The sequence below is a fragment of the Lissotriton helveticus genome, chromosome 3_1, assembly GCF_964261635.1.
Source record: "Lissotriton helveticus chromosome 3_1, aLisHel1.1, whole genome shotgun sequence".
Taxonomy (NCBI): Eukaryota; Metazoa; Chordata; class Amphibia; order Caudata; family Salamandridae; genus Lissotriton; species Lissotriton helveticus.
The window spans coordinates 1,205,127,834-1,205,199,922 of record NC_136061.1 but is presented as its reverse complement, the minus strand read 5'-3'; the positions used below and the strand labels follow the sequence as shown (position 1 = coordinate 1,205,199,922).

Genomic DNA, 72,089 nt, shown 5'->3' with positions numbered 1-72,089 from the left:
CCCATCTATGATTAATGCATATACCACCAAATGGAAGTGATTTTGCATATTTGGTTCACCAAAGGAAGCCTTAATCTGCTCTTATTATAACATCATCAGGTTATACTGTACTGTTCTAATTGGCTTGGGGAGGGGGGGTGCGTTCATACTCTTCAGACAGAGTACTTCTGAGGCATCACCTATTACACAGGACATTTGAGTCCCTTACCTCCCCTTCCCCCTAGAATCTTCTCTCTCTCTCCCACTTCTTTACTTTCCCCCAGAGTAGACAATGGGGCAGGGGGCCGATAAAGCTAATAATTTACTGCAACCCGACCGACCCTTCGGACACCCCCAGCACAAAGCGCCACCGGGTATATGTTTTATGTTATATGTTTTACAATAGTTTTAGCAGGGACGTTCAAGCCTTTGTAATCCATGCTACCAGCACCTAAGTCAAATGGAATGTTATCCTGTATGGACAATGCGAAATGTCTAAATGTTAACTGTCATATGTGTTTGTCTAAAAACGCAATAAAAAAAAATTTGAAAAAAGTTCAACAAGGAGAAATTCAAGTGTTCACCATGAACAAGTATTTCCCAAGATTGTAACCTGTACTCCAACCCCAGGTGTATTGCTAAAGTACCTTCTGACTTTCACATAAATGAGCCATGATAGTATGCTTTTTTTCAGACTACATTGTCATAGGCAGAATGGCCGATACATTCTGTGGATACTCGTAGATATGTAAAGTTCTACATAGAAAAAGCGAATGGCTTTAGGACATTGGATCAATGTTTCGTTTCTCTTAGATGTCCTCTAACAAAGCAAGGCATTGCTTGGTAGATTTCCGCCTGCATCACTTTCTGCCATAGAAAACCCAATCGCTCAATGAGGAACCTGCCTGTGGTAAATTAAATTTACTTATTACCTCATTTCTGAATTTCTATGCTTAATAAATCATAATTTCTTGTCAATGCAAAGCGAGGAGTCCGTGGTGCTCAAATGAAGGAGGAGGAGACCAATAACTCGAGTTAAGGGGAGCGCTTCCAGCGCCAAGCGGGCACAGGAGCAATCTCTCAAGTCTCTCTCTTGAAGTGGGCGTCTTTATTTTCAACAGCAGGACATTTATACAGTCTTGGTCATGAGGCAAAATAGAGGAACAAACAGGTCATGGCAGATAGAGGAACAAAAATTAGCAAGAGGAGCAGATTGTGAAGAAATGGGGGCGTGTCTTAGGCTTCGTGAGGGGACTTGCGATGTGAAATAGTCTGACAGTTGGAAGGGGGAGGCTTCCTCATTTGGGGTTTGTGCTCGTGCTTCATGTCAAAAAGAGGAACTATCTTGTGTAAAACAGAGACCATCTGCTCTCCGGCTTGCAGTAACTATTTCTTGAAACAGGAACTATCTGCTGGTTCTGGGAATTGGCTGAAACACAGGAAGGGGTGGTCAATGAACTAAGATGCCAGGTGCAGGGTGTCTTACAGTTAAGAACATGAACTATCTGCTGCTGGTTCCCAGAATTGGCAGAACCACAGAAATGTGTGTGTTCACAGTGTACAACCTTGTGCTTCCTCTATTAGTTGGTGTGGTTTCAGGGCCTAACCTCGTGCTTCCTCTTTCAGTTGGGGGTGGTCACAGGGCAGTTGGTGTGACAGGCTGAGTTACCAACAATGGACAGGATGTGGCTGAGTCTCTAGCACAACTGGGGGAAGGCACACAGGCAGGCTTCTTGGAATTGGCTCGACCACAAGGAGCAGGGGGTTGTGCAAGATTCAATGGAGATGTGAAGGACAGTTTTCAGACAAGTTGCTGAGAGCATGTCACACACAAAATGGGTGTTTGTCTGAGAAAAATGGCTGTCAGGCAGAAACAGGGAAATGATGGGGCACAATTGTCAATTTTATTTCCACATTCCCTCCTTGCCCCAGAGTGTACCTACATTATATCTCAATTTGCATGAGATCATTTATACATTCTTGTAACATGATTCTTTCCCTTTCTCTCTGCTGGACAAGTGGTTTAGGAATGCATTTTGCAGCGCATAGACCGCACAGGGCAGGACCACATTGGATGCAAAGGCAGCATCCAGTTATTATCAAGAATATTATACCTGCCGCTGACAGCAGTTACCATCCCCAGGACGATCTGACATGGGGCACTAGGAGGTCTCGGTGGTAAGTGGATGGGGCCACAAAGACAGGGGGTAACAGGAATGCTATATAGCAAGTCCCCCCCCAGTTCAAGGGCAGCTGCACATAGGTCGTTTGGCCACAGATGAAATAAGTATGGCGAGATGCTAGGAATGAGGACTTTCCTCTGTCTTCAAAACTTATAGTGGTATGATAGTCACTGTGTCCTAATGGAACAGAGCCATTTTTCTGGATGCACAGGTGTCCTTTTACTGGTGAGACCGAGATGGAAGGGGGACCAGCATTCTTTTTAGGTTTGGTATTTAACATCTTGTAGGACATGGTCATGTTCCCTTGCTTGTATTCTTCACTTTCTAGGACTGTACCGGTCGCCTGAGGATCTCCCTCCTTATTAGGGTAACAGGGAGTATTGAGTACCTTGTTTAAATCCCCCCAAGGCCACCCATTCTTGCATGAATTATTTCCGTCAGGGCAGGAGGTGGGGGTAGTATCGTCGGCTGTTATTAGGGCAAACCAGGCTTCACAAGTTCCATTATAAGAGAGTGGGAAAGGAAACAGAGGCATCCCTCCCTTTTTCTGATGAGGTGGGATGCGGCCACATATCCAACAATTGGTGCTATTACTGGTTTGCTGAGTGTGGTGTAGCATCTGTATGAAGGTATTGTTTCGCAAGGCTAGTCTATGGGCTTGTTCATGAGGGGGTAGGTCGTGATAGGTGTGTTCCTGAGTGCTGTTGGGTGTATGAGAGGTGTGTTGTGTTGGAGGAAAAACAGTGTGGAGAATCCAACCAAGACACGTCATAACTGCCATGAGGAAAAATAATACTGTCAAACATATAATAGGACCATTATGTCTTTTTCTAGAGTTCATTGTTTCTTTCTCCCACATAGTCAAGGTGTTAAAATCCATTCCCATGCTCCAACCGCTTCACCACTGGACCGACGCCCAATGGACTTAATTAGCCAGAGTCCGAATGGCAGACCTTAACTTTGATTTGTAATCCTGTTGTGGGGTTAGTTCCAAAGGCAATAAAGATTGTTCAGTCACAATGTCAGTGGGATTGGCAGGGCCATCAGCAACAGTGTCTTTTTGTCCAAAATGTTTCCGGCAGTGGCTTGCGTGGAGCCAGCCCTTCCTGCCCTCGACCTTCACTGCTGTCCGTGTTGTTAGTAGTACGAGTCTTGGCTTCTTCCACCTGGGCTGGAGGGGGCTGGTCCAGTCGAAGTTCCTCACGAGGACCCAGTCCCCGGGTCGGATGGCGTGTTCTTCTGGGTTGGTTTTGTCAGGGAAGGTGGCAGCAACCTGAGAACGACAAGATTGGAGTGCAGACATCAAGGAAGCCAGGTAGTCAGTCAGCATAGTACTGTCAACATCAGTTATTCTTTTAGGCCTTGGCGTACCCCACATATTTGGTGGTCTGCCAAAGACCACTTCATATGGAGATAAGCCAGTTCTGGAATGGGCTACCATACGCATGTAAAAGAGGGCAACCGGTAAGGCTACCATCCAGTCCACGCCTTTGTCAGTGCATATCTTGGCCAATTTTGTCTTCAAAGTTTGGTTGTGTCTTTCTACTAGACCTGCTGCCTGAGGATGTCTTACACAGTGAAACTTCCAAGTGTACCCTAACAGAAGAGACACTTGCTTCATGAGTTCAGAGGAAAAAGGTTGGCCGTTATCTGAGTAGATGACACAGGGCAACCCATACCTCGGTAAAAACTCTCTAACTAATTGTTTAGCAGTTGTCGTTGCAGTGTAATCTGGGACGGGATAGGCTTCTGTCCATCTGGTCAGAGCACACACTACAACTAGTACATACTTGTGACCTCTCCATCTCTCCATCTGGATATAGTCCATCTGGAGAACTTCAAATGGATGGTCAGGGGGTTGGAATCCTCCCTGTTCCACCTTTGTGCCTTTTCCTGGGTTGAACTGATTACAAATCATGCACGTTTTAACTTTTTGTTTGGCTGCAGTTCTCAAATGTTTGTTGTGCCATATATTCTGTATGCTGTCTAACATTGCTTTTTCTCTCAGATGCGCTGGTCCATGTATGGTGTTTACCATAACCTGTACCATGGCATCCGGTAGAAACCATACTGCTCTTTCAGGTGTCATCCAGCCTTGATCTGTAAGGACCCCTCCTTTTTCCTTCCATTCTAGCAGTTCCTGTGGTGTGGCGTGACTTTGGACATCCTGGATGTCAGAAAAGGGGTCTCGTATTGTATATTGGTGGTGTGGTATACTTAATTCTGTGTTTGCTGCTAACTTGGCTGCACTGTCTGCAGAATCATTTCCTTTTGATATTTCATCTGTTCCTTTTGTGTGCGCTTTACATTTTAGCCCTGCGATTTTCTCTGGTAACTGACTGGCCTCTAAGAGGGCAGTGATGAGTGTAGCATGCTGTATTCTGGACCTATGTGATGTGAGAAATCCTCTCTTTCTCCACAATGTACCGAAGTTGTGTACAACTCCAAAGGCATATTGTGAATCAGTGTAGATGTTAACTGACTTTCCTTTTGCTAAGTGACATGCTCGTGTTAGGGCTATGAGTTCTGCTGCCTGTGCCGACAGTATCTCTATCTTGTGTGCTTCTAAAGTGTCTGTACCATTTGTGACGGCATAGGCTGCTGCTAATTCTCCTGTGGGGAGTCTCATACATGAACCATCAACAAAGAGTGTCATTTCTGCCTTAGCAAGGGGAGTATCTTGTAAATCTGGTCTTAGTTTGGTCACTAAATCAATTATGTCAATACAATCGTGAATTTCTTCAGTAGGAGAGGTCAGTGGCAACAGTGTTGCTGGGTTTAAAATGTTGCAGCGTCTAATCTCAATGTGTGGCTGAAAAAGTGTCATCTCATATCCGGTGAGTCTGGCTATTGTCAGATGCTGTGTTTGTGTTCTGTTTAACAGAAGTTCTACAGCGTGTGGGACCTGAACTATCAGATGATGTCCCAATACAATAGAATCGCTTTGTCTAATAGCTTGTGCAGTAGCTGCTACTGATTTTAGACATGCAGGCAATGCTTGTGCTACTGGATCTAATGTGCTTGAAAAATAACCACATGGTTTATGTTTGTCTGCTTGAAGTTGGGTCAGAACTGATAGTGCTGTACCTGAGTTTTCTGTTACAAATAATGTAAAATCTTTGGTGTAATTAGGTGTTGCCAGCACTGGGGCTTGACACATAGCTTTTTTAAGAGACTGAAAGGCTTGCGTGTGTTCATCTGTCCAGGGTAATTGTGGAGTAGCGCCAGCTTCGAGTGTTGTCAGCTGCACTAATGGTTTAGAAATGAGTGAAAATTGTGGGATCCACTGTCTACAATATGAGGTGAGACCAACAAAGGCTCGAACTTGTTGTTGGTTGTGGTATTTGCAGTATGAGCTGGATGCGTTCCTGTGTAAGCTGCCTACCCTCCTTTGACAGCAAGTGCCCTAAGTATGCCACTTGCTGTAAACAAAATTGGAGCTTACCAGGGGAAACTTTATGGCCATTTGCAGCTAGGAATTCTAGTACTAGTAGTGATGCTTCAGCACATGCTGCGTCAGATCTGGCCGTAAAGAGGATATCATCAACATATTGTAGTATGGCTGTATCCGTGGGCATTTGAACAGTATCTAGTTGTCTTTTTAATGCTTGGCTATATACGCTTGGACTCTCTGTGAAACCTTGAGGAGCTCTTGTGAATTGGAAACTTCGTCCTTGTAAGGAGAAGCCAAAAAAGGTATTGACTGTCTGGGTGAATAGGTATGCTAAAGAATGCGTTTTTCAAGTCAATGACTGAAAAATGCGTTGCTTCCGCATCTATGGCTGTGAGTAGGGTGGAGATGTCTGGAACCACAGGGTGTTGTGGAACAACACATTTATTGAGCTCTCTCAAATCCACCACTAGTCTGTAGACAGGTGGTGTTCCTGGTTCCACTTTTTTATGAACTGGTAAAACAGGGGAATTGCAAATGTTAGAAGTTGTTTCCTTAATCACACCTGACTGTATTACGTCCTCAATAATTAATATTAATGCTTGTTCAGCCTGAGGTGGAATTTTGTATTGCCTTATGCGTGGTAGTTGGGCTCCCTCTTTCAGTGTAACCTTGTGAGGTGTTATTTCCATACATCCTACTGTGGTGGAATCAGTGGCCCACAGGGTGTGTGGCAAATCTTTCAAACGCTCATCTAATTCTCTACTTGTGTAGTGGCCCTTGAAATCTCGCAGAAATAGTCTGACATCTGTAGGTGAGCAAACAATGACAGCTCCTAATTCTTTCAATGTTTTTATACCAAGCAAGTTTTCTGGACATGATTTTGTCAATATAAGATCTGTAGTTGTCATGAGGGGACCAACCTGCAAGGGCAGTGGCTTTGGCGTGACGTTTGTCACAGGTTGTCCCGAGAAACCCAGAGAAATACTTTTTGAACCCGAGAGAGGAGCCTCTGGGACCTCTTGATGGCTTATTGTTGTTTTACTGGCCCCAGTGTCTAGTAGAAACTTCCTATCCTCCCCAAGAAGTCGGACCTCTATAAATGGACCTGTCTGATCTACTGGAATGGGGATTAGGGGCAGTTTGTCATCTTCTCTCTCTGGGCAACATCATGAGAAATCTGGGTAATATTCAGTGTAGGCGCTGTCTATAATATTCATTTGGGCCATTTGTGTTGTCAGTGGAACTGAAGGTGTTGAACTGTCTAGGGAACCATTCTGTTTTGGCTGATATGGGCGTAGCTGTGTCTTACCAGTAGCCAAATTGTGCTTTAAGACAGGGCAGTCTTTAACGAAGTGTCCCATCTTTTTGCAATAATCACAAGTGCTTTTTATATTTGTCTGGCTACTTGGTGTCTGTTGACGCTGGGGTGCAGTTTGGGCTACTAATGCTTTCATCTTTGTGTCTTTCATGCGTTTCTTATCATTTTCTTCTTCATCCCTAATGCGATTTTGGTGATATTGTAGCATTTGTACCACCTGTGGAGGTGTATGTGCTTGCCAGGTACTTTCTACTTTTAGTACTCTGTCCTTAATGGCTGGCAAGGCGTTATCTACTAATTTGGAAACAAACAGATGCGGGTAAGCTTCACTTGTCGGCGTAAGGCCGCTATTTACCGCAAAACACTTTTCAAGTCTAGTGTAATAATCTCCTATGTCTTCACCATGTTTCTGTTTGCAGGAGGAAATGGCATCCCAGTCCTCCTTTTTCACTGTTAGTAACTGTGGTAGCACCTTTAAAATAGTGCCAGGAAGTGCTTTTAGTCTGTCTCCTATACCTTGACCTGCTACTCTAGTATTTTCGTCATTCTGAAGTTCAGTCCATCTAATGTGTTCACCTGCTACTTCCCAATCTTTTTCTCTTAGTTTGTCATATATACCTGATGGCAACAATAATTTCAGAATTGCTGTGATATCAGAAAGAGTATATGTTCCCATCATTAATACATCTCCTAATTCCTTAAAGAATCCAGCAGGATCCTTTGAGTGGGAGGGAACCATCTCTTTCATCCTTAGTAACTCAAGTTTTGTCAAGGGTACATAAATGAAGACGCGTTGTAGCGCTCCATTTGTGTCAGCTCTGGGGTGGACCTCTCTCATGGGGAACTGGCGTGTTTGAGGGAGTCTATTAGTTGATCCACACGTATTATTGAAAGATTTATATTCAGTCTTTTTCTGGTATTTCTGTCTAAAATCTATAAATGTGTTGAGAAAAACTGAACTATTGTGGAGGAACATGTTATCAGCGCAGTCAGACAGAAAATCTTCGAGTCTTGGATCATGTTTAAAATGAGTGTCATTGAGTGTGATGAGATGTTAATGTTTTCAGGTGCAGATGGCAATACAGGATAAAAACCAGTAGAAATGGCTGATTGTTCCCTTTTATTCCTTTCACTAACTACTTCTTTCCCTATCTCTTGTAACTGTTCTTTCTTGGCCTGCTCTGACATTCTCTTACCCTTTTCAACTTTATGCAATTCCTTCTGTTGCCTCCTATGGGCTTCTTTTCTCCATAACTCTACTGAGTCACTCTGTGACTGGCGGACTCTCTTTTTCTTCCATAACTGTTCCTCTAATTTTATAATACATTCCATGTCAAAAGTACCATTTTCAGGCCATCTATATCTGCGTTCTAGGTCTTTAGTATAATCCACCCATAAATCACAATAAATAAGTGCACCGACACCATGTTTTGCATACATGAAGTGTCCTGGAGTATCCCGAGAAGGAAGGGGAATTTCCTTCTCAAGAATACTCCTTTTGGTTGCCATCTTACGTATTTTCGAGAAAATAGGCATGATGGCAAGACTTTCAAAGATTTTAGAAGTGAGAAAAACACAAACAGAACAAATATCTTTACCGTACCCACGAAAGAGGTGAGTCCGTCTTTTATACTAGTTTAGTAGTCCTCACAAAATAAGTGAGAAACACACAAAAACATGTATCTTTACCGTGCCCACAAGGTAGTGAGTCCGTCTTTTATACTAGTTTTAGTAGTCCTCACCAAAGATAGGTGAGAAACCAACAAAACGCGTATCTTTACCGCCCCCACAAAAGCTTTGGGTTCGTTTTTATACTTTTCAGCAGTACTCACCGAAAAATAACTGGAAGGCCTCTTGAAGATTTTGGAAAAACGCGGCGCGCAGTTTCAAGGTGGGATTTGTAGAACCTCGGACTCATCTGCTTCGGAGGTTGGGCTTTGGTTCAGGACGTTCCGCTATTTCCTCACCGCCTCGTGTGGATGCTGGGCAGGAGTTGGTCCCCCTCTTCGCCTCGAGGGAGTTAGCGGGAATTCCCCGCGTTGTGCACTTTTGAAGTCCGTCAACGGTCAGGAGGGAACAGTACCGGGTCCAATATCGCCGGCGCGTGGGGGAAAGGGAATGTCCCTGTTCCGGGCGCCAATTAATGTGGTAAATTAAATTTACTTATTACCTCATTTCTGAATTTCTATGCTTAATAAATCATAATTTCTTGTCAATGCAAAGCGAGGAGTCCGTGGTGCTCAAATGAAGGAGGAGGAGACCAATAACTCGAGTTAAGGGGAGCGCTTCCAGCGCCAAGCGGGCACAGGAGCAATCTCTCAAGTCTCTCTCTTGAAGTGGGCGTCTTTATTTTCAACAGCAGGACATTTATACAGTCTTGGTCATGAGGCAAAATAGAGGAACAAACAGGTCATGGCAGATAGAGGAACAAAAATTAGCAAGAGGAGCAGATTGTGAAGAAATGGGGGCGTGTCTTAGGCTTCGTGAGGGGACTTGCGATGTGAAATAGTCTGACAGTTGGAAGGGGGAGGCTTCCTCATTTGGGGTTTGTGCTCGTGCTTCATGTCAAAAAGAGGAACTATCTTGTGTAAAACAGAGACCATCTGCTCTCTGGCTTGCAGTAACTATTTCTTAAAACAGGAACTATCTGCTGGTTCTGGGAATTGGCTGAAACACAGGAAGGGGTGGTCAATGAACTAAGATGCCAGGTGCAGGGTGTCTTACAGTTAAGAACAGGAACTATCTGCTGCTGGTTCCCAGAATTGGCAGAACCACAGAAATGTGTGTGTTCACAGTGTACAACCTTGTGCTTCCTCTATTAGTTGGTGTGGTTTCAGGGCCTAACCTTGTGCTTCCTCTTTCAGTTGGGGGTGGTCACAGGGCAGTTGGTGTGACAGGCTGAGTTACCAACAATGGACAGGATGTGGCTGAGTCTCTGGCACAACTGGGGTAAGGCACACAGGCAGGCTTCTTGGAATTGACTCGACCACAAGGAGCAGGGGGTTGTGCAAGATTCAATGGAGATGTGAAGGACAGTTTTCAGACAAGTTGCTGAGAGCATGTCACACACAAAATGGGTGTTTGTCTGAGAAAAATGGATGTCAGGCAGAAACAGGGAAATGATGGGGCACAATTGTCAATTTTATTTCCACATGCCTATAGCTGCAGCTCTCCAAGCAGGAGTATCTTTTCTGGACACTTGCTGCACATCAGCTTGAAACAACAGGCACATGTTCACCAAGCTCTGCTGCCTGGACCTGAATACTGCTGTCCTATGTAATCTGTTTCATTGACAGTGACCCTTCTTTAGCACTTTATATGTCATTAGATTGTTGCTTTCTATTCTGATGCAAGTATATGAATCTGTAAATGTTCCAACGCTGGAGATAAAATTAGCTGCTTACCTCGGACTCCTCTTCCCCATCGTTGGGGTCTGTTAATAAATTCCCATGCAACCCTCCCTCCTCCCTAGTTAGATTGAATTCCCTTTCCCCAATTCCCGCTTTTTGCACCAGTTAGCCTCACTACTGCTTGATACATTCTCCCTCCGCCTAGCTTATCTTTGCTGCTCTTGTCTTTTGTAAAGCTCATCCTGCCATACTCTTAGGCATAAGGGTCCCATCTTGTTACACCATTCCCTTCTGAGATTGGTCTCACACTACCCTTGTACATATCCTCCTCAACTCAGAGATTAAGCATCCTGGTGCCCAAGGGATTGACCCTGAGTTCCTCTTCTCATCTGACAGATACAGTCTGTCCATACTCTGTTATCAACCACTGGTGCTACCATAGTTGTCACTGAAACCTCTGAATATAATCTCTCTGAAATTGAGCGGATTGTCCCCCTGTGTTAAGTGTAACATCATCCTTCAGTTGCTAAATATCCTGATGTCGTTCTTCTCCAAGAATCAGATCTTTTGCAATCTGAATCTGAGAGGCTGAAGATAGATCAGGTTTGCCAGGTGGCCTGACAATTTGTGCAATCTGATTATTCTGTTGTCCTGTGCTGTCTTACTTTAAGACGTGGGACATAGCCCTGCTCTTAAGGAAGACTTCCCTATATAATTTTGAAGTGGTAGATGCTCACTCCTAGGAAATCTATGTTTGGCAAATAAGAATCAGAAGATTCTCCAGTATTGACTATTTCATAGATTCACATTCTTGTATCTTCCCCGTTGTCATGGTGGGAGTCTCTCGATAGTTAGAAAAGTAGTACCATAGAAGTACATCAGAAACCACCATAGGGAAAGGATAACTTTAACATTCATCAGTATCTTTATGTAGGTCCAAACTCTGCCCAATCAGAGACAAGCCCTAGACCTCATCTCCCCAGCAGAGCCACCAGACCTCAGATTTCTAACCGCATGTCATGTGTAAGGGAGTCTCCCTGAGGTCTGCTCAGTTTGTCAGTAAGTGAACTTTTGACCCTGCTAGAATTCACCTCAAGGTACTGTCTTTCTACCTTCTTTGCTTCAAAACTGTCAGAGGGTTCTAAGAAGAGGCTTTTTTTTTAGACCCTGCAGATCTTGTGGGAAGACAAGGCTCTTTTCTGAAGATCCCCACAAGGACTGTCGTTATTGCCTTTACCCCCAACCATACAGCCAAGGTCTGTAAATACTGCAGAACCTTTTCAGCCAAAACTCTAAAGGATAGAGTGGCAAGATTATTATTATGGCTCTAGAAGAAACAATCTAAATTGCACTCTGGATCTGATGTTGAACAGAGTCCTGGGCCTGAGAGGAAGCATAACAATGAGAGCTCTACCTCATTAAAGGCTGATTCCAAGAGATTGAAGGCAGAAAAATCCTCCACTGCTAATAAACAGGCCCATAAGCAAATAAATTTGGGCCAGAATAAATTATCTTCTTCTTCTCTGCCTGTCACACCTCTAAAACAGGCTTGGTTGGCGAAAAAAGCATCGTCGACAGACCCGTTGTCGGGGACTTCTACCAAATCCTCAACTTCTGTGGCGACGACTGCATCGTCGACGGCTGTGTTGACGGCATCGTTGACGTATACGGTGACAACGATTTCCTCGTTGGCTGCTCCAACAGCGACGAACACTGCGTCGACGATTATGTCTATGACTCCATCGACAGGACACCGTTGACGGAGGCATCTACAGCCCGTCGACAAGCGCTCCGTTGACAACAGTGTTTAAGTCACCCTCTCTGCCAATATAGATGATGATCACTTTTAGGCATTTTCCGTCATCGACAGATCAAAAACAGGACTTTAAAGGTCTCCAGTTTGTCCCAAAGTCTCCAGGTTATCATCTTTATCAAAGATACCACCTTTGCCTCCCTCTCACCTTATTGATACGGAGGAATAAGGGGATAAAAGTCTGTTTGGTCCAGCTTACAGCCCCTAACAGCTCAGAGTTAAATGCCAGGACACTGATGAGGAGGAGGAGACACAGGGGCAGGACACGTCAGAATATATGGAAGGGGATTACTCCTTCATGGGTCCCTCTCAAGCCCAACGATACAACTCTTTCCAAGAGCACTATTCTTATGAAGCTTACAAACAGCGTAAGGAGTTTCGAAGACATTCCATGCTGGAGCTAATCTTCCTGGTCACTGACCTTAGGCACATTCTCAATGACTATTATAAAAGATTTCCGGACTCTAACGCTCCAGTTCCATTTGTCGCTCGGCGGTCCGGGTATTCAAATAACTCCTCCACTGCCAGTGGTTACTCCACATCCTGTTGCGCAGGTAGAGAGACAGGCTCCTCGATGCATTACAATTCAAGATGATTACATTGAGAGTGAAGCAGACGATCAGCCCGAGGAGAGTGAGCTCATTCAGGATCCGGACCTACTTGGTCATGAATGGGATGATTATGTAGCTCAATCTTTTCCGTCGCCTTCCCCTCCTCCAGCAACTTCTCCTCCTGGGGATATTAGCTGCTGTATTGCCGAGGATGGAGATAAAATATAAAGCACCTGATGCTGCGTCTGGATTCGGTAATAATGCAAGCTGCGCAGAGGCGCTCCAGGAATCCGCAATCTCCTTGCTCGGTGCCTCCAGACAGGGAAGGCAAACGGCTTGACAGCATCAGCAGACGCTTCGCTACTATGGACGCTATTTCTATCTAGGCCTCTAACGCCTTAGCAATTCTGGGGAGGTATGACCGTCAGTTATGGTCAGATCTTGCACCTCTTCTCGAACACCTTCCCGAAGATAAAGGAAAGAAGCGAAAGACCTCCTGCAGGAAGGTGCTAGGGCTTCTTCGGAAGTGATTGACTCAGCATTGGATTTTTCTTCGATTGCTTTCAGGCAAATGGCAGGTGTCGCTGTTCTTCGTAGACAGGGCTGGCTTAGGGCAACGTCCTTCTGCCCTGCAGTTCAATTGAAGGTTTTGGACATGCCCTTTGATGGGGAAAATCTATTTGGGAAGCACGTAGACGTAGAGCTACAGGGTATCAAAAAGGATACTGAAACCGCACGTTCCTTAGGCCCGTTGCAACAAAGGCGCTTTCAGTCCTTTCGAGGAGATAGAGGATGAGGTCAGTTCCAACAAAGATCGTCCTATCAGTCATACAGATTTGAGCCATATGCCTTAACAAGGTTACAGACCACAATATAGAGGGCAGCAACAACAGTTATGTGCTCCCAATGTGTCGTACAATCAGCTAGACGCAAGTCTGCAGGACGAGGAAAATCACAGGACTCCTATAGACAACAGTGATGTTTGTCTCCCAACAGCCACCTCATCTCCACTTCAACCTCTGCAGTCCCATCAGCTCTCTCCATTTGTAAACCAATGGCAAGCCATTACAAAGGACAAATGGGTACTGGACATCATCCAATGGGGCCACGCCCTAGAATTTGCTCACAAGCCTGCCCGAAATCCGCCTCTAAAGAAAAGGCATCATCATCATCATCATCTCCTCTTGTTAAAACAAGAAATCTCGACCTTGCTAAAGAAAGAGGCAATAGAAAAGGTGTCTTCCAGTCAATGAGGGAAGGGCTTTTATTCCAATTTCTTCCTCATAATGAAAAAGTGAGGGAAATTGAGACAGGTCATGGACCTCAGACAGCTGAACAAATACATCAAGAAACAATCAGAATGTTGTCCCTACAAGAGATTCTCTTATAGTAAACAAGGGAGATTTTCTAGCGTCCCTCGATCTCTTGGATGCATATTTTCACTTCCCCATTCATGCGAAGCAGCGCCAATTTCGGAGGTTCGATGTGGCTGAGTATCACCAGTTCAAGGTTTTACCCTAGGGCCTTCGCTCAGCTTCCAGAGTTGTCACGAAATGCATGGCTCCGGTAGCGGCTTTTCTGAGAAGGCAGGGACACCAGTTGTATCCCTACCTGGACGATTGGCTGGTGAAAGGGACTACGTTCCACTCTACAAGAAAATCTACATGGGCTTGTCAATGGCTTCTCAAGTCTCTGGGATTGCAGCTCAACGTAGAGAAGTCGCACTTGATTCCAAGTCAGAAGCGTCTTTTTCTCGGGGCATTACTGAACACCAAGTTGATGAAGGCGTTTCCTACTTCAGGAGCTCAAGATAAGGCTCTTAGCAACCCTTCTACGTGCAAGAGAGTCCACTTCTCTGAGAGTTTTCAAGTCTTTTCTGGGAATGCTGTCATCATGCAACCCGTTGATTTCGAATTGTCGGCTGCACATGAGGAGTCTCCAAGAGCAGTTAGACATGCAGTGAATTCAGGCGTAGGGTTAATTCGAGGACATCATCTCTCTCTCTCTCTCTCTCTCTCTCTCTCTCTCTCTCTCTCTCTCTCTCTCTCTCTCTCTCTCTCTCTCAGACAATGAAGCAGGCTCTGTCATGGTGGGAGAAAGAAAGCAATATTTCTCCAGGCCTCTCGTTTCAAGCAACACAGCCTTGTTACGTTATGACCATGGATGCCTCAATGGACGGTTGGGGAGCGCATCTCCAGGAATTGCAAATCCATGGACAATGGTTTGTTCAAGAAATGCTATTGGACTTCAATCTCTTGGAATTGAGGCCAGTTTTTCTGGTACTGCAGGCATTTCTCCCAAGAATCCAGGAATCCTCTGTTCTGGTAAGAACAGACAATACCACAATGATGTTCTATCTGGCCAAACAAGGGGGCACCATGTCTCTCACATTGTCAGAACAGGCCCAGAAAATTTGGAAGTGGTTAATTCAGCACAAAATAATGTTGCAAATAGAGCATGTTCTGGGCGTGGACAACGATTGGGCAGATTCTCTAAGCAGAACCAATTCCCAATGTCACGAATGGGATTTGGACTGAGAGCAGCTGCGACAAGTCTTCATACTGTGGGGAACTCCAAAACAGGATCTATTCGCAACAGCAAGCAACAAGAAGTGCGAAAAGTTCGCCAGCTGGTTTCCTCAGGCAAACTCTTGGGGAAACGCTGTGCAGATGCAATGGATGGGACATTTGCCTACGTTTTCCCGCCATTCCCTCTCATCCCAAGAGTGCTGAGCAAGATGAAGAAGGAACCATGTCATCTCATTCTCATAGCTCTGGCATGGCTGAGGCAGTTTTGGTTCACAGAGCTTCTCCTGTGCTTGATATCTTCGCACATTCTCTTTTCTCCAGTGCCAAACCTGCTGTCCATTAACAAAGGACAGATCGTTCATCCTCAGATAAAATCTTTAAGTTTATCAGCTTGGAACCTCACGACTATGAATTCACGGATGTAGACATCGCTCCGGATTGCAGCCCCAGACTTTAGCGGGCCAGAGCTTCTTCCACTAATAGGTCATATGCTGCAAAATGGAAGAGATTCTGCCATTAGTGCGTAGAAAAGGACATACACCCTTTGCTCTCGACCCCGGAGCAAGTTTTACCTTATCTACTACATTTAGCTAAGACATAATTGGATAATTCATCAATCAAAGTACACCTGGCTGCAATTTCCAGGTTTGCAGAAAACCAGGAGACTCTCCCTGTGGTCAACAAGAATTGTTACTGAGTTTACGGAAGGCCTTTTCAGACTTTTTCCACCCTTATAGCACCCGGCAGTCCCATGGGAGTTAAACACAGTCCTACCCCAATTGATGAAGTTGCCTTTCGAGCTGATACACAAAGCTGACTTAAAATATGTTTTATGGAAAACGGCTCTCCTATTGGCCCTCACATCGGCTAGAAGAATCAGCCACATTCAGGCTTTCACTGTGGCTGCACCCTGTCTTCAATTCAAGCAAGACAAACTAGTATTAAGAAAAAAAACCTCGCTTTATTCCTAAAGTTCCAACCACTTTTCAGTTAAATGAGCCGGTAGTGCTCACTACTTAATTTGGAAATCCTTCAACCGCTGCCGAAAGAGCATTGCACTCTTTGGATGTAAAGCGATGCATCAAGTTCTACATCCATAGAACAAAGACTTTCAGAAAATCGGATCAGCTCTTTGTTTCCTTTACTTCGCCAAGGAAAGGCCAGGCCCTTTCAAGGAGCAGTATTGCACGTTGGATCTCCTCTGTAATTTTTTTCTTCCATAACAAAGCTGGAAAACCTCTGTCTGCAAAGGTATCTGCGCACTCCACAAGGAAGATGGCAGCCTCTACAGCCCTCTCTTTGCTGGGGTTTTGCTTCCAGACATTTGTAGAGCGACAACATGGTCTAACATGCATACGTTCACCAAGCATTACTGCCTAGATTCGATATGAAAAGCAGATGCTGCAGTGGGTCAAGCGGTCCTGAGGCATCTGTTCTCTTGAGGTACAGTCTATTTATATCTATCATCTCTATTTTATGTTGTTTATTTGGTTTCACAGATTTATATGTTTATAGTCATTTACTTGTTTTTCATGATTCATATAGATCGGTATGATTAAATGTGTTCACTCTTAATGCATATGAAGGTCTTCGCATAGTCGCAAACCTTTTATTATTAAATCGTTTTTGTTGAAGGAGCGTTACAGAATAAGCATACACAAAAACATATATGTGACATTACTTGAAGTAGCTTAACCAAAGCTTAGTACACTAGATAAATTGCATCCAAGCATCAGTCGCAGGCCAAAGCAGTGCAATATGTAAAAACGTTTAATCCCCTCATTAAACACATCAAAAAGCAAGAAGGGGAAAACAAAAAAGGGGGAGAAACACCAGCACCCGAACCCCCACCCCACCCTAACCCACTACACAACCCTCCTCAACCCACCTCTCCCCACGGTCCCAGTCCATCAAATTTGAGCCAAGCCTTCCTCTTCCATCCTATTTCCCACCGTCCGTGTCGGAGAGACGCAACAATCTAAGGTACCATGGGCAGGTGACCTCGCGAAACTCTGAAGACAACAGGGACAAAAAGGGCTGCCATAATTCTGCATATTTTGCTCCCTCCCCCGCTGCTGTTAAAGAACATTTTTCCATGCCTAGCACCATCGATAGACGGTGGAGCCATCCATGCATTGTCGGCGCAATCGCTGTCCGCCAGTGAGCTACAATGTTCTGCAATGCTGAGCCCAGCGCAATCGCGATCAGGCGACCTCTACGGGAGAGCAGTGGGTACATCAGAGGATTTGGAAGCCCCAGAAGGACGTATGATGGGAGACTGGGAATCTCCGTAGCAAAATGTGTATCCACCTCATCTAACACCTGTTTCCAATAGCCCCGAAGATGTGTGCAATCCCAGAGCAAATGTACCAGATTCCCCACCTGTCCACAACCCCGCCAGCAGAGCGCCTCCTTTGTGTGATCCATTTCGTGAAGCCGTTCAAGGGTGTAATACCAATATGTTACGATTTTTGTAAGGGTGTCTGTAAGCCCCATATGGTAGGTGGAATGACGCGCCTTATAATAAATGCCTTCCCATTCTGTGCGGGTAACAGTCCTGTCCAATTCCCTCGCCCAGCGAGCCCTACCAGCGCTGTAGACGTATGCATATTTATTCAGTAGCATCTTATAAAGGTCAGAAATTCATTTCTTGCCGGTCTTACGAGTAATTAACCAATATTCGTAGGGAGTAAGCTGTCTGTCTGCCCCGGAGCGAACTTGCTCGCTCAGGGCCCAGTGACGTTCCTGCATGTAACGGAGTCTTTCCCCTTCCAACAGCCCAAATTTCTGACGAAAATGAGAGAAGGGAATCACCCCATCCGCTGCATATAGATGGTAAAGAAATCGACATCCTGCCAGCCCGTGAAGCCCACGGCGTCTAACCCCGGCGTGAAGTCCGGGTTATCTAAGATAGGGGTGAGTGGGGACGGAAAGGTAGTAAGTTTTTGGTTAGTATTCGCCTTATCCCATATCTCCAACGGAACCCTAGTGATGTATGAGGCGTACAAATTGGGGGGTCTGTGGTGCTTACGTAAAAAGAAGACTTCCTGTAAAGGTCTGCCAGCCACTGCCTGGTGTTGAAAAAGTACAGTGTAAAAGTTGTCTACAAGGCATTTTGTTTATAATCCAGTTCAGGTTTTTTCTTGACTTTTAATCTTTGAGTCAGTCATATACAATCAAACTCGAATGTGTCCAAAGGGCAACAGCATTAGATGTAGATATTGAATCAAAAGAGAGGAAGAAGCACACGGAAAATCCTATTTATATGAAAATATATTTTGTATTTTATATATCAGAAGTTGATTCAAGGGGATACAGCAAGCACAATATCATAAGCAAAACTGTCATGAAAAGATGTATAAATCAATTAAACAAATCAATTCATAACAAACATCAGCTCCTGGAAATGAAAAGAGAGCAACTAAAATCAACAATGGACAAATATTACTCTTGAGAAAATAAATCTCTTTGGAGATGATTGAGAGGTCGACGTTTCGGTCTTTGCAGCAGTAGTCTATAAGACCATCATCAGGACAATTGAATATTGCAGAGGAAGCCCCTTAAATATCAAAATGGATGCGGAAATGCACAATTGACGTGACCTCAGAGGTAGATTAACGTGACCGCAGAGTCTGACGGTCTCTCGGAGGAGATTTTTACTAGTTGGATTCAGAGATCCAGCATCAATGATGGAAAGCTCCAAAAAAGTAATCCCCATAACTTTTTTGGTTGCCGGATCACGTTTGCTGCAATACCATGCCGGAAATTAATACGGACAACTTCGTTCCATATGAGCTTTCCATCATTGATGCTGGATTTATTCAATCCTCTCACATTAAGAGTGAGTATTTTCAATTCCACTACTGGCATCTAATCACTATGTATTGAGTATCCAGTGAAGCATACTGACCAATGAGAGGGCCTACACCCCCTCCTGCAATCAGTCTTGCCCTGCTGCGGACCTGGGCAATCAGAAACCTGCCTAGGCTCCCGATGGACTAAGGACCATTGAACACCCCCCAGCCCCCTGTCCCACCAAACCCCCCAAAAAAGGAAAAAGGAAAAACATTATTTCCGAACAGTGTGTCCATCATCCGTAGATGCATGGCGATACAAAAATACGGGTAACTCGAGCAATCCCACCACACCCCCTCCCACCGCCGGCCATTGCCAGGAAACAAATGTACACATTAGAGGCTATGCAATCTGAAGGTTCAGCCACAATGAGGCGTAGCCAACTCTGTCGCCGCCGTTTCCACCGCTGCTCGCCGGCCTTCCTCAATCACTGCTGCAGGGTGCCGCCTCGCCGGTCGCCTCCTCCTCTGCTGTCGCCATTGCGGTTTGGAGTCATCCCCGCCTGCCGCCCGGTTAGGCTCCTCCCTGTCCTCAGACGGCACATCGATGCCCAGAAGCCTGCACGCCTCCGCCAGGGACCTCAGCTGGTAAACTTTATTGTCCCATTTAAACACCAGCCAGAACGGGTGACCCCAGCTATAGGGAATATTGCGTTGCTGCAGCAGTGTTGTAACCGGCTTAAAGGTCCTGCGCTTCTGCAGAGTGAGGGCAGACAAGTCTTGAAATAGGGTCGGTGAGTGGTCCCCAAAGGTAAGAGCGTTCAGATGGCGTGCCTTTTGAAGGATCTCCTCCTTTGTGTTAAAGTCTTGGACACAAACTAATCTATCGGGAGGTGGGGCGGAAGCCGAGCGCAGCGGCCCCACCCGGTGTGCACTGTCGATACGCAGCTCCGCATCCGAGGGGCACCCCAATATGTTATTAAACAGGTTTCGAGCAAAACGGAAGAGATCTGTAGTGTCCTCGGTCACTTTCACGTCTCTAATCCTGATGTTACGGCGTCGGGAACGATTTTCTAAATCATCCAAGTGTGTCTGAAGGTCCACTTGCTGATCATGTATACGAATGATTTCTTGCTGTAATGCCTCCATTTCTGCATCCCGGCTCTCACCTCTGCCCTCCAGGTCTGCCACACGTTCCCCTATAGCGTCCATGTCTCGTCGGACCTCCTTGATCTCTTCCTTGAGTTCTCACTTCAAAGTGTGGATGTCATCTCGTAGGGTGTTAAAGATTCAAGAAAGGATTTAGTGATAGGCTCTGAATCGTCTGACTGACCTGAGGCGGGAGGACCGGCAGCCATTGCCGCAGATTCAGTCTGCTTCTCCGACGGTACTTTAGAAAACAGGTCCTTGATGGTTTTATCCCTCCGACCTCTGGCTGAGGACATCGCCCGTGGCAACCCACCTCCAGGCTCTGGGCAATACAAGGGGCCCACCTCCGAAGCTGAACGGGCTGCGATTCCCGCACGTAGCCCACCAATCTTTCTCTACCCAAAAGATATGACACCGGAGGGTGTCTCCGCTGACCGGGACAGTCTCACCGACTCTCAAGATGATTGATCAATAAATGGATTACTGAGCCCCCAGCCGGGTCCAAGAGGGTGACCACCGACCCACGATCTTTGCCTGTCTGACCTGGCACGAAGTCCACTCGAGAGCCCTTGTCCATTGTGCCCACTGCCAGCTAGGCCGTCCTGCGCTCCCTCGCCTCCAACCGAGCTCCACCAGACCCCCTCCGTGACCAGGGGGACACCTCCAGTGTGGGCCGCCTATACCACCAGTCCCAGCTCCCAGCTGAAGAATGGGGCCCTTCACAGTCACCAGAACTCCCCAACACTGAAGGCCCATAAACACCGCCTGAACTGCACTCCCAAGGCCGGCCTACGGCTCACAGCTCCTCCCTTGCTAGGCCCAGCGGAGCATCCAACCTCAAGCACCAACCGGGCGCAGCCCCCACCAGGCGCTATCCGCTCTCTTCGTAGGCTCCAGCAATTCCCAGGCCTCCCAGCCTACGCAAGGTGCGCACGCAGTCTATACAGGGGGCGAAGGGGTGCAGAGCGGCTCCTTCGTCTTTCTCGGCAAAGCCCAAGAAGCCCCGCAGGCCACTGCCTCAAGCGCGGGACGGGCAGAACACCGCTCGCCCCCGCGGCCGACCAGAACCATCACAGCGCTCCGTATGCCCCGAGCCGCCTCGCACACAGGCCGCCTGCCGGGCCGACCCACTGGGCCTTACCTCCACTCTTCTCTCAGGGCTCCGGTCTTCAGCCGCCTGCCTCAGGACCGCCTCAAAAACCACTGGGCCCCCGCTCCGCTCTTTTCACATGCCACCGGTAGGATGTTGAAAAAATGGCAGACGGCCGACACCAGGCCCTATCGCCGCCGCAACCGAGCCTTGTGCGGGGATCTGTGTGGATTGGGTCTCACCTCCGCCGGCGGGTCTGCAGCAGCTCCCAGGAGGTCCAGCCTCCGGAGCCTTGTGGAGCACTCACGCAGGCCGGACCCACCGCCACTCCCGCGTCGCTCGCCACCAGCACCGCACCTCAAGTAGAGCTCCTCAGGGGCAGGCTCGACCAGGCTCGGCAGACTCCGGGCCCGACTCCGCCCACGCCCCCTCGCTCCTCCGCGGTGTCGGTCAGACATGCAGGCCGCGCCGTCTATCGCAGCAGACCAGCCCGCTATGCCCTCCTCCGGCCGTTGCCAACACCAGGGACCGCAATGGACCCCAGGCGGGACGCCAAACAGGTTGATGAAGGGCTCCAGAAAGCGATAGCCTGTGCTAAGAAAGGCCGGCGGCGGGAGCTCGGGAAAGCACGACCGCTCACGCCGCCATCTTGGCCACAACCCCTAGTCGTCGCAAACTTTATAAGGAATGACACTGCTGACTACTCTGATACAAGCATGTGAATCTATGAAAGATTCAATACTGGAGAAAAAACAAGTTACTTACCTGTACACTGTGGTTCTCCAGTATATAGATTCACATGCGGCCCTCTCTTCTCCCCGTCTAGGCTTGCCACTTCTTACGTCATGCTACTTCCTAACCTTAGTTTGTGAAAAAAGCAAGGACCCCCTGTTGTGGATAAATATCCTGGGACTGGGCAAACAATATATGTGAGATAACAATCCCAGGCATACAGTCTCAAAGAGTGGCACAATAGACAAATGGCAAACACACAACCAATTCAATATGAAAAAATATACATGTTTAATATGATAAAGACATATAATAAACATCAATACATTGATCCTAATTGATAAAATAACATTGTACTAATACATATGTTGTCACAGTAAAAGTTAATATTTAAGGAATTGATGGTATCCTGTACAGGATACCATCAATTCCTTAAATATTAACTTTTACTGTTACTGATATTGAATTGGTTGTGTGTTTGCCATTTGTCTATTGTGCCACTCTTTGAGACTGTATGCCTGGGATTGTTATCTCACATATACTTCCTAACCTTAGCACACTTGTGCACGAAATCTGAGGTCTGGTGGCTCTGCTCGGGAGTTGAGGTCTAGGGCTCATCCCTGATTGGTCAGAATTTGGACCTACATAAAGATGCTGACAAATGTCATTTCCTTTCCCTTTGGTAGTTTCTAATGTACTTCTATGGTACTACTTTTCTAACTACCGCGAGACTTCCACCATGACGACGGGGAAGATACAAGCATGTGAATCTATGAAAGATATCAATACTGGAGAACCACAGTGTACAGGTAAGTACATTGTTTTTTCTAAGCTAATAAGGTCAATCTACACCCCTACATCCTCTAAGATGATCGCCATGCTTTTAATATTGTTGATGGAGTTTAGCTTCACTCACTTTGTCACCGATGATAACAGGTTGGCAAAAACCATTAAAAAGTTTGCATTCTACGAAATGTAAAAACTTTGCACACTACACATAATATGAAATTCAAGATTCACCAATACTACACCAGAGTAACACAAATTGTATAGATATCTATGTAATACTCCGTGTAGCTCCAGATGAACAAATCATTGATATACTGCAGGATGCGCATGACAATATTTGACTGAATCCATAAACAAAACCTTAAAAGTTCTTCTTTCTCAGGCTCGTCTGCTAAAGGACTGTTCCCATGGAGGGCTGACTAGTGTCTCACTGTTTGGTATATAATGGTAGTAAAATATACCTGCTACCTCCTGTTCAGGACAGTTAGTTTTGATTGTGCAGAAAAGTGGCTAGGTACTTGATGTATTCACCTTTCTACTCCCTTCTGCTCAATAGTCTACAACACCCTTGATCTCAGTTTGTCTTAGTTCCAACTAGTCTAGCTCTGTTGATAGCATCTGGTGTGACCCTTATCTTCTTGACCACTTCTCTGCCTTTCCTCCTTGTCCCCTTTTCCATCTGTCACTCTTCCTGAAGAATGTGTGTTTTCACACCAAAACGCACGTAGAAGAGTGTTCACATCGTTGCTGTATCAGGAAACAGTTGAATAGCAAATACTAGAGATTAATTAATCCAATTTTTCAGAATTTAGGTTTTATTTGTACATACTGGATGCATGTTATATGTATGTTATGAGATGTTACATGCCACAATGTTTGTGTTCATGTATACCTGATTTTTAATTGTTTCACATTTGTATTGTTCACGTTTGATATTCTTTTTTTCCATTTTAATGCCATTGCTGTTCGGAATAATAATTATCAGAGAGCCTTTAAATGATCCAGTTTGTAATTTATCTATACAGTGAATGAAATAATAATCATTAAGTAAAAATATAAAAAATATTTTAAATTTCATGTTCATACATGACCTTTATTACGTAATCACGGGAAAATCTATGTGGTTGCCAAGGGGTTCTTTATTACGTTGCTGATTTGTTCCCTGCCCTTGGAGCCCTGATTTATTACCAGGGGGTGCCTATTTCTTCACATTGATTTCCCCCCATGTCCCTCCTCTAACCACTTGTTCTTGCGTGCTCCTAGTTTTCAAATTTTGGATGTCCTATTCAAATGTTTGCTTATTCCTATTGCTTCGAGAATGGATCACCATCATTGAAATTGCCGCTCTTTTTGCGTTTCATTTTTTAATGTCCATGATTTTCCAGTTGGTCTGTTGGAAAGGTATTGTCCATGACCTGCTGGTTTATGTGCCCATGCCTTAAGTTTCCAATGTCATGATTGTATACCTTTGTGTTGGTTTTTCACTTCAGTGCACACGAGCACCATGCATCTCTATTTAGGGCCTGTAGCTTGGATTAAGACCCAGAGCAGGGCTCTGTGATCTGGAGCTGTGCATTAAGTGCACCACTCTTTGATGAGAGTGACTACCATCCTCTTAGCGGATGAGAAATACTGGCAGTGTTGGCAGTAATTGTTTATAGATGCAAGAACAGGCCTTTGTTCTGCTACCTTCATGGGGATAGTGGCCTACTGACCTCTCCTGTTGAAAAGTCTTTTGCCAGTCCCTTCGCCTGTTTCCTGCACTTCATACTTGTGAGGAATGTGTGGCGCATGTGTGTTTCCTCTGTAATTTTGTGGAAGAATGAATGTGGGGTGGGTGGGCTATGTGTGATTGCAGGGACACTGGAATCCATTAAGGATCTCTTGTTTGCGGTTCTCAAAATAGAGCCGGAGAGGGCTTGCCAGAAAGGGATTTAAATTGTAAATTGACACTAGAACATTTCTGAGAGCCCTTTGAATTGGACCAGCTTCCTATGCAAGGAACGCTGGAGGTAGAAGCCCCCTTGAATTGTTAGTACAGTCCCTGCCCATTTCCACCTCCATTCTTTCCTAAAGGTGTGTATCGGTTGGCCAAGTTGGAGAAGCGTTGCGGGTTTTGTCCAAGTGTCTTACACGCATTTGTCAGGAAACACTTGGATCTACCCTCCCGCCTTGCAAATCCGCAGAAAAAGCAACTGACTGGGTAGCTATTGTGAAGTGAAACCCACCACCCTGAAATCACATGTAACCTACAGCTGTAGAGAGACCCTGAGATCCAAATCTTAGGCTGGCAAATGAATTAAGTCAACCCCAGAGCAGAGCTCCACGGATTTCTGACTGACGAGTGCCATCGAGGCCACTGGCAGATGGGGGTCATTTTCTGAGTTTCCCGACTAGTGTCTTTGTCAACTAGCCCTCTTCTCATTTAGGAAACAGACCTGAAAGTCCTACAAACACATATGTGTGTACAAAAAAACAAAGGTAAAAATGCCATCTCCGTACAGTGAACTGGCACACCCTAATTAGCACTAGATCTTTGACTCCTTCAATTTATCCCCCGTATATACTACAGGAGCCACCCGTAGACCCAAGAGAATGAGGGAATATGACATCAACATGCAACAATGTCTTGTTAGGTAGCAGTTAAAATTGTAATTCAATTACAAGTAGTTGTGCAGTAATACTTCCGCATTATTGTGCTCAGTTTATCCATTTCTGTTTCCTGATGATGACCCTTCACTAAGATATAGCCCAAAACGCCATCGACAATTACTCAGCTGAGAGAGACTTTCATTTATGATCTCATTGTGCAGAAAATATTTTGTTCCTTCTTGGTCTTTGAGATTCTTAATATCATAGAATCTGCATGTATTGTTGTGTTCTTTCTGCAGTTTCTTGATTGTATTGTGATCACCATTTCTATGCCGCTTGCACAAATTCTTGAGCACTGTGCGTTTACATGACACTAAACACTTATTTCACAGATTTTAATGTATATGTATGCTGCATATAAATATAAATGATTTGAGAATTTTTTTAATGAAAAGGATTGTTTTGGTCATATCTTCTTTGTTGACTTGTGGCGCCTTTACGATACAATCTTGGTATTTCATAAATCATTATTTAAAATTTGCACTGATACCTAATAGGATATTGTTGTATGTTGCATTTGATGATCTTAGCATTCTTTCAGGGATTCTCTCAGTGAGGAAAATAACGATCGTAAGTGGTGCTACCCTGAGCAATTGCCAGTTGTTAGACAAATCGCAAGCATTCCTCCCATCTCCTTTTGAGTGTTTCATGTACTGCCCTAACTGGCAAGGGTATGACCAGACGTGGATCCAGTGCTCACTGTGACTCTGGAACCAAGCTATACCTGTCTTATGAGCACTTATCAGGATGAAAAGGGTCTGAGGTTGCCTGGCTTCCGGATCAATGAGGACCTAGCCTGGCACTTCGGGCTGGACTGTTCTCATGAGGAGCAGGGTCAAGGCTGATTTGCATATGGGTGGGTCCACACTGAAGCAGCATGGTGACCAAAAGAAGGATGGGTTGGGATGATACCCTGAGCGACTGCCAGTGGTTAGACAAATTGCAAGCAATCCTCTAATCACGTTTTGAGTGGTTCTCTTGTTCACTCACCAGCCACCAGATTTAAAGTTGATCGAAAAATATGCACAGTCACTTTCTTATCCTTGGAGTCGAAGTTAATTTCACCCTGAAAGGGGACCTTACAGTTTTCTGCCGGTAGTGCTCTAAAAAGTTGCCTCAGACCAGCCAAGTCTTAAATGTTGAATTGTTCAAAACTCAGTAGATGCTACTGAGTTTGCCAGAAAATGTAAGGGTGGTTTTTGACCTAGGATTTGGAACTGGTCGAGTCCAAGGAGTTGATTCTAGCCTAGCCCTCAAGATTGGGGTTTCTCCTTGGGATTGAGGCTACTCCAGGCTTTCCCGCTCATTCGTTAGTGTTAATCCTGCTCTCAATGTTCAATCTGGTTTCAACCCTGAAGTTGGTGTTTTTCCTGAAATGCTGGAGCAAGATATCCCCTTCCTGTTATCAGTAGTTGTGCCCTAGGTTTTAATAGTGCCCTGGGGATACAACCTGACCAAGAGAGTTGGAGCTAGCATCACATTATGAATTACAGCTCTCTTTGTGGTATGCGTTATGGCTGGCTCCTTGATTAAAGTTGCAGCCTCCCTGGGATTTCTTCTGTTCATGCCCATTGAGTTAGCGAATGTCCAGCATTGAAAGATGATTTTGTTCTGCCTAAGATTTGGCCATCTTATGATTTAAAGTTTTTCTCACTCTGGAATTTGGATCTGGTGTCACCCTTAGTGATGGCACCGGTTCCGCTCTTGTAGTTGGAGCTGGTCTCAGCCTGGTACTTAATGCTGTTCTAACCTTTGTAGTTTGTTCTGGTATCTGCCTCGGAGTTGTTCTCACCCTAATAGATAGTAGTTGGAGCTGGTCCGACCCTTGTAGTTTGTGATATTGTAGCCTTCATAGTTTGCTCTCTTCTCTGATTTGGGGTTGGTGCTGGTCTTGCCCTAAAAGCTAATAGGGGCTAGCTTTGGCAGTGAATTATGCTTGAAGCTGGTTTTGCACTGTGCAGCACTAGTCTCACTCTAGGAAAGAACCTGTTCATGCACTGAGGGTGGTAACTAATTTCACCATTTGGCTTGCCTCCAGTATAGATCTTAGATTTGTATATTGTTGAGCCACTAGAGTTGGCGCAACCCTGATACGTGATTCGTGAATTACTGCTGTCCTATAAATCTGCATTGACATAGCCCTAGTAGTTGGCATTGTCCTAGTTGGCGCTGGTTATTATTGTGTTGCGCTCTGTGACCCCCATTGCAGCTTAAATTATTACACATCATCTCTTGCGAGTCAGGTTTTTTTACAGGTACAATGCGTTCTACTGTTGTTATTGCACCGAAGCATAGTCTTAATGTGGGCACCCTTTTCGTACTGTTATGTGTTGTCCAGCCATTTGTTGTCTCTGGTTGTTTGGTTGTATGTGATTGGTAGAGGTTTCAAAAGCATGTAGGTAAGTAATGATTCTTGAGTCCAGATGTTGGCAGCGGTTTTGCAATGCAGCACATTAACTAAGGCCGCTGCCCTGCATTGCGTGGGAGCAGGAAAGCCCCATATCTACTAAAATATGGTGGCGGTCTGTACTCTCCCTAGCGCTCAGGTTGTCTAGTACCACACCCACCCCTCTGCACCTTAATGCAAAGGTGTCTGCATCATGACTACCATGGGTTGTGCACTGGAAGGGTACCGTTTCCGTTCAAATTACTATGCCTAGGCGAACATTAAAAGCCAGAAATGTTTAGAGAAATAAAAAGCATTTCTGCTTTTTAAGCCTGTCTTAAAGTGTTCTTATTGTTTGCCGCAAAACCCAGTCCACTATTGTTGGTAGATAGGGATTTGCATCAAAACCCATGGTTGATTGCATGGGAGCACCCATGTACCACTCATGGAACACCCCCTTGATGCAAACCAATGCAATACAGTGTAAAGTGCAGCTTTGGGTCACTTTCAGGCAACTTTCCAACGCTAAACTAAGGAAATGAAAAATAAATATTTGCTTCGGTTCGCTTCACTTTTGTGACACAAACGCGGTGATAAATGTTAATAAATCTTCCCCTAGGTTAATTACAGTGAAGTTAAATGTGCTTGAATGGGCTAAATATCTTTATAGTGTCAAATGTGTATGGATCGGCGTGTCAAAGACTGCCATTTTGATGTTTGTCATCCTGTTTAAAACTCGCCTATGCATATTGTTTTCTAGCTTGCCGTGGTAGTTAGATAACTAGTCATGTTATTTTGTGCACGTTATAGTGTAGTATGTGTATGTGTACGTTAAAAGAATCTCAATTATTCTAAGGCTATGTGAGAGTGGTGCAGGGGAGTGTTGTGATGATGGTACTTTGCCAAATACATTGCTTTTGTGCTGTGTTGGCAACATAAGTGCATGGGGGTGTCTGGTTAATACCCTTGCTTGGTAAAGTGCTTTGGGCGTGTTCTGTTGGGTGGAAGTGGTTGTGGATACCACGATAACTGAACTATATTGAGTATTTTTGCCATGTTGGATGCATTCTAGGTGTGCTTGCTAATTGTGTTATGTGTGCGGTATACCAAAGTGGCAAGTGCGGTTGAGAGAGCAATAATAACCAGCTGGCACATCTGATGGAAATGTGTGTTTGTTGATACCTGGGCTGTATTTATCCTTGTTGTTGTCAGGCTTTTGGCTTCTCGCGCACTTAGCGGCAGATTTACAAGCCCATTGCGCCACTTTTCCGTCACTTTTAACATGGGAAAAGTGACCCAAAAGTGACTTGTAAATTTGCCCCTTATAGTTTAGATGGTATGATGCAAATGGACTATGAAAACTTTTTAAGACAGGGATATTGCTAAACGACTGTAATGTAGCCAGATAACCTCATCATGGGCTTCTCTACTTTTATTAGCTGTATCCACCCAAACTTAGCCTTGAATGTATCAGAAAATCAGATACAATGATAAACATAAGCGTAATTATGAAAATACTCAAATACAACGAGAAAACATTGTTTTAATACAAAGGACATTCTCAACGACTGTATGACACATAACCATACACAAACTAAAATACAGGCGATAATGCATAGCGGCAAAATAAGCACTAGGTTGTCTGTGAGAGTAACCTGTTCAAGCGACCACCTTGCCCTGGTTAATTCTGATGATGCCGGTAGAGTTCCCAGCCCTGGTCCGTGAAAAGGACAGTCTTGTCGGCGTCCATATGTAAGGACCAGATATGGAACTTGTCTCTCTCCTTAGCTCCTTCTCATTCTATCAAAAAGAACTGTACAGTCTGTTCAGCATGTGACACACATGCACATAATTTTAAATATGTATAACATATTTTAGGACCTCATGTCCCATCTTCCCTACGTATACCATTTTCTAAACGAAAAAAGCACGTTACCAACTATTTTGGTTATTCTGAAAATATAAAACTCTGCTTTTTTTTTTAGTACAAATCGATTTCATATAATTGGTGTTCACATTTAATTTATTATTAAAGATATAGTTTCACAGCTTAACATCTTATCAAATTCCTGTTCTTTTTGCGACCTGCCATTCTAAAATTAGTTTATCCTCCGTCTAAAATGGAGGAGTAGATCTTTAGGACCAGTCTGAAACTTTTGAGACAATGCCCATCTATTTTTCTATCTCGACAGGCCACTGGGAAAGGCAAGTTCAGTGCGAAGAGATGCAGACTGTCTTGGGGTCAGTCGCGAGACGTCAATGCTCTTTGCTTGAAGCTTTGAGCCTTGCAACTAATTAGCCACCTAGCGTCAAAATCTTTTTTCTGGTGAATGTATTTTCACCAGGATCCTATATATTCCCTTTTCATGATGACATCAGCGATGTCCCGAAAAGAGCTGTGATGCTATCAATGTGCACCCAGTATTTTATGTTGGTTCAGGGGCTGTCGTGCCCTGGAAGATTTAATGTCAAACGAAATAACCACTCTCCAAAACCATTCAATGTGAAAGAAAACACAAGTGTGTATACAACAAGCAGGAGATTAACTCCCCATTAAAAAAAAAAATACCAAGCATCCAATATCTCCTCTTTTTCAGACATTGGAACTTCCCATTATTCCGACTCACTCTTAGAAATCGTTTATTCTAACGTTGTCTCTCATTCTAATTAGAACATTCCACTTCTCCTTGGTCCATCTCCACCATGTTACACGTGTGTTTCGATGACACCCTGATAAAGAGGATGGAGATCAATGCGTCCCACTGATTTTGTTTGCAAATTTTCTGTATAATTTTCTCCCTCCTAGCTCAAGCTCAGGGAAAGGTCCTCCCAGAGGGAATCAAGCTTTTGCTGCATGTCCTCCACTGGATTCAGGCTATCCTGTAATTCTTCAGTGTACATTGATGGCACGGACAGCTTGGACTTCATTTCTTCTGTCTCCCGGTTGATTGTCTTGGTGAAGTCCTCGATCTGGAGGAAGGTACTCTTCCTGAACTCCTCGATCTCCTGTTCGACCTGGTTGCTCAGCTCCTTCATGTATGGAGGGACATCCCCTACCTGAGGTTCAACTGCTTCAGTGCCAAATTTATCCTTGAGTTCACTTGGGTATAAGATCAGTTTCGCCTTCAGGTTGTCCAGGTTCTTGTGTATCTTCTCGTGAAGCTCTTTTGCATTCTTAGTCAGCTTCTGGGAGAGCTCCTGGACATGCTGCTTGAGTTGTTCTTGGCTAGCTTGGGCATGCGGTGCCACATTTCGATGGAGTTCTTCCATAGTTTGGTGGATCTCAGTGACAATTTTATCAGCGTAAGGATGGAACACTTGCTTCACCTGTCCAGTGTGGAGACTGATTTTGTCCTGGAATTCCTCAGCGTACTCTGACACAAATTGCCTAATTTCACCCAAGCTTTTTTGAAGTTTCTTCCGTATGTCCTGGTGGTTGGGAGCAAGCTGTTTTTTTAGGTCCATCGCCTGAATACCAACTTGGTCCAGCAACTCATCTGTGAACGGTAACAATCTTTGACGCACCTGCTCCACATTTCTGGTGATCTTCTGGTGGACCTCGTCGACATAAGGAGACAGTTTCCTCCTGAGGTCCTCCAGTTCACTTCGGATTAGGCGTCTTAATCCATCCGAGTCTTGGTAGAGCCGCTCCTGAAATCTAGCATTTAGGGGGCTTAGGAGGTGTCCCATGTAATTCACCCCATCCTGCAGACTCTCTTTCAGACTCCTGTGGGGAGAAAACACCTGTTAAAATATCCTCTCCTTTAGAACTACCACAGGTAACTAGACTTAGATGCTCACAGTGCTTCTGAAGCGCCTGGTTGGACAAATAATGTTGGTTGACTAGCAAGTGTCTAACATCACCTTGACTCCCATTGAAATAGCACACCTTGGGTACTTGTTACTAGAGGTAAAAGATGGTGCCAACCCTCCACTCATTAACGGCCCATGCAGGTAAGAGCGGTGGGGCCGGGTTGGGGGGATTCGATAGACGAACCTGAGAGAAAATTCAATGAATTATTAATTTTCCATTGTCGTCTGTCAAAATCCCCCCCCCCCCCAACCTGGCCCCAATGCCCCACTTTCAAATGACTTGGTAGGTCTCATGTTAGATATGCGGGCTGGACCAGTTGGCAGGCATTGGAATGCAGCAATTGCACGTATGTCTCTTTGGGATCTGATTTGGGCAATTTGCAAATCACAGTACTGTTCATCATGCTGTCCCTCTGAGACACATCAGAAGTGTATCTGCCTCTATATTCATGGTGGTCTAGCAAATGACCGGGGGTATGTGCTAAAATCTGATGCGTGATATGTGGATCACTCTAACCCCTCAGAAGCGGGCATTTGCAGCATCAATAGCCTATACCCTACAGCCTCTAGCAACACGGCCGGGAGACTCAAGAAGACTGAGGGCCTCATTTATGAGGCTGTGCACCACTTTTACGCCGCCGGTGCGTCACTTTTTGTGACGCACCAGTAGCGTAAAAAATGTGTCTTGTTGCACCATATTTACAAAGTGACGCATCTAGGTAGATGCGTCACTTTGTAAACCCCTGCGCAACATTATACCGCGCCAGGTATAATGTATGCAGGGGGGTGTTCTGACGCAAGAAAGGGTCATAGAAGTGACGCAGTGAAATCTATAAGATTTCACTGCGCCACTTCTAGGACCCAAATGCGTCAATTTCTTACGCCTGCCTCACAGCAGGCGTAAGACTGACGCAGGCCCTTTCACATTTGGCTTGCCCCATGTGAAAGGACACATTGCTGGAGTTGCGTCACTTTTGTGACACACTCCAGCAATGCGTCACTTTTGCGCCATACAGACACGTCAGAAATACTGACGTATCTGTAACTCCTTGCGCAATAATGCGTCATACTGTAAATATGAAGCATCATTGGTGTTGCAAGGAGGGCGCAATGAAAAGTGACGCATCGCTGATTTCACGCAGCAATGGGTCACTTTTCATAAATGAGGCCCTGAATGTCTCCGAAATCACTCCTTTTTGAGGGTAGTAGAACAAGATTGGCAGGGGATCGTGGATAGAATGAATCACACTGTCCCAACAAAGGATTCATGTCTGGCAGCATCACACCATGCCCACTTCAAATGTCTAATTAGACAAACCAGCAGTCTGACACATTTATAAACCAGCCCTAAGGCTTTGTGGGTCTTCTATCCCCACACAATCTCTCCGATGCCACTCACATACATAATCAGCGTTTGGAATGATATTATCAGATTTGCAGAATAAGATAAAAGTCAGCATGGTTCAGAACTGTTTTCACAACAATTGGTGGGATTTAATTCAAGTGGAAAATGTTTTTGCACATGAATCTTTTTCAGTGTTGGCGTAGAAAAATGAATTTAGCATCAAGCCTGTTTTTAGGAGTCACTATTGCAGTCCTTGGCATGTGTGTAATACACATCCTTGTGTAGAAAGGAGGAATCATTTTCAACCCTACTGATCACTCTACTCTACCAAACCGAACCAGTCCCAGCAATGTCATATTAAAGGGGAATGGTGCACTACTCAAATGCTAATTAGCAATAATAATACTTACTTTGATTCTCTGCTGACTTTGAGCTGCTCCACCTGATCTGCGCTTTCCTTGGCATTGGTCAGCTGGCTTATATACTCCCAAAATCCATTGCGCGTGTACTCTGCCTTCAAGACTGCGAAGAAAAAGGGAACCCATTATTTCGCTTTACAGTTGTCCAATGATGGCCAACTGTGATATTGCACTGAGATCTGCGAGAGCTGTTGGAGCGAGGTATTGAGTACTCCATTGACACCACAACAATGAACCCATTGATCAATGCATCATTTCTTTACTCAACAGGATAGTAGCACAGAGTAAGAGTATGTGTCGAGGGCAGACCTGAACAGCAGGTGTAGACCATCGACTGCCAGTTGAAAGATCTACGTGGCTCAGCTTGGAAGACGGTCTCATGTGTTTGTTGTATGCATGAGCGCTACAATGTAATTTTCCAATGGGGCCCTGTGAGTACACGACACCACAGATATCTGTGATGCCGCTGACCAAAGCAAGGGATTTGAATGACATGATTTTACTTTTTCATTCAGGTGTGTTTTTTTTAAGCTTGTTTCATTGACATTTTGTAAAACACAAGCAACGAATTTGCACAGTCACCAGATGGGTCACGGTCTGCACCGGCGAGTTCGAAGAACAGTATTCTCCCCCCGCGTAGTATGCCCGTAGCTATTTTAGTTACATGTGCTAGTTCCAATGTGTGGCTTTACATGTACATTCATTGGTCTTTAGTAGCCCCTGTATGACCCGCAGGCACTTCACATTTTCCCTATTTCTTAGGTAAGCCCTACTTTTGTATATTGTTTTTTTGGCCAGCATGCACCAGTCCATGTTACTACTCCATTCTTCAAGTGGCAGTCCCCTCACTCCCTATTTACAAGCAATGTGTTGTTGTGTCACTATCAGGCCTAGTACAATCCAGATTTGTTGACGATTCGAGGCTGATTCTTCCCCCCATACATTGAGTAGGGCCCATTGGGGGGAGTCTGCTAGATGCATTCCTGCTGTTTGAGTCATGCACCCCGAGCTTGCGTTCCAGTAGTTCTGTACATATTGACACTCCCAAACAATGTGAAAGAAGGACCCCACCAGTCCACACCCCCTCAGGCGCTTGTCGGAGTGAGTTCTCCCCCATCTTTACCAAGTTTATTCTAGAGTGGTAATCCCAGTGTAATATATGGGTTTTCATTTAGGTTTTAATGTTATTTTAACTACAACTTCACCAGTGTTGGGAAGGAAATCCTCAGCATGGTTTTGTAAAGCAGTGCCACATGCCCTTGCAAGTTTTTTGGACATGCCCATGTGCATTTTTTCCTGTTGTGCTCGACAATCCTGAATCCACTGGAGGTTCCCCATTCACCTGTATATCTCTGTTGATGTAGGAGCTGGGCTCCTAAGTAAAGCCCCCCCAAGGTAAACCACTTTTTGGGAGAGTGTCCAATGCCCTATCTTTCTAGGTCCAGCATACTAATGGTAAGTGACTGCATGATTTCTGCGCACGGCCACAACAAGGACTGGGGAGGAGGGCTAGAGGAGGAATGGATCCAAGGCCAACATATACGTCGGTGGTGCCCCCTGAGACAATCTTTGTTGGCACTTCCTCCAATGACCTACTTCTATACAAATAGCCTCACTGCCACCCTCTAACAGTGCCCCTCATATCTCCTTGGCCTCCCTCTATTACATGCGTTTACTTTACAGCACTACTCATCCCAATGTAGGGTGTCAAAGCGCTTCACACCACACACAGATAGCATACGGAGACAATGAATCATACACGTGTCTAAATGAATATATAATACAGAAAATCTTACTGCGAGTAAGAATAACCTGGAGTACTCTTTGAGCAAGTAGATGCTGTATATAGTTAAACGCAAGTAATCCAAAATGAGTTGAAAGTGTTTATTCCATGAAGTTCATGATGGTTTCAACAGTTTATTTGCTAATCATCATATTATATTCATATGACTAGATAATCAACCTTCAACTGAGAACATAAGACCTGAACAACCAACCACTTCCAAAACAACCACAGATTCAACTACTACTGCCACAGCAGATTCTTTTTTAGATGTTGGTCCCGAACCAACCGACGATCGAGGAGGTCCAAACACCAGAGACAACTTACTTCCACCAGCGAAATCGACCAGAAGTCACAGAATCTAGTAGTCAACATCTCGCAAAGTCCTTTAAACCAAGCACAAGAACTAGTTTTACAAAAAGGTTTGAACTTCGTTCTCACATATCAAACTAACGAATTGGATATCTCTATTTCATTCTACAAGTTCATGAGAACACTCCGATTAAGACATTTTTTTGATAACATTTGTGTACCTTCCAATACTCAAGACAAAGACACTCTCATGGGTTTACGTCCTCCCAGTAACTTTATGGCTCCCATCAGTCATAAGGTTCTGGATGTATTTGAAAAAGCGGTGCAACAGGACTTGCACTTACTGTTTGACACCCAAAAAAACAGCCGAAGCAACCTTATGATTCAAGAGAGACAAGCTATCAAACAACTTGCTAATAATCAGACACTGACCATATGTAAAGCCGACAAGGGCGGTGCCATTGTTGTCCTGGACTCCACCTATTACCAACAAGGTTTGAATGAACATCTTCACAATCCAGATCTATACATGCTGTTGAGTTCAGATCCCACGCGTGCTTTCAAAGAGACACTGACCAAGCTCATCAACAAAGCTGTAGCTTCCAATACCATCACAGACAGAGACAAAAGATATCTTATCAACGATTACCCTCAGGTACCATATATTTACTTAGTACCTAAAATTCATAAGAACTTGAGACAACCACCATTCAGGCCAATTGTAAGCACCACCAATTCTATACACGCTCCCACGGGAACGTACATCGATAAACATTTGCAAGCTAATGTTAAAGGCATGACCACATTTATCCAAGACACTACGGATTTCTTAAACAAATTGCAACAAATTGTGATCCCTGATGACCAACCCATCCTCTTATGCACGATTGATGTCAACGCCCTGTACACCTCAATCCCGCACAATTTGGGATTAGAAGCATTGGAAACTGCTCTAGTACAAACAGACAAGCCACTGGATCTTCAGGTGTTTATAATGGAATTGATGCAATTTACCTTACACCATAGCTACTTTAAAACTCCTGACAATCAATACTATCTGCAACTGTCTGGAGTAGCAATGGGCAACTGTGCTGCTCCAGCATATGCTAATCTTTTTATGTATGCATTTGAACAACAATACATACTCCACAATGTACTTTGGCAACCTCACATGTGTGCATACTATAGATACATCGACGACATCTTCCTTGTTTGGCAAGGCACGGAGACTCAATTTCTTGTTGCAATTAATCACCTCAACACTGTTAACGAACGGATTCAGTTTACTCACACCCTAAATAAGATTGAAATTCCTTTCTTGGATGTACTTGTGAAATTGAGTGATAACCAATTTACAACTTCCATTTACACCAAAATTACAGATCGCAACAATTATTTACATCACAAAAGCTTCCATCAACCCAGTCTCAAACAGCACCTACCGTACTCACAGCTTTTGAGAGCCAAACGTATTGCTTCCACAGAGGATATATACAGAGCCAACAGCTCAAAAATTGTGAAAAAATTCCACCAACGTGGATACCCCAAAAACATCACAACCACTGCTGAAAATAGAGTCAATCTTAAGAACCGAACTGAACTACTCAAACCTAAATTGAAAGTTCAACAACAAGATACTCGACCTGTATTTGTATCCAAATACTCCACTCAATCACGACAAATCAAAGAGGTTATTCGCAAGCACTGGCCACTATTACAATCTGAAGTCGATTTCAACCTAAGTTTTCGAAAGCCACCCATATTTGCGTACAAACGCACCAAGACTATTCAACAACTGATCAAGCAACCAACTATCACTAGTCACACTAGTTTTAAAGGAACCATCCCATGTCACAATTGCAGCCACTGCAATAGTATAATTCTTGGATCCACTATGACTCACCCCACTCAAGGTACTACCATTAACTTGCTTGTCAATGCTACATGTGATACCAACAATGTGGTATACATGATAAAATGCCCATGTGGTCTCCCATATGTGGGTAAAACTGAACGCAAAATTAAAATCAGGTTAAATGAACATCGGAGTAATATCCGCACAAAAAACCTAAAATCTAACTTTGCTGCACACTATATTCAACATTCACACAACCCAAGCCAGATACGATTTCTGATTTTGGAAATAGTTGATAAACACCCGCATATGGACAATAGCAAACTTTTACTACAGCGGGAGTTGTACTGGATATACCGCTTGCAGGCGGTTCAGCCTAAAGGACTTAATGAACGTCTTGAATTTAGTTGCCATTTATGATTCATTTATGATCTTTGTGACATTTTGAGATCAGATTCACTGTACATAGATACCTCTCGATTTAGCTGTGATTTCGCTGTGATTTATCATATTCCTGTTTATATAGTAATGTAACTTAAGGGCTCAGAATATATGGCCTACCGTTTATTTATCAATTTATCCTCCTATATTGTTTTCAGTTTACCTGTTTGTAGACAATATTGTTACTATGCTTATTGCATTGCGGATTTTCACTTTATTTTTTTCACTCTAACACTTCTTATTTTCAACCTATTACTTCCTTTTACACTACTGTTCGCCTTTAATTACTTTTGATAATTTAGATGGGTGTTACTCACTTCCTGATTCGTGTGCAAATCACGGGTGTTCAATACGTCTTTTTTCTATGTTCACTCTAAGAAAGCATACTTTAACACATGTATGCGCATGCGTGGCGTCTTCCGGGTCCCTGCCTGTCACGGAGCCTGGTTCTCGCCTACACTCGGTTACCTAACGCTGACTATTTTGTTCTCTTCACAACGGTAAGACACTCTATCTCTTCGGATATTCTACGCCTCTTTGGCATAACTTTGGAACGTTTTTGGCACTACTTTCACTTGTTTATTACATCCCGTTTTTAAACACTTGGGCTTTCTTCCGTCTTATCGCATTTCTGTCACTGATGGCTTTTGGTTCACGCTTATTCCTTTTAACGCTAATCCGAACCTCCTGACAAATGCCCATTCCTTTCCGCCTTCTTTATTTCACCCTTTAAATTTGTGTATGCACGCGGGCGACCTTGGTGTATTTACTTTTTAGACCTTAACCTTCATTTTACTTTTTAGACCCCTATCCTCATTCACTTTCCTAATAGGTTTGTGCACTTTATATATTGCCTAGCTCCTGGAGACTTGCTAGTGTACCCATTAGTGTCATTTCTATTTACTTACAGACCCCCTGAGGAAGCGCACTTTCGTGCGAAATGCATTGGGGATTCTAAATTATGTGGACCATTAACACATCGTTTAAGGAGAACTATTCATGGAATATACGTTTTGATTATCTAGTCATATGAATATAATATGATGATTAGCAAATAAACTGTTGAAACCATCATGAACTTCATGGAATAAACACTTTCAACTCATTTTGGATTACTTGCGTTTAACTATATACAGCATCTACTTGCTCAAAGAGTACTCCAGGTTATTCTTACTCGCAGTAAGATTTTCTGTACTATGTGTTCATTGCACCTCAGGATCCAGGAGGTGAACACCTGAAGTACCTATAAGACTTGAATATTAGTTTATATTTTCAGTACCTTATATACACTCGGAGTGCAGCGGTATTCACTTGCTAAATGAATATATAAGACATGTTACACAAGCCAATGAGGAGTATAAGGTGTAGAAGTAACATGTCATCCATGCTGGTAGGTCTTCTATATTATGTAACTTAATACTACCCAATGTAACCCTTTTTTGCAACCTTTAGAATAACAAAAGATTGGAAAAAAATAGGGTTCTCAATCTATGCCTTACAGTTTGCACGCAGCTCTTTTATGCTAGTTCATTGTTTGCTGTGCTATATTAGAAGGACAGTAACTTATGAACTTCAAGTAAAAAAAGAAATTCTGTGACAAAAGCAGTAACCCACTAACTTATCTACATAATATACCCATCTGTGATTTGTATATTACACATTGTACTTTGCAGCAGGGACATTAACCCTCTGTGCAGTTCTATGAAGAGTCAAAAATGTGACTAGACAAAGCACAGGACTCTCCAACAAGTACCTTAACCATCATAGTGATCTTGCACTCACTTATTATCCCCTGAAAATTGATGGTCGCACAAAGATCTCTGCAGGCTTTTCTTGTCTTGCCTGTCACATGTGACCTGTCTGCTCTGTCCTCCCCTCCTGTCAGAACGCAAATGCCACCCCCCACTAAAGTTGGCACCTGGTGCCGTTCCACTGATAGCACTCCCCTAAAGTTGGCATTGCATGGGTCTATGGGGAGGGGCAAGAGGAGACATGGGGTGGGACCAGAAGAGGTAGGGCAGAGGGAGGGGCTACAAGTGATAGTGGGTAGTAAGGAAACTGTCCAGAGATGATAAGGGACTGCAGGGGGAGGGGGCCAGAAGAGACAACTCTTGTGTTTGCTGCTTACCCTCCTTTATTGGCTCAGTGACAGTGTAGTGCCAATAAAAAGAGGATTGCCTCTTTTTTCAAATATAATTATTGTAGAGGATTTTTTAAAAATCATGAATTTCACAATTTGTTTGAAAAACTCAAATCTTAAAATCCTAGTTTGGTCTGCCTATCCTCCTGGGTGGCCCAGGTGCTTGTTGTGTGAACTGCATCCTTGTTACACCTCAGAGGACTCCAAAGATCTTGTTATATCACGAGTTCAAGTTAGTACTCAATGTTATCCTATTGGAGAGGTAGGCCTCACAGTAGTGAAAAATGTGTTTTACAGCTTTCCACTACCAGGGCATATTAAACTTAAAAGTACTTGTTTAATCTTTTAATTACAATGCATCCTGCCCAATGGACTACCTAGGGCCTCCTTAGGGGTGACTTATCTGCAATAAAATTAGAGTTGAAGACTTGGTGAGGGGGTTATATTTCCAAGTCTAGATGGCAGTTTACAACTGCATTCAGGCTACAGTGGCAGGACTGGGACATGTTTTATAGGGCTGCTTAAGTGGGTGGCACAATAAGTACTGCAGACCCACCAGTAGCATTTAATTTACAGGCCTTGTGTTTATGGTATACCTCTCTAAAAGGGAAGTATAAGTAAATTAAATATGCCTATCAGGTGAAAGCCAATTTTACCATGTTGAAAGAAGAGAGCATAAGCACTGGTTAGCAGTGGTGCAGTGCACAGAGGCCAACAGAACGCTTGGGGGAAGATCCCCCTAAGGCTGACAAGTCCAACTTTTACATTGCAGATGGAATATTCTGGCATGTCTGGTTAGAACAAGTTGGCCTATTAAAGACTTGAGTTGCTGGGTGCTGCTCCTGGGCGAAGAAAGGCTGGATACAAAGAGTGGATGAAAGGCTGAGCCTTGACTGCAGTCCTTGGCACCTACAGGTAGGATTATTACCATCTAGAACCATCGCTTATCTCATGCCCCAGTCAAGACTAAATTATGCATCCACACTGCCAGTCTGCCACTCCTTATGCGATTACCTGTGTAACTGCTCTTGCCTCTCGAGTTCCAGCTTTAGACAAAATAGTTCCCTTTTGCTTCATATACATTGGTTTAAATGGAAAACGACCTACCTGTGGGAAGAAGCAGAACGAAAAGGACTGATACTCGCAGGTACTTCATCTCATATGAAGGGACAGTCTCCTAAACAAAAGACAGAGCGACATTAGATCAGTTTATTCCCATGAGAGGCCTGTGTAGTTGCATTCCTAACAGACACGCGTGTTTAAAGCTCATGGTGTCCAGGTAATTGACTTACCTAGCACCCCTTGAAGTCCATCATTTTTTCACGTGTAATGGTGCTAGTGCCATTCATTAGGTTTGATGTGTAATCTGGCAAACTTACCCGAAAGCGCTTTGGCCTACCACTTCAACCGTTGGCTTCTTTGGCTCAGGAAACTTTTGGTATCGGCTGAGGAAATTGTCATCAACATTGTGTATCAGCCACATACGTATTTTAGGGTCAACCTTTTTCTTTTGAATGTATGGAAGTATAATTCCTACCCCATTCAAATGTTTGGGGGCTATTTCACATCTGAAAGGAAGACTGTCAGCACACATGTAATTGTTTATGTCACCCGTAATATGTTCACACAGCAAGCAATTGTTATGTTGCTTTGACTGACACTTGAGTATTAAAGCTTGCCCTCCAACGCAGAATAAGGAGAGCGAGATGTGGTGGGCGCACCTTCTCATATAATGGAGCCATCGGTTGGAATGCCCTTCCAGTTCAACTGCGGAAAGAGCCTAATGTGCTCTCATTCCGAAAACTCTTAAAAATCTGGCTGTTTTAGATCTGTATTCATCTCTTACATTCTGTCTCCTGTATCTGTCCTCAGCACTGGGAGGCCTCCGGGTAGCCATCGCGCTTTATACATTTTATTTCATTCATTCAAAGCTATTGGCTTTGCTAGCTCTTGTTCATGTGTGGCTGGACAACATTGCCTGTTCCTGACAGTAAACACAGTTCTCTGAAAGCACTTCCATTCATTCACTGTATATCCTATATTACAGAAAGCAGATCATGTTTATTTACTTTGTACCTACTGTGGAATGCAGACATAATACTTAATTAATTAATCAGTATTCCAAACTTATAAGCACACCATACTGATTCACTCAATTTTGCACCCATAGAAAAACCTGATATTCAATCATTCTGTATTTACTGATTTGGAAAACATCTGATAGTCATTCACTCTATTTTACACATGTGGAAAGGAACCCTTTGTCATTCACACTTCTTTTCTGTACAGCAGTGGGCTAATTGGCTTAAAAGGTTTATGAATGGTAAAGTAGGGTGCAAGGATTTGGGGGACAGGGAGATTGATGACAACTGGGGTGCGTTCTGCAGGAGAGATGTGGCTAGAAAGAGCCATGAGCCTAGACTAACTGAGCCATTCACACAGGTAACTTACACTAGTGAGTAATTTACATGCTTAAATTTACTCTTACACTATTGAATAACATTACTACTTTTGGCAATTCACAAAATCTGAGTGTAAAATGATGAAAAGGTGTACCCTTACATGTCTCCACCCGCTGACACAGGAGATGGAGCTAAATTTGAGAGTGTAAGTTACTACTGCCAAAAAGAAAAAGTAGTAATTCCAACGGCACCACACATCGCCAACTACTGATACTACAACACCCTCTCATAGCATATAATGGAGATAGGGGCTTAAAATAAAACCCCATGGGAAACTTTTTTACTTTTCCCTTATACTTTACTATATGGAGATCTCCGCCCCAATGGTGGTGTCTCTCTATGGTAAAGTGTAGGAAAAGTGCAAAAAAGTTTAGCTCTAAAAAAATTATTGTAAAAATATTTGTGTTTAAATTAATTTTATATATTTATTTTTAATGCAAAACAAAGGGAAACAGGCTACAGCGCCATTAACTTAATTGTAATTTAAATGGTTAATTATTTTAAATATGTTAAATAAAAAATGAATTCCCACCTAATGTAAAAAAAAAAATTATTTTGCATTATTTATAATTAAAAGTGTTGTATAAAATTAATCAAAAGTTATTTAAATATGTTTTATAACAATTTAATGTTACTTTAACTTTTTAATTCAAAAAAGGATGTTAAAATATTTTATTATTAATTTGTAGTTATTTTTTTTTAAAACATTAAATTTAATTTCTTTTTACTTTCAACTATTTTAAATAATTTAATTTAACATTATTTACTATGGGGTTTTATCTTAAATCCCTACCTTAATTCTTTTCTATGGGAGCATTTTGCAGCAGCACTGGTTAGTCGTGTGTGGTGCTGGACTTAAGCCAGCTCTTTGCTGGTGAAATTTAGTACTAATTTGGGTCCCCTTTTCCCCTCTAGTAACTTTAGAAGCAGCACAGTTTTGGATAGAAATGGGCTTACCCTTTTGTTAGTGGTGCACATCTCTTCCTAACCCTCTTCCTAACCCTCCCTTAGTCCTCCCTAAATCCCACCTATGTTGTTGTAAGTACTTCCTATTTTTGAACCATTCCCCCTAGTCCGGCCCACATTTACAAGTAAGGACTAAGGGGCTTATTTACAAGCCCCTTGCGCCACTGGTGCCTCACTTTTTCCCATATTAAAAGTGACGCATCAACGGAGCAAGGGGCTTGCAAATAAGCCCCTAAGCATATATGTGTGAGGACCTCCTCATAGAAGAGACAGGAGAGGTGGAAGAGAAGATGTACACTCGTAGGTTTGTGAAAGGCATTTTGTAGTAGTGGTATTACTGTAGCACTGCTAAAGGTACTACATGATGCAGTTTGTGAACAAGGCCCTAAGGAGATTCATCGACCAATAGCTATTATGTAAAAAACACAAATTGCAAGTTCCAGAATGCAGAGAGCAGATGTTAAAAAATGCAAGCCTGAATTAAGGAGTCATACAGTATAAGGGGATTTTTGGCTACTCACATTGATTTTACTTCTGAAACAAGGAGTAAGGGATTTTGAGATGGAGAGATTAATGTCATGGAGGAATTTAAAGGTGATTCAGAGTGTGAGTATATCGCAGAGAACGGTTCTAATGCTAATGGCCACACATTTACAGCCACTTGGACCAAAGAGGGTTGCTAACAAGCCCTACTACCCAGTCTAGCGAGAGCCTCGCATGATTGGACGCCTGTAGCCCGGCAGCCCCCACCCCTCCTGTGATAATGCCTTGAGCAGAAGCACAGTGTGTCTCAAAAGACATCCCTCTCTGGGTTATGGTCCCTATCCCCGGCTTGGCGGGGTCCACTCCTGTTCAAAATGGGAAACATCCTTTACAACGAAACTTTTACAACGCAGGTTTTACAACGAAAACAACGAAAACCATTACAACGCATTGCACTGGGGGGCGCTCTAGGATAGGGAATAGATTTAATTTACTATCCAACACCTTCACTACTATCCACGGGGACTGGAGTTGGAATAGTAAATTAAACTATTCACTATCCAGCACCCCAAAGCGCTATGCGTTGTAACAGCATGCGTTGTAAAAACTGCGTTGTAACAGCATGCGTGGTAAAAGCGTTTTCTTTTTCACAAAGTACTGGGACATATTCGCTGAAACAAAAATGCCAATGTCCATCCAGTAGTACCCACCCATTACGGAGGAAAGCATCCCATTGTCATTTACAATGTATCTGTGGCAAGCACCCCATAATCGTTTGCTGTGTATTCTGCACCCCATGGGCATTAACCCTACATTCTGTACTTGAATATTCATAATTCTCCACGTGCGGGAAACACCATATTTATATTCACTCTGTATCCCTCTACAGCGATAAGAGTTATGTCATCAACATCCACTCAGTATTATTTAAATGTGGAAAGCAAAGTATTCATTCACTCAGTATTGTGCGTCTTTAGCAAAATCATCACACGTTCATTCATTCTGCACCTGTGGGAAGCAATACTGTACCGATTCACTTTGTATCATGCACCCCTCTGTATTCATTACATTGCGATTACCTCATATTCATGCATGCTGCCCTCGCAGAACGCACACCACATTCATTCACTTTGTATTTGCACCTCATGAAAACACCGCACATTCTTTCATTATTCACCGATGGAAAGCACCCCATAGACACTGACTATCTGTTATACACCTATACTCATTCACTTTGTATCCTATAACTGGGGACAGCACACCATATGGATTCATTCTGCACCTGTGGTAAGCACCTACATCTGTTCGCAATGTATTCCAAACCACAGCAAAGTATGCCATATTCATTCTCTCGGTATTCTTCTGTACATATGAAAACACCTTATATTCATTCGTTTTGTGTTCTGTATATGGTGAGGCAGCTTATATTGGTTCACTCTATACACAGCCCAACATGTTGATTTATTTTATCCTTCGGGAAAGCACCCACATATTGGGTCACTTTGTATTATGCACCCCGTATTCACTGACTGAATTTCATACCACTACAAGACAACCCATATTCATTGATGCTCCTGTGGAAAACACCTTACATTCATTCACTTTATAATCTGTACCCATGCGAAACACTTCATATTTATTCATTCTGCACCTGTATAAAATGATCCACATTAATTCACTTTATAGTCTGCAGCTGTGCAAAGAGCCCAATATTCATTCACAATGTTTCTTCGCCTGTGCCACAAGCCTGTGTGAGCGCTGGGTTATAACGTTTGTAATTCAATAGATAATTCCGCAGTCAGTGCTAGTAAATTCAGAGTCTTATAACTGGCCTTACCTGCCTGCTGGCGCCGCAACTCCTGTGTGTCTGTGCTCACGCGCAGGCCCATTGCGTACTTTTATACGTGCTTCCGTGGCATTTGGTGCACGTGGTCAGGTGAGCCGCACGTGCTCCCATGTGCAGCCATAAAGAGCCGCGCGACTGTGTAAACACGACGTGGAGGTTCAAAGACACTCACTGCGGGTGATGTCACAGGCCGAACCCTCTGACCGTCGCCCCCACCAAGTCCTGAGACTCAGCGTGCCTTTCGAAAAAAGTAAATTAATGAATATAAAAAAAAAGCGCCAGGCGATAAGGCGGGGTCAAAGTGCACGTCGGGAGCAGGTGTACTGCCAACTTTTGCTGACAACAATAACTGTGGTGAACTTTCACCTGCATGCCACGGATTTCAATTGTAATAAAAAGTGTGTCTGTGAGTCTCCGTACCCTTTAGCCGTACCCCACACGCATCATGAGCAGCAGGGCAGAACCCCGGAGACAAATAATAGCTGCCTGGCTCCTCCTATTAGGCTAGTAAGGGGCAGGCAAGATTAGTAGTCCCAGGTTAACTAACTCTGTGCCGAGTTTCTGTTACAAAAGTGGCCTAAATGGGCACAGATTTGTTTTGATATAGACTTTGCACAACAAAACTTGTTTGGCTCTGGAAAGTAACCTTAAATTATTGCAAAGAAGCTTTAGGCACTACTTTGCGTCAAGGGGGCATCCCTGTTGGAGTATGAGTGTTCCCATGCAACCGCCCATGTTTTTTTTTTTTTTAAACATTTTTTATTTTCATTTCATTAATCATACATGTATACAACACTCAACTACAGTCTCTTTCATGTACAGTGGTAGACTACAATGTTTTGGCAGCGTTTACTCCGTAAGGTTCAGCAATAGCATGTCCATTTTATTACCCCGTAAATCACCCTCTCTCACCTCCCCCCACCCTCCTCATTATAGTGGTGGGTCCAACTGCTGCTTATATTTCCACCCCTCTTATGGGCTGCTTTCAGGGGTCAGTGCTGTACATGGTGTTTCACATATATTCCCTCGGGATTCATTCCATTTCCCCCATATTCGCGTCCACTTTTTAGGGCAACCCCGATGTGTGTAAACTGCTTTTTCAGCTACCATTGCTACGTCCATATCATTCTCCCATTGTGATTGTGCGGGTGTTACCCCCGAACCCCAGTTCCGTGCTATATTTCGTTTTGCAATAGCCATCCCCAGTGTAGCCCACGCTTTTTGCGCCACGTTTAGGTCTGTTGGTTGCCATATATTTAAAATGCAGCATCTAGGGTCTGCCTGGACCTCCACCCCGCTCACTTCCGAAATCTGGTCTAGAAGGTGCTCCCAATATGATTGTAATTTTGGGCAATCCCACAATATATGGAAGTATGTGCCGGTTTGTCCGCAACCCCGCAGGCAAAGTGGATCAGGCGCGTGCCCCAGTTTGTGTATCATTGTGTGGGAGTAATATACATGATGCAGGATTTTGAGCTGTATTAATTTCAAACGAGACAGGATCATCGCCTCTCTGGCCGATGCCAATGCATCAATCCAGTCCGAGTGTTCTATGTCCCCCAGTTCCACCTCCCATTTGCTACGTAGGACTACCGTAGGACCTGGGAGGTTGTTTACCAATTTCCGGTACGTTTGTGATATGGCTTTTTTGTCTAGACGGTCCGTGAGGAGTCTGTCCTCAAGTGGGAAAGCGTCTGCCAATTTAGTGCCCGGGGGGATAGCGCCTTGGAGTGCATGCCTGATTTGGGTGTATCGGTATAACTCTGCGTCTGCCATTCCGTACTGTTCTTGGAGTGCTGTGAACGGTATGATTTCTCCCCTTACCCACAGGTCACCAATATTCGTGATACCTATTAGGTCTCAGTGTTTGAACCCCTTAGTGTTCGCCAAGGTGCCCAGTCGTCGTGTCTCCCAGAGTGGGGTGGCCAACGTAAGCACCCCATCCCATCCCAGCGCTCTCTGGGCCGTGTGCCATATTTTGATTGTGTGGGCCGTGGGGCCTGTCAGTGTGTGACGCCTCTTTTTTGTGTAAAGGGCTCTCATCAGACGATCTACCGGTAATACGTCCCTGTCTAGTCGGTAAGCGGGGTCATTGTGTGGTGCGTGCAGCCATTGATTGACAATCGCGAGCTGTGCAGCCCAGTAGTACAATTTGACGCTTCGAAGAGCTATACCGCCGTCATACCAGCTTCGTATCAATTTGGATTGTGCTATGCGAGCCGGTTTCCCGTCCCATAATAGAGTAGCTACTTCGGCATTAACGGCCTTGAAATAGGAGAGTGGGACCCGGAAAGGAGTATTTTGGAGTGCGTAGAGGAACCTAGGGAGTGCCAACATTTTAAAAAGTGCCGCCCTACCTAGCAGAGTCAGCGGGAGGGACCGCCAGTGGGAGACGTCGGATTTCAGTCTGTGTAATGGCTTCATCAGGTTTTCTTCCATAAAGGTGGTATCCTGGGGAGTGATATATATCTCTAAATATTTAAATCCTCCGGTCACAATTTGCACACAACAGTCTGGGGGAAGGGTCGGCGCCAGGCCGCGTAGCAAGTAGAGCAGTGACTTTGACCAGTTGATTGTGTATCTAGATTTCTCCCCATACACTGTAAGGATTTCTAAAAGGGTCCTCAGGGACTTCGTCGGGCATTTCAAGTATATTAGCACATCGTCGGCGTATAAGGAGATGTGGTCTTCCCAGCCCGCCTCCCATGTTAGCCCCCGGAGTAGTGGCATTGTGCGTATCCAGGCTGCCAGAGGTTCTAAGATCAAGGCAAAGAGGAGCGGCAATAGCGGGCAGCCCTGCCACGTCCCTCTGCCAAGTGCAATCTCCCTCGAGATATGACTATTTGCGACCACATGCGCCAGGGGTGCTGTATAAAGTAGCCGAATCCATCCGCAGAATTTTGGGCCGAAGCCCATCTTCCGTAACACGGCAAATAGGAATGGCCATTCCACCTGGTCGAATGCCATCATTGCGTCCAAGGAGAGGATGGGCGTATCATTTTGGAGCAGCTGGGTGCGGGCCAGAACCCCGTTGATGCGCCACAGATTAAGGGAGGTGTTGCGACCGGGCATGAAGCCCGATTGGTCGGGGTGGACCAGCGTCGTTAGGTGGGGCTGTAGACGTATCGCCAGTGTTTTGGCCAATAACTTTGCTTCCGCATTGATTACTGATGTTGGTCGGTAAGAGGAGGGCTGCTCCGGGGGCTTACCCGGTTTATGTATCGTCACAATAGTAGCTAGCCTCTGATCCCTGGGTAGTGTCCACTGTGTTAGGCAGTCGTTGTACATGGCTATCAGATGGGGGATTAACTTGTTCGCTACCTTTTTATATAATTCCACCGGCAACCCATTGGGTCCCATAGCCTTACCAGTGTGTAGTGCCCCCAGTGCTTTCCCCACCTCCTCTGCTGATAAGTCGGCTTCTAGCGTTTCCATATCTTCTATCTGTAGTGTGGGTAGCGGTATGCTGTCCAGGAACTGCCTACAGTCCTCCTCTGTAGCCTGTATTCGTGATGTGTAAACTTTCTCATAATGTGTTGCTAACTCCTCTTCAATCAGTTGAGGATCTGTTGTAAGTGTGCCGTCCTCTAGTGTCAGTTGGGCCATCCACCTACTCGCCCTCTCCTTTTTTCCAGCCATGCGAGCATTTTCCCGGTTTTGTCGCCCAGTTCGTATACTTTTTGCATTGTGTCTGTGGGTCTCGCTTTAGCCATATCTTCGGCATATGCCCCAAACTCCTGAGCTGCTAGTGTCAATGCCTGCGCTGTGGTTTCAGTGGGGTCTAGCGCGTGCGCTCTCTCTGCCTGCAGTGCCGTCGCTTCTAGGGAATCAATAATTCGCCTTTGTTCCCGCTTGTGCCGGGTGATAGTTGAGATTGCTTGCCCCCGAATAACCGATTTATATGCCTCCCAGAGCATGCACGGGGAATCTACTGTCGCAGTATTTTCAGCAAAGAAAAGGTCTGTGGCTGTCACAAGGGCCTTTGCAATTTTTCGGTTCTGGAGAAAGCCGGGGTATTGGGGGTAGATGCGCTGTCTCTTCGGGAGGTGAGTGGTGTAAGTAAGCTGTATCGGGGAGTGGTCTGAAATCCCCCTAGCTAAGTGGTCAATCGTTGTGATGTTCTCAGGGGGTATCGCCAATGTGAGTATGTAGTCTAAGCGGGAGAGACTATTATGCGCCCCAGAGTAGAACGTGTATTGCTGTTCCGTGGGATGGTTAAGTATTCACATGTCGGTTAGACCCATGCCCCAAGAAGTCCTTGAGGAGTTGGCTAGATTTATTGTTCTCTCTGGCTGGGCTCCGGTCGATGGTAGTGTCACATACTGCGTTTAGATCCCCACCTAAGATCGATTCGCCCTCGGGTAATTCTAGGAGAAGTTTACCAAGATCATGTAGTGTTGCCTGGTGAAGTGTCGGGGGAATATATACTGAGACCATATTGTAGGTGCGCCCCTTCCATTGACAAGTGAGTGCAGCGAACCTTCCATTATCGTCTGTCCACGTTTTTCTAACCACTAATGGGGAGCTCTTGTGAATCAAGACACCCACCCCCCTGGATCCCGAGGAGAACTCCGCATGTGCGGCCATTTTGAACCCCCATCGATTGAGTGCCTTACATGCCAGACCTGTCAAGTGCATGTCCTGAAGCAGTGCAACTGTGGGGGCCTTCCGCTTTAGAAATTGTAGGACTAGACCTCTTTTAATTTTGTGGCCCAACCCGTTTACATTCCATGACACCACTGTCAAGGGGGGGTAACCATAAGAGGTACCCAGGGATCATTTCCCATCATTTCGGTGCACTGCATAGTGTTTATGGAGTAGAGTGTCATTCACGGTGCCTTTGTCAGTAAACCTGCCCCCTATTCGTGCACCCGGGGCCCATTGCCATCTCAATATTGATCCGAGGAGAGACTGTGTAACTTTAACCTGTAAACAAATTTGCACAAACTTTGCATAACTTAAAACCCCTGCCCCCCACCCTGCCTCCCTGCCCGGCGAAACCAAAACCGTCCGCCTCCCCAACTGAGCAGAGCGCTTACATTCCCCTGTAACCTGCATAACTCGTGAGGGTAAGACCTCGTCGACCCTAAGAAGTCCCCCATCCGGAATTAGTCCCATTATTGCATATTAGGTCCAATATCTCCTACCTCTTGCTGTCTTCATTAACTGTCCGGTTGCATCCGCCTTACTCTGTGGCAGACTCCACCTATTGTATTTCACCCCCTCCACCCCCGTTAGAGCCAACCCACTGGCCGCGGTCTGTATGTCTTTCAATGTGGCTAAGACCACCAGTTCAGCTGTAGTTCCTCATTCATGCCGCAATCTTCCATGTTGTCCTTCCTTCAGTGTCCATCCACCATGCGCTGTCTACCCTCCTCTGGTTCACCGCGGGTCATGCCTCGATTTTTGGGGCTTCTTGCCGGCCGCCAACCCTGCAGCCAGTCCCTCGCCTCACCTGGGGATTCAAAGAACCATGTCTTCCCTTCGGATTCTACTCTGAGCCGTGCTGGAAAGATCATTGAGTACTTGATTTCCCTGCTTCGAAATTCTTTTTTCACTTCCACGAAGCTCCTCTGTTGTTGCGCCACTGCCGCTGTACAGTCTGGGTAGAAGGTGACTGCCGAGTTCTCGATCTTAATCGGTGGGGCAACTCGCGCAGCCTGTAAAATGGCGTCGCGGTCACGAAGTTAAAAAATCGCGCCAAAATAGGCCGTGGTGGATTCCCTAGGCACGGTTTCCCTCCTGGCACACGATGGGCCCGTTCCACCAAGAAGTAATTAGATATGCCTCGTGGTTTTAGTTGGTTTTGAATGATGTCTTCCACGAAGAGGTCAAGGGCCGGGCCCCCGGCCGTCTCTGGTACGCCAACCAGGCATACAATATTGCGTCGGGATCTACCTTCTTGTTCATCCAGCTTAGCCTTCAGCACGGTGTTGTCTTGCTCCAGCTTACGCACTCTGATTTGCAGGTCTGCTGTGTCCGCCGAGAGTCCCGTCGTCGTTTTTTCCACTTCTCCCAGGCGGTCCGTTACTTTGGCGAGGTCTGCTCGCATGAAGGAAAGGTCTGTGGAGATTGTGCCCATAGATGATTGCATCGACTGCAGTGTCACCATTACATCTTTGATGGTGATTTCCCCAGCGTCCCCCGGGCTGTGTGGCAGTTGTGCGGACGACTGCGGCCCGTTCCCCTTCGCCGTTTTTGCGCTGTCTTTGTTGTAGGCATATTTCTCCAGTCTGGGGGGCGGTGGTTGCGCCCTTGCCCCTCTGCCGCTCATGGTTGCGTGCCTTTAGGGTATTTTCTATCAGCCAACCTGGGGTAGATGATCAGGAGTCGGTCCCTAGGCGCCTACGTTCCCCGCTGTTCAATGACCCCCTCCTGGGACCGGAGCCGGGCGGTCTCCTCTTTCGCCCCCCTTTTGCAGATCTCCGCACCAAGAAACCGGTCCAAGGAAGCTGCCTGCAGTGCCGTCGCTTCTAGGGAATCAATAATTCGCCTTTGTTCCCGCTTGTGCCGGGTGATAGTTGAGATTGCTTGCCCCCGAATAACCGATTTATATGCCTCCCAGAGCATGCACGGGGAATCTACTGTCGCAGTATTTTCAGCAAAGAAAAGGTCTGTGGCTGTCACAAGGGCCTTTGCAATTTTTCGGTTCTGGAGAAAGCCGGGGTATTGGGGGTAGATGCGCTGTCTCTTCGGGAGGTGAGTGGTGTAAGTAAGCTGTATCGGGGAGTGGTCTGAAATCCCCCTAGCTAAGTGGTCAATCGTTGTGATGTTCTCAGGGGGTATCGCCAATGTGAGTATGTAGTCTAAGCGGGAGAGACTATTATGCGCCCCAGAGTAGAACGTGTATTGCTGTTCCGTGGGATGGTTAAGTATTCACATGTCGGTTAGACCCATGCCCCAAGAAGTCCTTGAGGAGTTGGCTAGATTTATTGTTCTCTCTGGCTGGGCTCCGGTCGATGGTAGTGTCACATACTGCGTTTAGATCCCCACCTAAGATCGATTCGCCCTCGGGTAATTCTAGGAGAAGTTTACCAAGATCATGTAGTGTTGCCTGGTGAAGTGTCGGGGGAATATATACTGAGACCATATTGTAGGTGCGCCCCTTCCATTGACAAGTGAGTGCAGCGAACCTTCCATTATCGTCTGTCCACGTTTTTCTAACCACTAATGGGGAGCTCTTGTGAATCAAGACACCCACCCCCCTGGATCCCGAGGAGAACTCCGCATGTGCGGCCATTTTGAACCCCCATCGATTGAGTGCCTTACATGCCAGACCTGTCAAGTGCATGTCCTGAAGCAGTGCAACTGTGGGGGCCTTCCGCTTTAGAAATTGTAGGACTAGACCTCTTTTAATTTTGTGGCCCAACCCGTTTACATTCCATGACACCACTGTCAAGGGGGGGTAACCATAAGAGGTACCCAGGGATCATTTCCCATCATTTCGGTGCACTGCATAGTGTTTATGGAGTAGAGTGTCATTCACGGTGCCTTTGTCAGTAAACCTGCCCCCTATTCGTGCACCCGGGGCCCATTGCCATCTCAATATTGATCCGAGGAGAGACTGTGTAACTTTAACCTGTAAACAAATTTGCACAAACTTTGCATAACTTAAAACCCCTGCCCCCCACCCTGCCTCCCTGCCCGGCGAAACCAAAACCGTCCGCCTCCCCAACTGAGCAGAGCGCTTACATTCCCCTGTAACCTGCATAACTCGTGAGGGTAAGACCTCGTCGACCCTAAGAAGTCCCCCATCCGGAATTAGTCCCATTATTGCATATTAGGTCCAATATCTCCTACCTCTTGCTGTCTTCATTAACTGTCCGGTTGCATCCGCCTTACTCTGTGGCAGACTCCACCTATTGTATTTCACCCCCTCCACCCCCGTTAGAGCCAACCCACTGGCCGCGGTCTGTATGTCTTTCAATGTGGCTAAGACCACCAGTTCAGCTGTAGTTCCTCATTCATGCCGCAATCTTCCATGTTGTCCTTCCTTCAGTGTCCATCCACCATGCGCTGTCTACCCTCCTCTGGTTCACCGCGGGTCATGCCTCGATTTTTGGGGCTTCTTGCCGGCCGCCAACCCTGCAGCCAGTCCCTCGCCTCACCTGGGGATTCAAAGAACCATGTCTTCCCTTCGGATTCTACTCTGAGCCGTGCTGGAAAGATCATTGAGTACTTGATTTCCCTGCTTCGAAATTCTTTTTTCACTTCCACGAAGCTCCTCTGTTGTTGCGCCACTGCCGCTGTACAGTCTGGGTAGAAGGTGACTGCCGAGTTCTCGATCTTAATCGGTGGGGCAACTCGCGCAGCCTGTAAAATGGCGTCGCGGTCACGAAGTTAAAAAATCGCGCCAAAATAGGCCGTGGTGGATTCCCTAGGCACGGTTTCCCTCCTGGCACACGATGGGCCCGTTCCACCAAGAAGTAATTAGATATGCCTCGTGGTTTTAGTTGGTTTTGAATGATGTCTTCCACGAAGAGGTCAAGGGCCGGGCCCCCGGCCGTCTCTGGTACGCCAACCAGGCATACAATATTGCGTCGGGATCTACCTTCTTGTTCATCCAGCTTAGCCTTCAGCACGGTGTTGTCTTGCTCCAGCTTACGCACTCTGATTTGCAGGTCTGCTGTGTCCGCCGAGAGTCCCGTCGTCGTTTTTTCCACTTCTCCCAGGCGGTCCGTTACTTTGGCGAGGTCTGCTCGCATGAAGGAAAGGTCTGTGGAGATTGTGCCCATAGATGATTGCATCGACTGCAGTGTCACCATTACATCTTTGATGGTGATTTCCCCAGCGTCCCCCGGGCTGTGTGGCAGTTGTGCGGACGACTGCGGCCCGTTCCCCTTCGCCGTTTTTGCGCTGTCTTTGTTGTAGGCATATTTCTCCAGTCTGGGGGGCGGTGGTTGCGCCCTTGCCCCTCTGCCGCTCATGGTTGCGTGCCTTTAGGGTATTTTCTATCAGCCAACCTGGGGTAGATGATCAGGAGTCGGTCCCTAGGCGCCTACGTTCCCCGCTGTTCAATGACCCCCTCCTGGGACCGGAGCCGGGCGGTCTCCTCTTTCGCCCCCCTTTTGCAGATCTCCGCCAGCCTCTTATCTACTGTTTTCAGGGGGGGAGGGCCCCAATTGTGTCTCTTGTGTTCTGTGCTCTGCTCCCCAGCTGTTGGCCTGATGTGGAGGTTCGCAATTATTGGGGGGGCTTACGCCGATGGATCCTCCAAGTGCAAGGCCGGCGCCAGGTTATTGTTGTGTTTGCTGGATCCCCCCCTCTGATCAGTCTGTGTGCCAGTGCTTCTCCTTTGCGCTCTGGGGGGCTGTTGGTCTCAGTGGGCCCACAGCAGGCCCTCCACGCACTGCCTACGTTGTTTTAGGCCCCTGGGGGTATGTCTGGCTGCCCGCTCTGCTCTCACCTTCATGGCGGCCTGCTCACTGTTGGCGTGGTGCTCCTGTGTGCTCTCCCACTGGGGCGTGTTCCTCGGGGGTCCCGACATCTGTCACGGACTACGCTGTTGCTGCCGGAAGAGGATGTTTCCCCAGCCGCGCCTGTCCCCGGGCCTCGGACCTAATTTAGTCCCCGGCTCCGGCGGTCAGGTTAGGCCTCAATTCGCACTGCGGTGGATCTCCGTGCTGGTGGGGTTCCCGGCGATGAAAGTTGGCTCCTCTTGCAGCGGAGGTGCTCCGGTCTTGAAATCTCTGTGTGAGGTGCCAGTTTAGGGCAGGATTACTAGACGGATTTCGTTGGGAGGCTCGTCGGGTCACGGAGCTCTCCTAAGCTGCGGCCATCTTGCCTGGTCGCTAGCCACACCCCTCTCCGCCCATAGTTTTTTATGTCCCTTTCCACAGGAATTTGCGTTAAAAAATGACACCTCTTGAGGCAGACGTAATGTGTAAATTGTTTTCTTTTCTCAAAACCGTTCTAAGTTTTCATGTATGCTGTAATGTAGAGCACACACAAAGTTAGAAAACTTTTGAACTACGCCTTAGAATAGTATTTTGCACTGAAAGGTTACCTTTCCAGTACAAAATACAAGACTGACATCGCGCACACAACCTTGCATTACAGTGCAGGGGTATTTGCATGGTGTAAGGCAGCCCAAAGTACGCCAGTGCAAGGGGATAGAAAAACAACACAATTTCTTAGTACTCGTGTGTTCCTTTGATGCAACACAGCGCCGCACAGCAGCTTCGGTTGCTGCACTGCGTTGAGTCGAATCTTAGTACATTTGGCCTTTAGATTCTCTGCAGCAATGCCTGATTTGTTAAATTTCTCAGAACCACCAGCGTTTAAGCCTTTGCTGTTCTACCTATTCCCTGTCAGTAGTGTGTCAAGCCATCCCATGAACCGCCAAAGATGAGGAGACTTCTGGGGGTAACCTGTTCTGGACCTCATTTACAAGTCCATTGCCCTGCCGTTGCTGCACCTTTTTTTAACACACCGGAGGTGCAATGGGGTTTCTCATATTAACAAGGCCATGTAAAGCCAACCTGCGTGACTTTTTCATGGCCCTGTAAATATGGGCCCCTTTCACTCATTACTCTGCTTGAAAGGGACATTCCATGGGTATTGCGGCGGGTGTTCCAACGCAACATCAATGAAACCTGACACATTCCCAGATTTACAAAGTGTTGTTTAACCTTGGAATGCATCAGATTACTCAGACTTTTGAATTCTATGTTACAAGGAAACACACTTTTATCATATAATAATTTGAAGTGCTCAGGGAGAATTTCATTGTGCATCAGATTACTATGCGTCCCTAGGGGAGGTGTAGGAGTGGTGCAACAAGGAGAAATACATCTATTTCTCCTCAATTTTTCCTCTTTCTATGCCCGCTGCATTTTGCAACACGCATAGAAAGAGAAAAATGCCATCAATGATTGTTTTTGTGCAAAAATGAGGCCCTCTGTGCTGCACTGACAAGTGTTACACATGTTTAAAGCAGGTTATGTATTACACAAGTTCAAGGAACCGAAGTGACATACGTATCTTTATTGCCACAAATGCAGTAGCACTGTGGCCAGGGGATCAGAGAGGCCAAATGCACTCCAATTAAAACTGTCTTTTTACTTCTAAGACAGAGGCTGTGGGTGGGGTTATTTTCCTTGCTGCATTAGGGCCTGTCTCACCCATATGCGCGAGACGAGTACCTGCACATGCGCTTACTTTTATCTTCATATGGCTGGGTCTAAACTGGGGTGGCATGGTGAGCAAAAGAACAATGGATTTAACCCAGGTCTCTTGACTGGGGTGAATGTATGATTTATTTAGCATTCCGTCCATCATTTGTTTGCGTAGCACTTTGGGAATGCCCAGACGTGGGTCCCTTGCTCACTGTGCCACTGGATTCAAGCTAGCCTGGCTGATGAACGGTAATTCACAGAAACCGGTCCCAGGATGCTTGTTTCTGGTCCATGGAGGACCTGGTTTAGCAGTTTGGTTTGGACTGTTCCCATGAGGCACAGGGTCAAAACTGATTCACATATGGCTGGGTCTAAACTGGGGTGGCATGGTGAGCAAAAGAACGATCCATTTAACCCAGATCTCTTGACTGGGGGTGAATGTATGATTTATTCAGCAATCTGTCCATCATTTGTTTGCGTAGCACTTTTCACCCTAAGTGGGATGGGTATGACCAGACGTGGGTCCCTTGTTCACTGTGCCACTGGATTCAAGCTAGCCTGGCTTATGAAGGGTAATACCCAGAAACCGGTCCAAGGAAGCTTGTTTCTGGTCCAGGGAGGACCTGGCTTAGCAGTTTGTTTTGGACTGTTCCCATGAGGAAAAAAATGCAGAAAATCACAAAGTGAATTTTATTTTGCTTTTTAAATGAAGGCCAAGTGGCTGATTGATATATGTTATCAGCAGACAGTCCTAGTTCTTTAGCCAACAATTGACCAAAATCCACTGAGATAAGAGTGTGCGTGGATATCAGAGGGAATATTTGAATGTTGCAACCGTGTTCATTCAGGAGTCATTCACTGTCAGTACATTTGCTATCACACTTCCTCACTCACAATGCTGTCAGTGATGTTTCTGTTATATTGTGAAAGTCCTGCTGCAGCCCCTCTGTATGCTGCGTTGACTCTTTAACTACTGTTGTTATATCCTGCAGTCCTGCTGCTGTCACTTCCTGTAGATCTCACCAGTGCCATTCACTATTTTCTATTGAAACTTACATTTAAAAGGCTGAGGGCCCTTGCTATACTGGTACAGAGACTTTCCATAATAGAGGTGTGGAAATAGTGTGGAAATGGCTGTGGTAGAAGCCAGTGTCTAGCAGGGTCATGTAAAGACAAAGGCCCAGATTTACCAAGACTTTGTGTTGGCTTTGCATTAAAAAAGTAAGGCTAACTCAATGCAAAGTTTACAGGTTGGATATACAATCCAACACAGATAGAGAATTGCCTTGGATTGTAACCCAAAGTAATGCAAGGCAGCGCTACGTGCAATCTTTTGTTACTCTGTATCAATGGAGTATACCATTGGCAGGGGCGGCTCCTCCACTATAACTTTATAATAATGCTAAGAAAATAACTTTATTATCCTTTTATTTTTCACTAAGTCAGCCAAGTCACAGAGTGGAGTGGGCTGGGCAATCCTGGGCTTCAGGGAGAAGGAGTGATGCACACTTAATATTTCTCCAACCCAAGCTTTGTTGCACAGCCAGGTGGAGAACAGCCACAGGCTCCTAGGCCCTGTCTGAGCACCAAACCAGGCCACTCACCAATCCAGCGCTTCTCTCATGCATGGTAATAGTATTCCCAGCATGAGAGCAGCGTCGGGTTTGGCATCTGGGAGCCTGTGCAGTGTGCACCAGTTGAGGATCAGGAGAGGAGTAAGGCGACGGATGAAGTATCAGGTAAGGGTGGGCGTAGTTTGCAAAGTAGCGCTACGTGTAGCTACGCAAAGTGCACTTCACACTACGTGAGCTACGCGTAGCACTATAAGTAGCACTACGCGAACTGCATAGTAGCATGTTCGCACTGTGCAAGATGTCGTTTTCAATGATTGCACAGTGCGGACAAGCATCCATCACTGTGCAATCATTGAAAACAGCATCTTGCACAGTGCAAGCTGTACTTTTCTGCCGCTCGAGTAGATTTTTACTCGAGCTGCAGCTTTCTCAACGCAGACTGGTAGTTTCTCATCACGAGCGGTCACGAGCATGCGCGACCACTCGCAATGAGAAACCTGACCTCCCCACGCTGAGAATCTGGCCGGGAGGTTTTCCATGCTCGCAATCGGCAACTTGATGTTGCTGATCGCGAACAAGGAAAAAGTCTTGCGACAATGTCATTTTGCTTGCTCGCGGTGCCAACTTGACATTGAGGACCGCGAGCAAGGAAAAAATGACCGCTGCACTATGCTACGCTACGCATGTTTGCACTGTGCTACGTGCAGTTCGCGTAGTGCGTAGTTGCGCAAACTTCGCAAACTACGCGAGCATAGTGTAGTGCTTTGCCCAGGGTTAGTATCAGGTAAGTGATATTTTATGTTTTTGAATGTTTTCCTTTGTGTTTTTTATTTTTGTATTCCCCCAGCGCTGCGGCCCTACCACGTCGTATTGGGAGCAGTCCCCACTGTCCATTGGTGGTGCATGTATTCATTTCTCCTCATTTTTTTCCAATTTACACATGTGCTGAATTCTGCAGCACACGTTCAAAGAGGGAAATGCCTTAAAGTATAGTTTTTGTACAGGAAGGGAGCCCTTCCTGTACAAAAATTATAGTTACCAGAAGACATAAACCCTTGCAGTATGGCACAAGTGAGGCTGTGTTGGTGGATGGCAGCTGCCAGAAACCCATTCAGAGAGCAACAGGGCAAGCAGGGACTACTGGGCCCAAACGTGGGGATTTGAGGCATTTTAGTCCTGATGTACTGGGCATGACCTACTATGGGTTTTGAGCAACTGGTCTAATTAGCCCCTCAGCATTGGTCTCTCAGTAGTAGAACAGGTCGAGCAGTCTACTGCTTATCAAAGTGGGGATGTACATACAGGGGGGTGAGCAAAGGCTCACAACTGAAAATATGCTCAGCAGCAACAAGTGATTGTCCAGTCAAATACTTACTTTTATGTGAGCCCCACTCCCCTCAAGCTAAAGGTAGTGGTTATTTTCCATTCACTTTAGGCGACATTCAGGTGAAGCCCAACTAAGTTTGATTCGCAGGAGTCCTACTCTGACTCTATTAAAGTCAAAAGTGTTCTAGTGCCACAATGCTATCTAGCAACACAAGTTCCCTCAAGGCTGTCTGACCTGAAATCTGTCTTAAACGCATTGGCAGGATTCAGGCATCCATAGTCTCTGAGTGAGTCCCCTCTTCGGGCGCTAGAGATGCAGCAGCTGTCTATGGTAAGTCTTTTAAATGAGGCCCAGGTGGGCTGCGATTGGCTGTCCTAGATATCTCCAACATATGGTCCTATAGCAGCCGGGAAGGTTCTCGTAGCTCCTCCAAGCTGGTCTGTTTTTTGGGTTTTCCCCACTGGTAGTGTGTGTGTGGGGGTGTAACAATCCTAGTACTGGTCCACAGTCATAGCTCAGGCCTACTAGGGTCACCATGGAGGCCTCATTGACAATCCTGACCAGCCCCCACATCTTACTTGGTCCCGATGACCCCATATGACACGACACAGCAACAGTCTTCACAGCGGCCTCCCCCTTGCATGCTGGGGCCCCCAACTTCACAGCGGACATGGGCTACGTCCCTCTCCGCACGGCAGCACTCTTCACGGTGCCCCCATCTGGCATACATGGATGTATGACGTTACAACGCATACTTTTACCACGACAAGCATTACCACGCAATTTTTACAACGCAGGATCCATTACAACGCAGTACCATTACAACGCATGTATTTACAACGCTGGTACCTTTACAACGCATACAATTACATCGTAAGTATTGGTAAGTTTAAAATATTTTTTTTAATGTAAATTAATTAAAATTAATATAATTTAATTTAATTTAATTTAATTAATTTTTTTAAATTTAATTAATTAAATTTAATTTAATGTAATTACTTTATTTTAATGTAATTTAAATTTAATTGTATTTAATTTTTACCCTGTACTCTTTTACCCAAAAACCCAAAACTGACCCTGAATCTTAAAAATACCCCTTTACCCAAAAACCTAAAACTGACCCTAAACCCTAAAAATACCCCTTTACCCAAAAACCCAAAACTGACCCTAAACCCTAAAAATACCCCTTTACCCAAAAACTAAAAACTGACCCTGAACCCTAAAAATACCCTTTACCCAAAAACTAAAAACTGACCCTGAACCCTAAAAATACCCCTTTACCCAAAAACCCAAAACTGACCCTGAACCCTAAAAATACCCCTTTACCCAAAAACTAAAAACTGACCCTGAACCCTAAAAATACCCCTTTACCCAAAAACTAAAAACTGACCCTGAACCCTAAAAATATCCCTTTACCCAAAAACCCCAAACTGACCCTAAAAATACCCCTTTACCCAAAAACCCAAAACTGACCCTAAACCCTAAAAATACCCCTTTACCCAAAAACCCAAAACTGACCCTAAACCCTAAAAATACCCCTTTACCCAAAAACCCAAAACTGACCCTAAACCCTAAAAATACCCCTTTACCCAAAAACTAAAAACTGACCCTGAACCCTAAAAATACCCCTTTACCCAAAAACCCCAAACTGACCCTGAACCCTAAAAATACCCCTTTACCCAAAAACCCAAAACTGACCCTGAACCCTAAAAATACCCCTTTACCCAAAAACCCAAAACTGACCCTGAATCCTAAAAATACCCCTTTCCCCAAAAACCCAAAACTGACCCTGAACCCTAAAAATACCCCTTTACCCAAAAACCCAAAACTGACCCTAAACCCTAAAAATACCCCTTTACCCAAAAACTAAAAACTGACCCTGAACCCTAAAAATACCCTTTACCCAAAAACTAAAAACTGACCCTGAACCCTAAAAATACCCTTTACCCAAAAACTAAAAACTGACCCTGAACCCTAAAAATACCCCTTTACCCAAAAACCCAAAACTGACCCTGAACCCTAAAAATACCCCTTTCCCCAAAAACCCAAAACTGACCCTGAACCCTAAAAATACCCCTTTACCCAAAAACCCAAAACTGACCCTAAACCCTAAAAATACCCCTTTACCAAAAAACCCAAAACTGACCCTGAACCCTAAAAATACCCCTTTACCCAAAAACCCAAAACTGACCCTGAACCCTAAAAATACCCCTTTACCCAAAAACCCAAACGTATAATATTTTAAATAAAATTATATACTTACCAATACTTACGTTGTAATGGTATGCGTTGTAAAGGTACCTGCGTTGTAAATACATGCGTTGTAATGGTATTTCGTTGTAATGGATCTGCGTTGTAAAAATGCGTGGTAATGGTAGGTCGTTGTAAAAGTTGCGTGGTAATGGTTGTATACCGGCATACATGGTTGCCAACTTCACACTGCACACAGGAAGAAATTATGAGGCTTACCTCATGGCAGAATACAAGGCTTGCCGACTTTCCTTGCACATGGGCAATGACCCCATTGGTGCCGCAGCCTTCACCTCACAATTTGCTAAGGGAGTACACCTGCCAGGATTCACCACTGGACCTTGTTCCCTCCAACACTCTCCTCTTCCTCACATCACACAGTGTTCTTGGCAAGCAGGCAGGGGCTGGTGCTCCAGGGTTCAGGTCAGGTGTTCTTGGATTCCCTGGGCGATGCTCTCTCAGCCAGCGGGGAGGCTAGCAGCCCTAGACCCCCAGTCCTGCTCACAGGCAGATGTTTTGCTCAGCGTGACTGACTGCTTGATAGTTGTCAATTTTTGGGATCTCAAACACCCCTTCTTATAGTACATTTACAGACACCAAAAGAAATTTAGAGGCTAAATATTTGAAGTTTATGTTGAGGGTGTGCTTCCTTTTGAAGTGCCCCCTCTTCTGTTCTCTCTTCTTCCAGAAAGTTGTGTGTCACTGCAGGAGTGTCTCCAAGTCTGATAACCCCACAACACAGGCCATGGGAGTGACTAGAGGTTAACACTGTGATGTCAGCCACAATGATATGTGTGTTAAAAGGTTACCCAGGGCCTCCGCCCTACTCTTTATGATTCTCTTATCACCCCCATCTCCTTCCTGAGATATGCTCAAACCTCTTGCTTATGACCTCTCTCTGAATCAAACAGCACCCTTTGCGGTATACTGGGGAGCCTGGCTTTCTCCAGGTTGTCCCACCCAGCTTCCAGGAATGCAACAAAACATAAATCTGTTTCTGTCTCGGATGGATGCCTCTACCTCCTCTCCTTATGTTTCTCTATCCAGCCCTTGGCCTCCAAAAATGGAACCCTGAGACTTCCATGTATTGTAGCCTTCACAGGTACACATACACCCAGCATATGCATATAATATACATGCACTGCATAGCACTACCTCCTTCATGTACTGTACCATTTGCAGCGACACATACATCCAGCACATGCATTTATACACACACATTGCACAGCACTACATCCTTCATGTATTGTACCATTAGCAGGCGCACGTATACCAACACTAGCAGACAATATACATGCACTGCACAGTACTGCGTTATCCCTGTATTGTACAGCACACATACACCCAACACATGGATACCGCACATGCACTGCACAGCAGTACACACTAAATCGATATAGGGTGAGTTAAGAACACAGAAGCAGAATTTTAAATGAGTGAGCTAGTAGACCCCACTCCAGTGACACATGAAAAACGGACCTGTTCACTCCTACTGATCACTACATGGTATGCTGTCACCACGTCACTCGTGCTGCTTAGCTCCTGGTAAAGGCAAGAGCCTTTCACCACTATGAAGGTAGCACTATGGGTGTCCTTCCCGGTCCAACAAGACCACAATCTGCGAGTCAGGCCCATGCCATCGAGCACACTTATGATCCGTGTTTGCCGTTGACAAGAAAAATCAACTTTCAGACATCATTACAGATAAGACACTTAGGGGAAGGGAGCACGCCCAACACCGTGCGAGGAACGTTTCCATCCCAACAGCAGCTAAAAGTTTCCCAGTGCAGAGAGAGAACAGCTCTACATCTTAGTAGGCATTGCACTGTTCTACTCTCTTCTGTTCATGCAACTGCTATACTTACTGTGTTGCATGATTTGGCCCAAAATGTTCCACATGGTAAAAACAAAAAACTCTGCCCTTTCTACTCTCTAGATTCCACTTCTCTATATATAGATATTATCAATCTCTCTCTAGTCATTCTGCATCTCTTTACATTTTCGACCCTTTCTCCCTCCCTTTGTCACTCAGTTGCTCACCTCCTCCACTCATCTAATTTTCCTGTTTCAGCATCATTTCACTTTGTGCTCTTTTTCTTACCCTCCCAAGCTTTGTACTTTTCTTTCACAGCTCATGCCTCTCTCTCCTTTCACCCTATTTACACCTACTCTCTGTCAAATGTCTCATTTTCCCACCCTCTCACCCTGTGTCTCTCACCTACCTCCACTCTTACTTTCTCCTATTACCTATTTCTATTTCTCTCGCCACCACCAAAGGTCAGTGCAAGGATGTATGAAACCCTAGGTGTATGAATATTTGTCTATACCACCCCTTCAGCCAGTAGCAACCTGTGCAGTGAAGCGCAGTGGGGCTGGGTGGGGGGAGGGGTGATTCAACAGACGAAGATGAGGGAAAATTAAATAAATGATTAATTTTCCCTTGTTGTCGTCTGTCGAATTCCCCCTCCCCCCCACACGGCCTCACCGCGCTTACCTGCACGGGTCGCTACTGCCTTTAGAAATGGCGTCACATTTACTCTTTGAACTAATAGCATGACATCTACTGTTTTTGGACACCTTAGCAATCACATAGGGTTCCCTTCCCCAATAATTACACACGCTGTCTCCTTTGTCTCTCACCCCTCCTCTCTCTAATTGCATACGACTCTCACTTTCATCATTCTCACCCCTCACCACCCTTTCTATATATAAAATTAAAAAAAATTAAAACTTACCTGCAGCCAGCCGCATCACGCTTTTCTGCTCCTCCCCTCGGAGGCACAAGCTCTCAGACTCCACTGTGGTCAATCCTGACGCTTCTCTCATGTCATGAGAACAGCGTCAGGATTGGCCTGAGCGCCCTGAAATTGTGCTCCCAGTGAGACCGGGAATTGGTGCCTGCTGTCTCCAACCAGGCAACACAGCTCGGGTTGGAGACAGATTCAGTGAGCTTGATGGCTTGGCCGGCCTAAGACAGCTGGCCAAACCGTCATGCGCACTGACAACAGTGCTCACCACTCCTCCTGCAGCCTGTCATACCCCATGGCCCTCCCCTAAAGACTTGGCAGGAAAGGAAAAATATAACGATAATAAAATGTGTTTATTATCATTTTATGTTTCATTTCCTGCTGTTTTGAGGCAGTTGGCAGGGGTGGCGATGCTTCACCGCCATAGCGGAGAAGCCGCCGCTGAGCAGTGTTTTCAAGGCATGGAGAACCCGACAAAAAGAGACCGGTGTCAAACCTCTTGCGGCCTGGAGGACACTAAAGCAGAGCTGCTTAATATACAATTGGCCTCACAACCTGTAGATGTGACACTCCCTTAAAGCCTGTATACAAAACGGGTCGTGGACCTGCAGTCCCTTTAAATGCATGTTGAGTCTCCGGTAGCTCCCAGATTCAACTGCCATTGTGGGAGCAGCCCGAACTGACAAGCCATGTCTTCCCTGGACCGGAATCAAGCATTCTAGGACCGGTTTCTGGCTATCAACCGTCATCAGCCAGGATAGCTTGATTCCAGGGGCATGGAAAGCACGGGACTCACGTCTGAGCATACCCGTCCCACTCGGGGTGACAAATGCAAAAACAACAATTGATGGACGGAATGTTGCACAATGGCAAAACATTCACCCCCAGTCACAGATCTGGGTTTAATCCATCGTTATTTTGCTCACCACACCACCCCAGTTCAGACATGGCCAGCAGTTCGGGCTGGACTGTTCCCATGAGGCACAGGGTCAAGACTGATTTGGTGGTTTTTGCATTTGTCACCCAAGTGGGACAGGTATGCTCAGACGTCCTGTGCTCTTCATGCCACTGAAATCAAGCTATCCTGGCTGATGACGGCTGATAGCCAGAAACCGGTCCTGGGATGCTTGATTTCAGTCCAGGGAAGACATGGCTTGGCATTTCGGGCTGGATTGTTCCCATGAGGCACAGGGTCAAGAATGATTTGCATATGGCAATGTCTGAACTGGGGTGGTGTGGTGAGCAAAATAACGATGGATTAAACCCAGATATGTGAGTGGGGGTGAATGTTTTGCCATTTTGCAACATTCCGTCCATCAATTGTTTTTGCATTCATACACGTAGTGAAGCACAACAACTTGCCTGATGCACTGCGTTGCGTGAATTCTAAGTAAAAGGGAAAGTTTTGTTCATGTTTAATGTGCAGTTTACTAATCCGGAGTATTCACAGGAATCAGAAGATAAACCGAGGTAAAAAAAATGAGTGGCATATTTATGAATCTTGCATGCACGTAGGGCAGCAAGCAAAGTAGTAAATTTACTATGATTTTGTGTCACTTTTGTGGTGTAGCCCAACACAAAATCATTTTGGGTATTTAATAAGCCAAGTAAAGCCACTTTGCGTGGTATAGTAAATATAACGTAAGGCAAGGCAGCGCAAGCGTTACCTTGTATTAGGAAAACTTTTCACGGATGGAGCATGGCTGTCCCATGCATTCCCTCATAGAGTTTGGCACATACCCAGATTTACTAAAGCTACTAAACCTGGGTATGTCTTAAAAGTCTACGCATTCCCAATGAGGCGTAACGAGGAGAAATATGTTTATTACTCCTCGTTAATTTATCTTCCTACAAGTGCTGCATTCTGCAGCACACATAGAAAGAGGAATATTCCTCTAAGGATAGTTTTTGTACAGGAAGGCCTTCCTATGCAAAACAATCTTACCCATAAAACAGGCACCCTTGTACCATGCACAAAAAATGACCCCGCACCCTTCAAATTTCATTACAGTATTTATACATCAACATCAAGTATTGACCATATCTTCTGGTAAGCATCCGAATGTTCTACCAAGAATTTCAGAATCAGTTTCTTCAAGAAAAAAGTTCTTTATTCGTAAATAGTAACAGAATCAATAGCCATAGCCATGTACCATGGTTCAAGGGTGCCTGTGTTGGCGCTAGGCTGCCTCATGTGCCTCATGTGCGCCAACACATGGAGAGAGTTGAGGCGCGCCAATCTAGTAGATTTTCAGCTCTCTCCCATTTGCGCAACATAGAGCAGCAACTTGTCTTGCTATACTGCATGGCTTGATTTCTGAGTAAATCGGCCCCAAATTTGCTGTGATGCGTCGCTTGAAATAGAGAGAGCAAAAATGCTTCATATTTAGAATGATATGGAGCATTTCTGCTCTCCTTTTGTGCTGGCGCACTCTGTGCAGCTAGCGGCATTGCAGCTACCCATGCACCATAGTGTGAGGCTGCCTGCATTACATTTAGGGATTTTTTGTACAGGGTACCTTCCTGCACTAAAACAATCCTTAAAGGAGTAATCCACTTTCTATGTGTGCTGAGGAATACAGCACACATTGAAAGAGAAAATAAAGAGGAGATATAATGATATTTCTCCTCATTGCTCCTCACTGTGGAAGGTGAAGCATTTTGACACATTCCCATGTTTACTAGCTGTAGTAAATCTAGAAATGCACCAAAATATATGGTTGGATGCATGGAAACACCCATGTTTTACCCATGGAATGCCTCCCACATTGAAATGAAATGTAATGTAGCACAATTAGCTGGGTTGTAGTACATTTCTTTACTAAGCCCTGCAAGGCAGTGCAAATCGTCCCTTTTTTGGCTTTGTAAATATTATTGAAGCCTTTGCATTGTCCTTATGTCACCCTGCGTGATGCAAGGACAACAGAAAGGCTTCATAAATCTGGGCCTGCGTGTGGTTCACAACTGAGCAACTACATAGAAACCTCCATCACTGACCACCAATTTGCCATGGACCAGCAGCATCAGCCTGGTCTGAGACACAATACTTTCTTTCTTATAGAGCTCTTCTGGGGATTGATGGATGAGTTGAGGGCACTCTTACTGCTCTTTGTTTTAAAGTGTAAAGTTATAGTTCAGTCACTCAAGCACTCATTCAAGGATGGATGGAGGGAGTGGAGGGAGGCCTTTATTACTCCTTGGTGGAGGAAGTGTAAGAGTTCTTATATTACATGCTCATGGCTAGAGGAAGTCCAAGAGGGGGCATATTATTCATGCCTTGAGGAGGAAGTGGGTGATGTTTAATACTCACTCTTGGGTGGAGAGTGTAAGAGAAACAATATTAATACGTCACTGGGGTGCAGTATAGAATAGTGGATATTACTCACACTGAGATGGACAGAGTGCAGTACAGTGTATATTGCTCAATTTTGTGGGCAGTGCAGGGAACTAGTACTGCTGAGCTGTAAGAAGCTGGCACTGATGGGCAATATTAAGAGTAAGCTCTGGGGCACTATTTTGTAAAGTCTGGCACCGGTGGACAGTGGAAGCTGAATTGATGGGTGTAGCAAGCTGGCTCTTTATATAGTATACTAAAAAGAGGTATGCTGTGTAAAGAGTCCAGGAATCCCTTATGAGTGGACAAGTTCTTGCTCTAGCAATACCAATGTGCTCTATCCAGGGTAGTATTTTTTTCTAGCAGCCTAAGGCTTATCCGAGAGGAGTGTTAGACATTTGTTAAACACAGGGTCAATAAATGATGCAAACACTCAAAAAGGAGACCCATACCAATTTAGGAAATGATCCCTTCTTTTTATATATATCTTTAACACCAAGAACTTTGTAATGGGTAAGTATTTTGTTTTGTAATACCACTATGTTGAAAGTATACAGATATACACTTGCATCCAGTTATCACAATTTTGCAGTAGACAGAAGTACATTAGCACTTGTTGGTACAGGGGTAATGTAATCTTATGGGAAACAAACATTTACTGCATACTGGTACTAAGCAGCGACTTACGGGACTGTCCTCCTGAATTTAAGGTAAGTATGGGGCAAGGTCCAAGGCAGCACCAACAGGCCATCTCGGGCGGCTCTGGAGCATCCAGGTGCAGAGGTGCATCCAGCATCGGTTGCTCCATTTAAATCAATGGGGAATGGCCTGGTCAAAAAGAGGATTCAAGTAAGGACCGGAGAAAAGGGCGCAGTCAGGGCAAGCCCACAGGAGGGCTCAGTCCTTGAGGGTATCGGGCCCGCAGAGACACCATTTGCCCACTGGACCTGGAATTTGGGCTGGGGGGCTCATGTGCAGTGGTGCTTTCTCCGGCGGGGTTGCACTGCGGTTAGGAATCACCATTTTTGGTTGCCTGCAAGAACCGGCTGCAGGCGCGGACTGGGGGACCAGTCTGGCCAAACCCAAAGGTGGATTCAGCTGAGGATGGTCTCAGGACCCTTGGGCACCATTGGCCTTCTTCTTCTTGGGCTTGGGTGCAGTGGTGTCTTCAGGCGTCATGGTCCAAAGGCCCTCCTGATTCCTGCTTTCCTGCAAAAAGAGCCTGCAGGCGAGGACTGGGGGGCCATTCTGGCTAAACCCAAGATTTTCCTTGCCTCTTGAGGGCCTCTATGCCTCAGGAGCACCATTGTTTCACAGCAACTCGGGCTGGGGGGCTTGTGTGCAGTTCAGCTTTGTCCGGCACAGTCGCGCTGGCAGGGGCTCTCGTGTCGGTCCTTTTGGTGCCTGCAAATATGCAGGTAAGCAGCTCCTCTGCTCCAAGGGAAATGTTACTGGCCAGTTGAAGTCATGGGTCACTCCTCCACAGCTTTTGGTGGTGACACCGCTTTCTGGAGGAGCTGGGACTGAGAAAATGTTGGGGACAGCAGACAGGCTGGCAAGGTCAGCTGCTGCGCCTCAGTTCTTGTGTGTTGGGCTCTTTGTTGTCCTTCTTTAGGCAGACAAATCTAGGTTCCTGGTGTCAAGGGGACACCTAAATACTCAATTAAGAGGTGCTAAGGGTAGTGAAGGGTAGCAGCCAATGGGCCACTTACCCCTGGGGTCACTACAACCCCTAGATGACCACTTCCTGTGGGAAGTGGGCATCATCCTGTCCCAGAGTTCCACATTTTACCATGCACAAGATGGTGAAATTCTTTCATTTGTGTTTCCTTCAGGTAGCCCACCCTAGGGGTATGACTATCCTGTGAGTGTAACACGCCTTCAGACTATCTAATTTCCCTTCTGTCCTGGTGCAAGTGAGCTGCAGGGTGCCAGACTTTTATATCAAAGGCTGTGGGCTCTTAGAAGCTCCCTGCTTTGACTTGCTAATTTACTAGCCATCCTATTAGAGGAGGTGTAAACAACTCCTTCTACAGCAGGCATTGTTTCTAACCTCTGAGAGCGGGGCTCTCACCTCCTAAGAGGTCAGAAACTCATCTATGGTGACACCCTCGACAGGACCATTCAGCCAGCACACTAGAGGACTAGCACCCTCTGGGTGCAGGTATTAATAAATCCAACACTAGAATCAGTGTGGGTTTATTAATATGAGGTGTTTGATACAATACATCATAGGTTTCACTGCAGCCATTATGTAGCTGGGAAACCTGTTTTTGACCAGTTCCCAGTACACAATTTAGGAGGGTTTCCCCGCTCATTTGTAATATCCATCAATGGAACTAGATGTTACAGGGGCATATCTGCTCAAGTAAGTATGTCCTCTCCAATGTATGCATAGCACTGTTTTTTTATGTACACAGTCTACATATTTACTGCTGACAATCCATGCCAATGGTTGTGATGGCGGTTTATTTTGAAAATGCAAATAAAATAGATTAATAAAAAAAATTAAAGAAAATGAAAAGTAAGTATGTCCTCACATGTGCAATGATGCACCATGCCTTTGGGTTCCAAGGCCTGCTGTGGGCGTGACTTACATATAGCCCTTGCAGTGTCTTTGGAATGGCACACTCCTGTGCCATGTCATGTTTTCAAACATGGTTTCCACCATGTCACGCAGCCTGCAATGATAGTCCGGGTGGATTTTGTGTTGGGGTCCCTTGGGGTTGCATAAGATATGCTGCAGCCATTAGGGGCCCTCTTTAGCACATGCGCCCTAGGTAAGACAGGCACCACTTACTGGTGATTGACAGGGGTGATAAAGTCCTTTCCCATTTGTGTTAAAATTAGACAACACTTTGTTTTAAGGTAAGAGCACTGGCACTGAGGTTTGGTTGGCAGGCCTCAGTGCACTGTCAGAGTTGAAAACTAGCATCTAGTAGCTTAAAAGGGGGCAAAAAGTGAGGGCGGGGGCAACTGCAACAAAATTTAAAAAATTACAGTGGGGAGTGTGAGAGTCTAGCAATGGTGGACAGTAATAGGAGAAGGTATTGCTGGACACTTGAGGGCCTGGTAGTGTGAGAGACTGGCGCTATGGCAGCAGTGTGAAAATCTGCAATGGTGGGAAGCATAGGGAAATGACTCTCTCTACAGGGATGAGTGGAAAACATTTATGCTTTAAAGTTCCAATAGCAAGCTAGCTTGGACTGACAGTTTATGTCTTGTGCTCTCTTGCCACGTGGCCTTTATTATTGTCTTTTGAAGGGCGAAGCAGACCTGTGTGATGTGTTACACAAGCAGCAAAGTCCAATCTCACACAATCCTAGCTTCAAAGTGGCCACAAACAGGAGCTGGGTCTCAAAGTGCAAGTGCACTGGGCCCAGACATGCAGGGCCATAGCTATCAATTGAGCAGCAGGTGGAGGGGCACCTGGGCCAGGGGTGCGAGGGGCCCACTTTACCCCATTCAGTAGCTATTTTTGACCACTAAACCAGGAGACTAGAGGCCCCAATTTTCTTGCTTGCTTTAGGGCTTGTGGCTCCCTTGCTACACCACTGCAGACTTGTTCAGCAGTGAGGAAAGGGCTCTAGGAAGGCCTCTCCCATTGTAGTGTTCTGCTCCGGCTACCATCAAGGAGAAAGACCCAGTGAAGGGCTCAGCTACTGTCATTAGAGTAATTCAGGGCCGGACTGACATTTTATTCCATTGGGCATTTTTCCAGTGGGCCTGAGCAAGCGGTGGCAGGTTTTGAAATTCTGGTGGGATACTGCTGGTGCCTCTGTCACATCCCCCAGCTCTCCGAGGTTGATTGCAATGGGCACAGAGGGTCTTGAGGAGAGAAAGAGAGGGAGGGGAGATGTAGCAAGAGAGAGATCAGAGAGGGATAAGGAGGAGAGGAAAGAAGCAGCAGTGTACACGTCGGGGGCACACGTGGGTAGGCAGCGTCCACCAACTATTCTCACAGGGTGGACGCCCTCCACCCTGCCAAGAAATAGATCCCATTAAAATATGCTGCATTTGACCCGATGTAGGTTTCAGACACCAGTACACATTTAGCAGCACCAGCGCATTGTCTGCTTTCGTTCCGAGCAGCAACGTGCAGGCGGGGACGGTACTTTCTTAATTTAAATTCTAGCTATGCCAAAACAATGTTCAAACTTAAGGGGT

The 72,089-nt window shown here is 45.4% G+C and overlaps 1 protein-coding gene across 2 annotated transcripts; it reads right to left on the bottom strand.

The window, feature by feature from the left end:
- Positions 1 to 29,233: 29,233 nt before the first annotated feature.
- Positions 29,234 to 45,832, bottom strand: APOA5 (apolipoprotein A5). Of its 2 annotated transcripts, none has more exons than XM_078681865.1 (4): positions 45,565 to 45,832; positions 40,924 to 40,993; positions 33,277 to 33,388; positions 29,234 to 31,435 (listed from the first exon to the last, which is right to left on the bottom strand). In XM_078681865.1, exons 2-4 carry the CDS (start codon positions 40,970 to 40,972, stop codon positions 30,511 to 30,513), a joined length of 1,086 nt encoding a protein of 361 aa, XP_078537991.1. In that variant the 5' UTR covers positions 40,973 to 40,993; positions 45,565 to 45,832; the 3' UTR covers positions 29,234 to 30,510. The 2 variants fall into 2 exon arrangements, with proteins under 2 accessions (XP_078537991.1, XP_078537992.1); XM_078681866.1 differs by having other exon boundaries at positions 29,234 to 32,117; positions 32,691 to 33,388; positions 45,565 to 45,602.
- Between the last annotated feature and the right edge of the window lie 26,257 nt (positions 45,833 to 72,089).

Excerpts from the sequence above, each read along its gene's own strand:
- APOA5 (XM_078681865.1), bottom strand. The coding sequence starts at position 40,972 with ATGAAGTACCTGCGAGTATCAGTCCTTTTCGTTCTGCTTCTTCCCACA. Across the intron at positions 33,389-40,923 it reads CGTTCTGCTTCTTCCCACAG|TCTTGAAGGCAGAGTACACG; the intron begins GTAGGTCGTTTT and ends TTTTCTTCGCAG. Across the intron at positions 31,436-33,276 it reads AAAGTCAGCAGAGAATCAAA|GAGTCTGAAAGAGAGTCTGC; the intron begins GTAAGTATTATT and ends TTCTCCCCACAG.